This window comes from Helianthus annuus, chromosome 10 (genome assembly GCF_002127325.2).
Source record: "Helianthus annuus cultivar XRQ/B chromosome 10, HanXRQr2.0-SUNRISE, whole genome shotgun sequence".
In the NCBI taxonomy this organism is placed as follows: Eukaryota; Viridiplantae; Streptophyta; class Magnoliopsida; order Asterales; family Asteraceae; genus Helianthus; species Helianthus annuus.
Genome location: NC_035442.2, coordinates 28,987,083 through 29,059,171, shown reverse-complemented (window position 1 = coordinate 29,059,171; position 72,089 = coordinate 28,987,083). Strand labels below are relative to the sequence as shown.

The 72,089-nt window shown below is 38.1% G+C and overlaps 4 protein-coding genes and 1 long non-coding RNA gene across 6 annotated transcripts in view; 3 read left to right on the top strand and 2 right to left on the bottom strand.

Moving 5' to 3' along the window:
* The first annotated feature begins 20,411 nt into the window (after nucleotides 1-20,411).
* Nucleotides 20,412-26,276, top strand: LOC110884336 (dnaJ protein ERDJ3B). The gene is made up of 10 exons (XM_022132038.2): nucleotides 20,412-20,641; nucleotides 20,765-20,913; nucleotides 21,013-21,139; nucleotides 22,925-23,042; nucleotides 23,729-23,845; nucleotides 24,259-24,345; nucleotides 24,492-24,551; nucleotides 24,645-24,722; nucleotides 24,812-24,883; nucleotides 25,830-26,276. The coding sequence occupies exons 1-10, from the start codon at nucleotides 20,574-20,576 to the stop codon at nucleotides 25,986-25,988; spliced, it is 1,035 nt and encodes a 344-aa protein (XP_021987730.1). The 5' UTR covers nucleotides 20,412-20,573; the 3' UTR covers nucleotides 25,989-26,276.
* Nucleotides 26,277-36,847: 10,571 nt separating this feature from the next.
* LOC110884335 (phospholipase A1 PLIP2, chloroplastic) lies at nucleotides 36,848-40,980 on the top strand. 2 transcript variants are annotated; one of them, XM_022132036.2, is made up of 5 exons: nucleotides 36,850-37,458; nucleotides 37,741-37,947; nucleotides 38,025-38,084; nucleotides 38,301-38,717; nucleotides 40,403-40,980. In XM_022132036.2, the coding sequence occupies exons 1-5, from the start codon at nucleotides 36,943-36,945 to the stop codon at nucleotides 40,922-40,924; spliced, it is 1,722 nt and encodes a 573-aa protein (XP_021987728.1). In that variant the 5' UTR covers nucleotides 36,850-36,942; the 3' UTR covers nucleotides 40,925-40,980. The 2 variants fall into 2 exon arrangements, with proteins under 2 accessions (XP_021987729.1, XP_021987728.1); XM_022132037.2 differs by lacking the exon at nucleotides 38,025-38,084 and having other exon boundaries at nucleotides 36,848-37,458.
* A 2,777-nt stretch (nucleotides 40,981-43,757) lies between these two features.
* LOC118482606 lies at nucleotides 43,758-50,334 on the bottom strand. The gene is made up of 4 exons (XM_035978158.1): nucleotides 50,146-50,334; nucleotides 48,579-49,719; nucleotides 44,297-44,350; nucleotides 43,758-44,020 (listed from the first exon to the last, which is right to left on the bottom strand). The coding sequence occupies exons 1-4, from the start codon at nucleotides 50,332-50,334 to the stop codon at nucleotides 44,004-44,006; spliced, it is 1,401 nt and encodes a 466-aa protein (XP_035834051.1). The 3' UTR covers nucleotides 43,758-44,003.
* Nucleotides 50,335-50,545: 211 nt separating this feature from the next.
* LOC110884334 lies at nucleotides 50,546-51,827 on the bottom strand. The gene is made up of 3 exons (XR_002561078.1): nucleotides 51,673-51,827; nucleotides 51,085-51,138; nucleotides 50,546-50,808 (listed from the first exon to the last, which is right to left on the bottom strand). It is a non-coding gene; the product is annotated as an uncharacterized LOC110884334 (long non-coding RNA).
* An 18,830-nt stretch (nucleotides 51,828-70,657) lies between these two features.
* The window catches only part of LOC110880882, a 16,669-nt gene continuing 15,237 nt past the window's right edge, over nucleotides 70,658-72,089 (top strand). The window contains exons 1-3 of the mRNA XM_022129316.1: nucleotides 70,658-71,345; nucleotides 71,634-71,936; nucleotides 72,021-72,089. The exon at nucleotides 72,021-72,089 is cut by the window's right edge and continues 125 nt beyond it. Coding sequence (XP_021985008.1) covers nucleotides 70,658-71,345; nucleotides 71,634-71,936; nucleotides 72,021-72,089 — 1,060 coding nt within the window. The remainder of the gene's footprint in view (nucleotides 71,346-71,633; nucleotides 71,937-72,020) is intronic.

Genomic DNA, 72,089 nt, shown 5'->3' with positions numbered 1-72,089 from the left:
TATGCTGAATCCGGGCCTTGATGCAGATGTGCAAGATTGTATTTTTCTAAAACATTCAAATTCCGTGCAATCCTGGTAATATACAGGGCCATATCCAACGCCGCCCAGTGTCCCCCTCGACGTGTGTGGGTAAATGTCTGCCCGGTGTCCCCCTCGACGTATACGTCTTGTCTTCACATGTCCAAACTATCACAATCTTCCCTCAACACAACACATCAGAAAAAATAGGTCTGTCCAGTTTGCCTTGTTTTCCCCTGATTTCTACCAACCAGAGTGGTAATGAGATTCGTAGTAGCAAACGGGTGATTGGAAATATCGGACCAAAATCATGCCAAATCAGCACTCCCCAAGCTCATCTCCCTAGGGGTCTGATAGACACCCTTTAAACTAGTAAAGAAATCAGCCGACTGTGCTTCTTGTATCATGTAAAATCCCGTAGCCACGGTGAATTGCAGGATGGTCATATCGTGTACCATTATGCCCAAACTAAAAGAAACCGCATCATTCTCAGCGAACACACCTTCCTTGTGTCGGAAGGTGGAGTGAAATTCTAGCACAAGCTCCTCATATTGGTCCCAATCACAATCAAGTACAAATATAAGCCGGGGTCCCAACAAATTTTCTACCCTTTGCCTCTCACCCAAAGTTCCTAACCAATTCCTAGTCAATGATTCGATGCTCCAACAACTCTGTACCATTCAGCTTGTTAATTTTTTTCCTTTCTTTTGACCCTATTTGGAACTGCAAAAGTGGGTGATCCACCCTTCTTGAAATCCGACACAGAGGAATCCGTTCGTGAGTGTAATAAATAATTCTTCTCTGTTGTGGATTCGGATTATATTCTTGCGGAGTTGGGTCTCCTCGCGGGCGTTGTGGTGGGCATCTTCTTCTTTTACATGCTCCACTTGAATTTCCTTCACTTGACATCTCTGCAAAACAACGCTAAACAAAGAAAAACAGGAAAAAATTTTCTATACTTGGGGGTGGGGTGGGGGGAGGCAGACTTAAATTGATTTGGGATGAACAAACTAGGCAAAAATTTCTTATACTTGCACATATATGAGGACAAGATCGAGCATTGAACTTCGTGGAGACGTATGATTATGGTTAAGGACTTTAAGGTGGAGGGTACATATTTGTCATACCTTTGTACTAGACTATTAGGGGTTAGCTTTAGCTATTCTTTTGGCAACACTTGCATGTCACATTCATCTTGTCCTCATGTATACGTGATACTTTATTTGTACAAGTATACTTTCACAATATTTTATGTTATTGGCAACTTACCAATATTGTATTCGAAGTTTTGTCTAGTGCTTTTCGTTTCCTTGATTCTTATATGGACGATACTTCGGGGATTTAGATTTTGTGTGTATAAATTTCTGTTTCTATAATACTTTTCATGTTTGATACGACTTTGGAGCTAGAGGTTTTCTTGGAAGCGACCCCAGACCCTATCAACAGCTTTGCTATTAGTGGATTTTACTATTTTGGTGGTTATTGTTATTGTTTTTTTAGGGTATTTTCATGGTTTATTGTATATGTATAGTGTTTAAAAAAGATGACTTTTAAATAGAACTTATGAAAAAAAAAACATATCATTTGTGCTAGCAAAACACTATAACAAATTTTAGAAGTGCAAGCAAGTTGTTAAGCAAATCAAAGCATGTTATTAAAGGAAAACGAAGAGGAGTAATACTCTGACCAAATCAACGTACATGACGTAGCTATATCTTTAATCTAATTAAGTGTAATATACCATAACAAATGATTTGAGATGTAGCATATTCTTCATAACATAACATACGTTAGGTTTTAATGGGTGGAAGTTGGGATGTGCAACTTCTTCATCCAAAGGATGTCGCTTATGTGTGTGCATGTATTCGTTAACAATATTGGATGAGATAAAGGAGGGAAGATGGGAGTTTGGACATTTGAAGACGAGACGTACGACCTACCGGTTAGATTAGTATAAATCCTCACCGTTTGGGGGTGGGGCGGGGGAGGCAGACTTAAATTGATTTGGGATGAACAAATTAGGCAAACATTTGCTATACTTTCACATAAATGAGGACATGATCGAGCATTGAACTTCGAGAAGACGTATGATTATGGTTAAGGACTTTTAGGTGGATGGTACATATTTTTCATACCTTTGTATTAGACTATTAGGGGTTAGCTTTAGTTATTCTTTTGGCAACCCTTGCATGTTACATTCATCTTGTCCTCGTGTATTTGTGATGCTTTATTTGTACAAGTACACTTTTACAAAAATTTTATGTTATTCGTGTTGATCGGTTCTTTTCTAAACATAATGGAAAACATGTAAACATACCTGTCACAGCAGACAGTGCAGTGGAGAACCCAGTGATAGATGATGCCATCGAGTTCGACATAGTTGTCAGTGTGATCTGGTTGCTCCTTAGGGTGCTGACTGATGATGGTGACTAAGAAAACCGACAAGGGAATCAGCTATAGGAGAGGAGGTCGATGATGATGATGATGATGTTATGATTATGGGGTATGTCTTATTGTGTAACTGTGTAACCCTTTAACCTCTACATAAGTCTCCTTATATAAGCACCCAGGAGGAAACCTAATTAGTTAATAAGGGTAATATGGTCCATCAACAATTACCAACTAATTATTTAATAGGTTATTATATATTTTGATCTATATTATGCAAATGATTATAATGGCTACTAGATTAAATATTAAACGTAATATATTTAATCTTACATTTTCCCACTTAGCCGAGTAATCATTTACTATGAGTATTAGATAAGCCTGATCAGGAGTTAACACTCATTTTAGCCTTAAACAAGTACTATAGCAGAGAAATACAGCCGTTGAATCATTATACGACTCAGGACCCCCATTAGTCATACCATAGCCTTAATTTAAAACCTAATCGTTATGATCAAAATACGCATAACCCTTTTGTTTGATTTATAACTTCATTTGTCTATATGCCATTATACCGGTTGAACATATTCTAAGAGACATACAAAATCAAACTGAGGAAATTTCATTAATCATAAACATAAACATAAGCTAGTACAATATGCTCAAATAAGGTCTTTACTAAATCCCATATTCCGAACATGTTCTTCGTAAACCTTAGGAGGGAGACCTTTAGTCATCGGATCCGCAAGCATATCTTTAGTACTAATATACTTGATATAAAGATTATTTTCCTCAACTCGTTCACGTACGAACAGATATTTTGTATCGAGATATAAACCAGCTCCAGTCGAACTGTTACTGTTCGAGAAACTAACGACAGCTGAATTATCACAATAAAGCTTCAATGGTCTAGAAATGGAATTAACGATTTTGAGTCCAGTGATCAGATTTCTAAGCAACATTTCATGACAGGTTGCGTTATAAACAGCAATGTACTCTGCCATCATTGTGGAAGTTGTGGTCAACTGTTGTTTATGACTCTTCCAAGAGATAGGGCCACCTGCTAACATAAAGATATAGCCCGAAGTGGATTTCTTATCATCTTTGCATTTGGCAAAGTCAGAATCAGAATAGCCCACCACTTCTAAATGATCACTTCTTCTATAAGTCAGTTTATAGTCTTTCGTCCCTTGCAGATATCGAAGTACCTTCTTAGCTGCTTTCCAGTGATCTAGGCCAGGATTAGTCTGATAACGACCTAGCATTCCAACAATATAAGCGATATCTGGGCGAGTACAGACTTGAGCATACATCAAGCTCCCGACTACTGAGGCATAAGGTATCTGGCTCATTTGCTCCTTCTCAACCTCTGTTGTCGGACACTGGAATGAACCGAAAACATCTCCTTTAACTACTGGAGTGACAGAGAGTTTGCACTGTTGCATGTTGTAATGTGTAAGGACACGATCTATGTAAGCCTTCTGAGATAATCCTAAGATCCCTTTGTATCTATCCCGGTGGATTTTGATGCCAATGATGTAAGAAGCATCTCCGAGATCCTTCATGTCGAAGTTATGCGAGAGTAACCGCTTCGACTCATGCAACATGTCTAAACTATTACTTGCCAATAGAATATCATCTACGTAAAGGACAAGTATAGTAAAGTTGCTCTCACTCATCTTGAGGTAGGTGCATTGATCCACTTGATTCTTCATAAAACCTTGTTTCTTCATGACTTCATCAAACTTGAGATACCCTTGACGTGATGCTTGTTTTAACCCGTAAATGGATTTCTTCAACTTACAGACTAGATGCTCCTGACCTTCAGGTTTAAAGCCTTCAGGTTGTTTCATGTAAACATCTTCGTCCAAGTCTCCGTTAAGGAAAGCGGTTTTAACGTCCATCTGATGCAGCTCTAAATCAAAATGAGCTACTAGGGCCATGACGATCCTTAATGAATCTTTACGAGAGACAGGTGAAAACGTCTCTTGATAATCAATTCCCTCTTTCTGAGTGTAGCCCTTTGCAACCAATCTCGCTTTGTAGCGTTCAACGTTCCCATTTGGATCCAGTTTTGTTTTGAACACCCATTTGCATCCTACGGGTTTGACTCCGTTGGGTAATTCTACCAAATCCCAAACGTCATTTTTCTTCATGGATTCAAGCTCTTCAATCATTTCTTTATTCCATTCAGAAGACTGATCACTGCTAATGGCTTCATTATAAGAGATAGGATCATTGAGCTTTCCGGGATCCATTTCAGTCAGGTAGGTAATATAATCATCCCAATTAGTAGGCCTTCTATGCCTAGATGACCTCCTGAGTGGATTATCGGGTTCAGGGTTTTCTTGGTTTTGAGCGTTTGATGTACCTTCATCATGAGGTATAATGGGTTCTGATTGTAGAGGTGAATTTGCAGTTGGAGCAGTAGCTTCAGGTGCAGTAGTTGCATTGGGTACAAGAGGAGTAATCGGAGTAATGGTAAGCGACGAGTCTCTCCCCCCTCGTTTTGTACTTCTTGCAATTCTTCGTAAGGGTTGGTACTGCTCCCACTGACCTTGAAATCCTCCAGGAACGCAGCACGCTTGGTTTCAACAATACGAGTGACATGGGAAGGACAATAGAAACGATAACCCTTTGAGTTTTCAGGATACCCGATAAAGAAACATGTAACTGTTTTTGGGTCAAGTTTCCTTAGGAAAGGATTGTAAAGTTTTGCTTCAGCGATGCAACCCCATACTTTCATATATTTAAGACTCGGTTTCCTTCCTGTCCAAAGTTCATAAGGAGTTTTAGGGACAGACTTAGAAGGAACTCTATTGAGTATATGAACAGCTGCTTTTAACGCTTCAGTCCAGAGGAATAATGGTAAATTAGTGTTGGCTAACATACTGCGCACCATGTTCATAAGGGTACGGTTTCTTCTTTCAGCGACACCGTTCTGCTGAGGTGTACCAGGCATGGTGTATTGGTTCACAATCCCCTGGCCCTTACAAAACTCATAAAATGGACCAAGAGCTTGACCCACATCAGTATGTCTTCCATAATATTCACCGCCTCTATCTGATCTCACAACTTTAATCTGACGATCTAATTGCTTTTCAACTTCAGCCTTATAATCTTTAAAAGTTGTAAGAGATTCAGACTTTTCCTTAATAAGATACAATTACATGTAACAAGAATAATCATCAATAAAAGTGATAAATGAAGTATGTCCTGTTATGCCAGCGATTTGGTAGGGACCACTAATGTCAGTGTGAATGAGTTCTAATAAATTAGAGCTCCTAGTGGCACCTTTCTTATTCGCTAATGTCATTTTACCTTTAAGACATTTGACACATGTTCCAAACTCAGAGAAATCGAGAGGAGGTAAGACTTCATCCTTTACGAGATGATTTAATCGTTCTCTTGAGATGTGGCCTAAACGTTGATGCCACAACATGGACGAAGTCTCTAAATCTCGTTTCTCTTTCATCTTTGTGATTGATTCATTTATGTTATATGACAACAAAGATTTGGAAAAGCCAACATCTAGTTCTAATCTATAGAGACCACCATCCAGAATACCAGTACCATAAAGAACAGAATCATAGAGGATAGAGAGTTTGCGATGACCATGGGAAACAATAAAACCGTCCATGTCTAACTTTGGTCCAGATACAAGGTTCCGACTTACCTCAGGAACATATAAGGTATCATAAAGTTTAATATATAAACCAGTTTTCATAAATAATTGTAATGTTCCAATGGCCTTCACTTCTAATTCTCTATCATCCCCAACCTTAAGCGTTCTTTGGTTTCTTTCCAGCTTCCGGATTGTAAGGAATCCCTGGGTTGAATTGGTAACATGAACCATATAACCAGAATCAAACCACCAAGAATTAGCAGGAACACTTAAATTATAGGACTCAAGTATCATAAAATAATCGTTACCTTTCTTAGCCAGCCACTCCTTAAAATCAGGGCATTCCTTCTGCATATGTCCTGTCTTTTTACAGAACTTGCAGTGGATTCTGCCTAAGGAGTTCTTAGAGCTGGAGGGTGCACTTGTATTAGGATTAGGCCTTTGGACTTTTGAAGCATCCTTCCTCTGATGGTTGTTCTTCCTCTTCTTAGAGTTTGAGGTGGTGAAGCTTGCAACATCGGTAGTGTAATCCATCTTCATACGCTCTTCCTCCTGTACTCACATAGCGACCAGCTCACTCATCATCCATTTGTCCTTCTGAGTGTTGTAATTCATCTTGAATGCTTCAAAAGACGAAGGGGGCGAAGTAATAATGAAATGAACGAGGAAACCATCACTGATTTCCATTTCCAGCTCCTTCAGCTTATTGGCCATGTCATTCATCATCATGATGTGCTCGCGAATGCCACTCCTCCCATCATACTTAGTTGTCACCAGCTTGAGAATAAGCGTACTAGCGTGTGCTTTAGATGTCCCCTTGAATTGCGCCTCCACAGAAGCCAAGTAGGTTTTAGCATCTTCAGAATCAGGAATAGCTCCTCTGATTGCATTGCTGATGGACTGCTTCATGAACATGAGAGACATGCGGTTACACCTAGTCCACTTTTCATGAGTCAACTGCTCAGCAGCAGTACTTTGAGTAGTAAGGTCCGCTGGCTTATTCTCTATTAAGTCATAATCAAAATCCAGCAGGCCAAGAGTAAGCATGAGAGCATCCTTCCATGCAGCAAAGTTATCACCAGTCAAAGGTGGAATCCCGCAATTGGGTGCTGATAGTGGAAATAAGATGAGCAAGTTATGATACTAAGGAAGAAGTTCTAATGTGATCTATGGGCACGTTAAACTAAGGCAGGCATGAATAATGACCATTTTACGTTATGAAGCTGTGATATTGTCTATTACTAACATCAAAATAATAGACTTAGTTAAAATTCTACTTAAACGAAGACAAAACAGCTTTGGCCAGAAGTGTAATCATTTAAGCATATGTGCAAAGTGGTTGTAACAAATCAGCTTTGGCCAGAAATTGCGACAATCACTTTAGTTATGCACTTGTCAAGTATGCCATCTATGAAGGAATTAAATCAGCTTTGGCCAGATATTAAGACATTCATGTTTATGATGCACACTTAACATAGCTTTCGTAATACTTGAATGATAAGTAGATGTATCAAGTCAGCTTTGGCCAGAAATGACACATCAAAAGCTCATTCAAGTTAAGCCATTTTGGTTTTGTAAAACATTATCTGATTCTGATTAATTAACTAAGTAATTACAAAACCAATTATTTAATAGCAAACCACCCGTTAGCCAAATTTTAATTCACATTAACTGCCATATTTTATGAACACTCATGATTTCGGACGAATCATGTCTTGGATTCATCCGAGATGAATGATTTCGAATCATTTCGGATTATCCAAAATGGATGATTTCGAATGATCTCGGATGTGTCCAAGACGCGTAAGTCGAGTCATTTCTGATGATTTCGGATACATTTCGGATGATTTCCGATGATTTCGGATGTGTCCAAGACGAACGATTGCGGATGATTCCATGATGATTATGCTTAGTCCGAAATAATTCGTGATGGTCTGAAATGAACGCTTAGTCCGAAACGATTAGTCCGAAATGATCCGTAATGGTCCGTAATGATCAGGCAGATGCTGATCCGTAATGGACGCTTAGTCCGAAATGAGGTCCGAAATGATCATTCGTAATAATCATCCGTAATGTGTTCTGCAAGCTGTTACAGCTGTCAATGTGAAAACATAACCGAAAATTCGAATTCTAAGGAATTGTGATAGAGTTTCCTTTTTAACATTGATCTAATTTTATCAGAAAATTTCGAAAATTATAATCTGTTTATCCTTTTAACAGATTTCGAAAATTCTTATTAGACAAAATAGATCAAAATTAGGAAAAACATTCAACAATTCAAATCATATTCCAAAACATAAAGGAAATTTCGAATATTAACTAAGAACATGATGAACCCTAAAAATAAAAAATCAAACATTCATCCGAAATCTGGAAATTATTTACACATTTAAACATATTTTCAATATACCAATTTCGGAATAGTAACAAAAAATTGAGCACATGATCCGAGACGGATCCGAAATGGCATCTCGGATGACATAAACCGAATTTTATTATGGTTTTCAAGTCCTGTTTTCCAGTTTTAATCCAGCTTTACGGATACAAAACAGAACCGACTAATCAACATATGCTCTGATACCACATGTTGATCGGTTCTTTTCTAAACATAATGGAAAACATGTAAACATACCTGTCACAGCAACCCAGTGATAGATGATGCCATTGAGTTCGACATAGTTGTTAGTGTGATCTGGTTCCTCCTTAGGGTGCTGACTGATGATGGTGACTAAGAAAACCGACAAGGGAATCAGCTATAGGAGAGGAGGTCGATGATGATGATGTTATGATTATGGGGTATGTCTTATTGTTTTACTGTGTAACCCTTTAACCTCTACATAAGTCTCCTTATATAAGCACCCAGGAGGAAACCTAATTAGTTAATAAGGGTAATATGGTCCATCAACAATTACCAACTAATTATTTAATAGGTTATTATATATTTTGATCTATATTATGTAAATGATTATAATGACTACTAGATTAAATATTAAACGTAATATATTTAATCTTACAATTGGCAACTTACTAATAATTATGTTAAGCTCTTTTCGTTTCCTCCATTCTTAATTCTTATACGGATGATACTTTAGTCATTTAGCAACCGTGTGTATAACTTTCTGTTTCTATAATACTTTTCATGTCCGATACGACTTTGGAGCTAGGGGCCTCCTTGGAAGCGACCCCAGACCCTATCAATAGTTTTGCTATTATTGGATTTTACTATTGTGGTGGTTATTGTTATTGTTTTTTTTTTTTCTTAAAAAAGACTATTTTCATGGTTTATTCTTTATGTATAGTGTTTAAAAAATATTAGTTTTAGATAGAACTTATGAAAAATAAAGACATGTCATCTGTGCTAGGAGAATAGTGTAACAGATTTTAGAACTGCAATAACTATAAAGATTAGAAAGCTATTAAACAAACCAATACAAGTTATTAAAGGAAATCGAAGAGTAATACTCTAACCAAGTCAAATTACATGACGTAGCTCTATCTTTAATTAATATAATTAAATGAAATATACCATAACAAATGATTTGAGATGTAGCATATTTGTCATAACATTCGATGGGTTTAATGGGTGGAAGCCAGGAGGTGCAACTTCTTCATACAAAGGATGTCGCTTACGTGTGTGCTAACATCCATGAACAATATTGGATAAGATAAAGGAGGGGAGATTGTGATAGTTTGGACATGTGAAGATGAGACATGCGGCTAACGATTAGATTAATAGAAATCCTTACCATTTGGGGGTAGGGTGGGGGAGGCAGACTTAAATTGATTTGTGATGAATAAATTAAGCAAAAATTTGATATACTTACATGTATCTGAGGACGTGATCGAGCATTGAACTTCGTGGAGACGTATGATTAGGGTTAAAGACTTTTAGGTGGAGGGTACATAGTCATACCTTTGTACTAGACTATTAGGGGTTAGCTTTAGCTATTCTTTTGGCAACCCTCGCATGTTACATTCATCTTGTCCTCGTGTATTTGTGATGCTTTATTTGTAAAAGTATACTTTCACAAAATATAATGTTATTGGAAACTTACCGATACTGTATTCTGAGTTATGTTTAGTTATTTTCATTTCCTTGATTCTTATACGAGTGATACTTCATTCATTTAGATTATGTGTATATAACTTTATGTTTCTATATTACTTTTCATGTCCAATACGACTCTAGAGCTAGAGGTTTCCTTGGAAGCGACCCCAAACCCTACCAACATTTTTGCTATTAGTGGATTTTACTCTTATGGTGGTTATTGTTTTTAAAAAAGAGTATTTTCATGGTTTATTGTTTATATATAGTGTTTAAAAAAGATTAGTTTTAAATAGAACTTATAAAATATAAAGATATATCATTTGTGCTAGCATACTACTACTGTAACAGATTTTAGGACTGCAATAACTATAAAGATTATCAAAAAGTTAAACAAATTAATACAAGTTTTTTTTTTGAACGACAAATCACTTTATATATATATATATATATATATATATATATATATATAGGGCTTGGCTAAATAGGAAACTCTATCTTTCTTAGAAAACTTTGCAAACTCATTGTCATCCATTGATTATGTTTCATCCAAGTTGATCAATGGTTCTCATCATTTTAGAAAGAATTATAATTAAAAGAAAACATTATAATACACAAGCAAAGCACCGAAGGGTATTTTCGGTAGTGAAATAGAACCTTGGAAAAACAAATCCCTGCCATGCAGTAGCAGTCAAATCAAAACTGCAAACAAATTCAAAAAAACTTTCATATTTATCTTTCCCACTAAACTGTTCATATGCAGTTTTGTTCTTCTTTCCCCCAACCGATACACTGTTCACATTTCCTCATCGCGAAGTCAACATCGATCGGTGCCTTCTAACCCTAAGACAGAAGCCGATAGTGTGGTTCCGGGAAAATGAGGAAATCGTTCGTAATTTTGTCGTCGTCGATCAAAATGAAACTATTACGGAAGATCAAGAGTTCAAGCAAAAGGTTAGTTCTTGTAATTTCATCGGTATAAGGGGGTTTTGTTCTATCGAATTCCCCTTCCAAAAATGGCAACTGTTTTGTTCTATCGGTATAAGGGGGTTTTGTTCATAACATACTTGTGTTTGGCTGCATTTGCAGTGTATGAAGATACTGACACTGGGTCAACATCCACTGGGAAACGACGGTTAAATAGTAAGTGCCTTTGGTTACAATAGTTAGTAATTGCGTATCAATGTGAACTTGTATAACATTTGTTAAAATGGTAGGGAAAAAAATGTTATAATATTATCAATGGTAAGTGCCTTTTGGTTACAATAGTTGGAAATTGCTTATCAATGTGAACTGGTCTAACATGTGTTAAAATGGTTATGAAAAAAAATGTTGCCTTGTATAGTTCTGGCTGTGGAAGTACATTAATTTTTGGGTAGTTAACTTTAGAAGTTTGCATAACATGTGTTAAATAAATTAATGGACAGACCAAAGATCATTGCCTTTGATTTGTTTGACTGCCAAATAATTAATAGTGGGAGTTTGAAGTTTGCCTAACAGTTTGAAAAATTATATTGAGGTTATTGGATTAATGGTAAAATCAGTTAAGATTATTAGATTAGTTGTTTGAAAAATGTAAAACATATTGTTAGTGTATGAATGTGAACTTCTATAACGTGGTTAGGTAATTTCAGAAGTTTGCCTAACATGTGTTAAACAAGTAATGGACAGACCAAAGATCATTTTGGTTACAATAGTTGGAAATTGCCTATCAATGTGAACTGGTCTAACATGTGTTAAAATGGTTATGAAAAAAAATGTTGCCTTGTATAGTTCTGGATGTGGAAGTACATTAATTTTTGGGTAGTTAACTTTAGAAGTTTGCCTAACATGTGTTAAATAAATTAATGGACGGACCAAAGATCATTCGGCTTGATTTGTTGGTCTGCCAAAGAATTAATGGTCTGATTACAGTACACTGCCTAACATGTGTTAATTGGCAGAGAAAAAAACATTGCGGCTAATAATTCTGGCAAAGGAAGGCAAAGAACCCGGGGTTAGTTATTTTTTATTTACTTTCATTTGTTTGACGTTCAAATGATAAATTGTTCGATGTTTAATCTTATAACGGTCAGGGACAAAGAAAGTTTTAGAGGAGAGTGCGAAAGTTAAAAAACGGAAGCAAAAAGAAGTTGTTAACGAGCAACCAAAAGTTCCCAAAGCCCGTAAGCGGGCAAAGAAGGATGAATTTCTGGGAATAAGGACGCGATCCGCACCACTACGTTTTACCAGAAGCTGAAATTTTGAAGGGGCTCCCAGATGAGTTGGTTAAGTTCCTGACGGATCCAGACCATGAATTATGTGGTTGCCCGTTGTGTCCATACTCACCCGAAACAATCCAGTCCTGGTGTTACCATGACCCATGGGAGAGTGAGCGCAGCCCCTCTCCTCTGTACTTTCATGATGAGGATGTTGCGACACCATGAAGAAAAATTTCGTAGAGATGGAGGACAATGGGTAGTTAGGATGTGGTAAGTGGTTAAAGTTGTGATAACCTTTTAACCCTATGTTTGTAGGCCACATACTAAGGTCGTTTTCTTGTTCTTTTATTATTAGTATTTTTTTTTTTTGGGAATGGGTTGATGTCACGGCTTCGTAGTCGATCCATTGTTTCAGGTGCGGTTGTAACCTAGTAGTAGAATGTGTGCTTAAGTTGGCTAGTTGTGGAGTTTAATTCTATAACCTGATGTGACTTAATATATAAGTTATTGATGTGGTTAAGAACCTTTTGTGTTGATCCTTTACAGTTAAAAAAACCCCAGGTACAGGGCTAACATGTGTTAAGATCTGTTTTGATGCTGTTGTAAAAATATAAACCAAAACCACAATTATCCATGCATATAATAATAAGATAGGCCTGTTAATACCTGTTGGGGACAGGTATATTTGGATTATTCCATTAAAAAAATGTCAAATAACAAAAAAAAAACATATATTCGAGATAGTTAAATTAGATAAACAGACAAACCTTGAGCATATAATTCTTCATCAGTTTGGAAGTCACCGCTAAAGAACCTGTTGGGGAAACTATGGACCGGCGATAATTTTAGGTGGCGGTGGTGTCTGGCATTCTTATTTTAACGAGTGATAATTTTAGGTGGCGGTGGCGGTGGTGTCTGGCATTCCTTCTTCACGCGTTATAAATATCACGCGTTCTTATTTTGACGAGTGATAATTTTAGGTGGCGGTGGTGTCTGGCATTCTTTCACGCGTGATCTACTTCCCTCACGGACAAAAAGGTCTCCACTCCGGGTGGCCTTATGGGGTAGGGGTGCTCCCCTTTCCATCACTCACCACAGTCAATCATGTTCCGCCACGTAATTGAACATGTTTCCATCACTAGTGATGGATTTTAGTGGGGGTGCACATCACTCACCACACCCAACAATTTCCCTCACATTCTGCAACCTTTTACGCGTCATGGCCATCACGAGTGATGAGTTTAACGAGTGATGGAATTGGGTGGCGGCGGTGTTCCACACTACTCCACGAGTGATGGAAGCTTCATAACGTGACGCCCCGACCCCCTAATTCATAGGTTGTAAGTAGTAAGTTGTAATGCCGATAAATTTCTAAAAATGCCAATTTGCCTTTAATTATTCTTTACATTAATTTCTAAAATTGCCAATAGGTTTTTAATTAATTAATTAATTAGGTTTTAATTGTCGATCGACCTTTTCTTAGTTCGTCAGCGTATGATATAAAACCATGTTGTCCGTCATCTCATTTTGTCTTGGCTGCTGGACTGGATCATTAATATTATCGAATCTTGTTTTTTGTTACAACTTACAAAAAATCATATATATATATATATATATATATATATATATATATAGGGGATGGTTCAAATGAAAACCACTTTTATTGTGAAAACTCGAAAACTAACTAAAGAAGCCTAAAAAAAACCTAAAAAACATACAAAAAAAATTTTTTTTTTGTACAATTTTTTTTTAGAAAAATCGCTACTTTTTATATATGGAAAAAAATTTCAAAAAAAAAAAAAAAATTTGGTTGTACTGCACATGTGCACTAATACGGAAAGCCTAAACCACTTAACCCACCCCCCACCGACACCCCCCAAAAACCTAAACCCCCACCCCCCCCCCCCCCCCCAAAACCTAAATTCACCCTCCCACCAAAAGCCTAACCCCCCCCCCCTAAAAAAAAAAAAAAAACCTAAACCCCCCCACCCCCCCACCCTCCCAAAAACCTAAAACTAAACCCTAAACATAAACCCGAAAAAAACCTAAACCCCCCCCCCCACCCCCACCCCCCAAAAACCTAAACCCCCCTCCCCCCCACACCCAAAAACATAATCCTAATCCTAAACCTCCAAAAAAACTAACCCTAAAAGCTAAACTAGAATCAAAAAACTAATTTTAAGCATGTAATGCACATTGTAGTACATGTTATATTGCACATGTGCACTACTATAATAATAGTATTGAAAACAAGACGACACCATAAATCTTTTTTTATGTCATAAAAAATATGCTCGAATATACTTGAATGAAAGATAAGAAAATTTGTGATCTTATGGTGCCATTTTTGTTTTAAAATGATAACGTATGGAGAAATGGGAAATGTTTGAAAAGTTATATATTTTTTGTTCCAATTTTACCCCTCCTTCATTAAAAGTCTTCCCTCCCTCCTTTTTAGTGGGTTTTAGTTAGTTTTCTAGTTTTCACAATAACTAGTGGTTTTCATTTGAACCTTCCCCTATATATATATATATATATATATATCCATGGCCATTAATAGAGAAATGATAATTTGGAGGAGAAGATGAAATATGCACTTTCTCTTTCTGTTAAAAGAAGATATAAATTAAAATGAAATGAAATAGGGTAAAAGAAATATGGGGTGGCTGATTTGAACACATGAGTTGATTGGCATTAAATAATCATGTCAGATCAAATTGGGAAAATAACTTGGGTTGGGAAATTACTGATATAACCTTGAGAGCAAAAAAGATTAACAAGGGACTATGGCAACGTGGATTAATATAGGCCACAAGTAAGGTTTCCTAAGTTTTCTAAGTAAATGGGGTTTTTTGCATAGCATTCTTCTATATATATATAGAGAGAGAGAGGAAGGTTAACGTACATTACGGTTTAACGTACATCACGTACGACAGGTAATTACGCACGTTCATTTTAAAATCACGCACGTTATAACTCAAAAATCCAAAATCACGCATGTTGAAACACAATAATCACGCATATTGAAAACATTAATCACGCATGTTATAGAACAAATCACGCACATTGTCGTACGTGAAGTACGTTAAGCCGTAATGTACGATATACTTTTTCTCTCTCTCTCTCTCTCTCTCTCTATATATATATATATATATAAAGAGTCAGCTAGAAACTGGGAAACAAAACTGGAAAAATAAAAAACGACAGAAACACAAAGACAATTACATCAGCCTACGGAATCAAAAAATAAACAATTCCATCCGGATCCCAAAACGACACCAAACCCCCATTGATATTGATGGGGAAAAATTAATTGATCCCGATTAAACTCCATCTTCCCACGAAAAAAGAAGAGGAGTAATGCTTTTACCAAGTAAAAGTAGATGACGCAGCTCTATTTTTAATCTAATTAAATGAAATATACCATAACCAATGATTTTAGACGTAGCCTTTTTTGTCATTACATACGATGGGTTTTAATGGGAGGAAGCCGGGAGATGCAACTTCTTTCTCAAAGGATGCCGTTTAGACTAGTGGGTATGGAGAGGCTCATCCCCATGAGGATGAGCCGTCACGTCAGCGCCACGTAGGAAGGGCTTGCAGGGGATGGACCTAGGGGTGGAGGATGGGGCCCCACAACAATTAAAAAATATAAAACTTTTTCTGATTTTAGAGAGAGATAGAGAGAGAGGAGAGACAAAGGTGAGAGAGAGAGAAAGAAAGCGGCCCGTCTTCAACGTCTTGGTATAGCCGGTTATCACATGATGGGGCAAGGGGGCGGTGTGGGGGACCGGCGCCGGGCCTCGTCGGGCCTAAGCCGGCCCCCATACCGCTTGGTCTTACGTGTGTGTCTGCTTCCGTCCACAATGGTAGTTTGGCTATGTTTGTAGGTTGGGGGTAGGGTGACAATGGCAAGTATAAGAGCATTTACATCATATTCATCATTTTTATCTTTTTAATTAGACTAGAAATCACTTTCTTTTTCTTTTCTTTTCAATTAACTAATTCTTTTTATATCTTTATCATTATTTTTTCTCTCTACTCTACTCATAATCACTTTCTAAAAATATTAAAATTATTATAGGGGTAAACAGTGTTTTTAATAGAGTTAACCATCATTTTCATCCCTGTGTTTTGTCCAATTATGTCAGTTTAGGTCAAATTTCAAATTTGTTCCATTGCAGTCCATGACATTTTGAAACATGTCAATTCCTTCAAAAAGAAAAGGTTGAATCGAATAATTGGACGAACCTCAGGGACGAAAATTACAGTTAAATCATGTATTTTTTGACGAAACCAGCATGTTTCAAAATTGCCAGGGACGAAAATAGTATAAATTTGAAAATTGACCTGAACAGATATAATTGAACAAACCACAAGGACGAAAATGACAGTCAACTCTTTTTCATATTTACAAATGAACAAGAACATTTTCTCTCTTCTCCACTCAAAATCCCGAATAACCACTATCTATAATCATGAGCACTCTCTTATAGAATTTGATAGGCGTGAAGTGATTTGAATGCTCTAAGACTAATGTATAGCTTAACGTTAAGTAGCCGCAAAGCGTGGACCATAAATTTGATGTTTGCCTTTCTAGACTTTATGTTTTGTGATATTACAAAAGGGTTAAAGTATACGTCTAATATATAAGGAAAAAAGGAAAAGAACATACAAATTGTAGAAAAAATAAAGAGAGAACTTAAAATGGTGGTTACATGCCAGGGGTACAAAAAAATCCTTTAGATGTGTTCGTTAGCATCTTCATCTTTACATCAAATTTTGACTTTAGGTTCGTTGGCATTGGATCTGATCCTGATTTTTTGTACCCGGACTTTTACCACTAAATACAATATGAATTTTATGGAGCTTATTATTTATTATTATTGAGTAAATTGCTAAAATCGTTTATGAGGTTTGGGCATGTTTGTAATTTTCATTTAAAAGAACTTTTTTTTACCATGTAGTCCTTCACTTTTGAGATTTTTTGCCATTTTCATCCAAACGTCTAATTTACTTTATTTTTTCTATCAAACATTTGGATGAAAATGGCAAAAAATCTCAAATCTCAGGGACGATTTTGGCAAAAAAAATGTCAAACAATTGGATGGAAATGACAAAAAAATCCCAAAAATAAAGGACTATATGGTACAAAAAAAGTTATTTAGGATGAAAATGACAAACATGCCCAAACCTCAGGGGCGATTTTGGCAATTTACTTTTATTTATTTGATATATTTTTGTAAACTTGTTGTGTTATATTACTTGTAAAAATCTATAAATACGAATTTTAGTAGATTTATTTGTTATTTTTTATGTTTTTAACGAATTTATGTTATATAACTTATAAAAAACAAAAAAAAATGATTTTTTTGAGTTTTTATATATCTTTTATTTTATTTGTTAAAAAAAGATCTGAAACCCGGTTTCTATCATCTGATCCAGATGCTATAGGATCAAGTTTTATGGACGCTCAAACTGGATAAAATCCGATCCTGATTTACACAATATGGGTTTGACCAATGTTTGACCTATTTAGATTGGATGAAATCCCATCCGGTTTAAAAACAAATGATTTGTACATTTCTAGTTACATGTAGAGATGTTAAATGGATGATGTTTTGAGTTGCGATAACCCAAAAAACAATGTCAAAGACTTGGAGTCCTTTGAAAAAGATGTGGACTTTTAAAACAATGGCCTTGGACCAATGGTGATCGGCGGAGCCGTGGAGATAGAGGTGCACAAATCGAGTTTTTGTTAATACCCGGTTCCGGGTATGGTATTGGTTTTGGGTATGACCGGGTATTGGAAAATCGGGTATCAAGAGAAACCGGGTAGGGTTCAAGTACCGATATTGAAGAGAAAAGTCATACCCTATGTACCCGGGTAGGGTATAATCGGGTTCGGGTATAACAGGGTATTGGAACCGGGTATTAATACCTGATTTTAAAAATTATTTTTTTTATTTTACATAAAAATAAATGCGTTTAGAAATTAAATTTGGTTTGTAAAAGTAATTAAAAATAAATTACAATAACATAAATTCACTCAAATAGAAATTATTTGTTTTATAATATGCATTTCTATAAAAACTTAAATATAAAAGTTGCAAAGTAAACATAAAAATTTACCTTAAAAGTTCGGGTATTCTATCGGGTATTAAAAAACCGGTATCGGGTATAGGGTATAACCGGGTTCGGGTATAGGGTATGACCGGTTCCGGGTATTTTCGGGTATAAATCGGCTACGGTTTCGGTTACGGGTGTTGAGTTCAAAATGTATACTCTATCCATACCCTATGGGTAGGGTCGGGTTTGGTTACGGGTATACAGTACCCGGGTACAAAAATAACCGGTTTCTAGTTTTTTTATCTGATCTGATTCCAGGTACGGGTTTTTTGTACACCTCTACGTGGAGACAGTTTAGAACTTCAGAATTCAGAGAGTTTATTATGGGCCATTGCGTTTCTTGGGCCATGTCATGGGCTTTCCATGTCTCAATGAAATAGGATTATGGCTCGCTCATAGTAACCGATCTAGCTATTAACTTAAACGCACAAGGTACATTTAACATACAAGTGTAAAAAAATTAATTAAGCATGAAAAAAACTCAAAATTACGCTTGAAAAAACTAACAATTTAAATTTATACATGAAGACCAATGTGGTGGTGGTCAATTGGCAAAAACAAAGTCTTTAAATACTTGTGTTTGAAAGAAAGAGATACTGAGTTCAAGCCCCCACAAACGACATAGATTAAAGGAAGTTTACTGTTAAAAGAATTATACATGAAGGAAATAATAAATAACAAATTACACGTATGAAAATTTAAAATTTCACATTCCTACTAAAAACAACATTTATAATACTTTTACATTAATAATTCTTTGTATTTGAACTTTTATCAAAATTCCTTTGTATTTAAACTTTTATCAAAGAGAAAAACAAATTCACTTGTTCAAGCACTTTGGCCCACTCATTGCAACCGAACTAACACCACATGGTGTGGGCTATGTGGGCATGGATCTATTGTGATTAAACCTTTCCACGTCGCACACACCACACTATCGACGGCGTTTTGCATGGTGTTGTGGAATGGGCTTGAACATTTCCACCGGTGTCTAGCTAATATGTTGGTCGACGTGGCATCTGGTTATTAGATGATAAAATTTAGCCGTTGGCCTCAACGGCTAGTAAAAAAAGGTTGTCTTTTTTTTTTTTTTAATTTTCTGCAAATATAAATACACCTATTCTTCCATTTAACCAAATCACTCAACAATCACAAAAAAACACCCTCTCAAAAAACCATACGAAATGCCGGTGATTCCTTGGGTCGTACTAGAGGACATCGCGTTATGCGAATCGAGGGTCGCGATGGTGACCAACCCCGGGGCTACGTTAGAAATGGCTCCGTTTTGGGATTGAGTTTACCATGAATTTTGTTTACGTAGGGGTGGGGCCATCCGAAGTGTGGACGCACTTTGTTCACGTTTTCCGATGATTCATATGGATTGTGCGGGATTTGAGGCGATAGTCAACAGTGTGGACAATGACGATGGTGAGCTAAAAGAAGACGACATCATCCAAATCGCTTGCGTAAAATACCATAACATGTACAGTCGTGACTTCAGACACTACGCGGCGTGACAAATAATGCGTTTTTAGGTTAACGTTTTAGTTTAAGTTATGTAATCTTTTAAATTTTTTATGTTATGTAATGTTTTAAATATTTAAGTTATGTAATCTTTTAATTTTAAATTATGTATTCTTTTAACTAGTATTAATTGGGTTTTATTTAAATTTAATAGATTTTATATAATTTATAAATATAAATTAATAATATAAAAAGTGTCTGTCACGTGTCGAATAACGTCACTCTTCCACGCCCCTCTCCACCCCTCTGTTTTATGTACCACGCCACTTTACTGACACGCGCTGACGTGTAAAACCACACCCAATTTTCAAGCCCCTCCGCACCGTATGATTCAAGCAACAGGTGTCCCACGTGGCTCCATTGTATTGGGTTAGTACACGTGGAAGTTCTCACTCATCACCATTACTTTGCTTTTGCTAATTACACGTCAGCAAACCGGTATCTAAAATACTGAAAACGCAAATTTTGGCTGGTTGATCATACTAATTAATTCTTCCAAAATTTTGCGAATGCATCTGTAATTTCACACTGTTTCCAACAACTGTATAACAGTGTGATTGTGTTCTTCAACTCATAACCAATTATCAAAACCGTTATTCATAACTCATCAGATTCGAATCGAAAGTTCGAAACCCTAGCTTTCATGGCGTATTATAAATCAAAACTATTGTTCGTAGTATACTTATCACTGTTACTGATTGTCAACGCAGCGTAAGTGTCAATTTCTCCATTTCATTTCATTACATTCAATTCAAATGTTTCTGTTCATAATTTTGCATGAATCTGTGGCTAAACAGTGTGTTAATCGAACGTTTATTGTTACGATTGTTACAGGAAAAGTTATTACGATATTCTTCAAGTTCCGAAAGGTGCGTCTGACGATCAGATCAAACGATCGTATAGAAAACTCGCGTTGAAGTATCATCCGGATAAGAATCAAGGAAATGAAGAGGCGAATAAGAAGTTTGCGGAGATTAACAACGGTATTTGCATTGTTTATGTGATGTTGATTTGTATTGCATTTTGTGCATTCGGTTTTGACGTATGGAAATGATGATAATCTGTTTGAATTGTGTGTTTAGCTTATGAGGTGTTATCGGACAGTGAGAAAAGGAGTGTGTATGATAAGTATGGTGAAGAAGGTCTGAAACAGCATGCTGCGGGTGGCGGAAGAGGCGGTGGAATGGATATTCAGGATATATTTAAATCGTAAGACTATGCACTATCCGGCTAATGATTTTGCAATGTTTATATATCAGTGTCAACGATACGAGAACGTAGGCTACGAAGTTGTATATGATTGTTAGTTTAATTGAAACAACAATCTTCTATTATGCAACCAGAGAAATGTTAACCAACTGGGGTAGTCCAGTTGGCCAGTCCCACCCTTTCTCTTCCAAGAGACCCGGGTTCGACTCCAGTGATGGTCACAAGCCACACACCTCTTCCCAGAGGAAACGGAATCAACTCAGGGCCAAGGGTATTCACCGCCAGGCAGTATTGGGACGGTACTAGCTTGTGGAGTGGGATCACTCCAGCGGCCGGGAGGTCCGTGCAATAACCCCCCCCCCCCCCCCCCAACCAGAGAAATGTTAAGTTTGCTTAATTATCTTCCTATCGTCATCCTAATGGGCAATTGGCATAAAGTTATGTGATGTTGAATTTTGTAGGTCAGTGGATTATCGGTGAACGTCTGTTGGGAAGATTTATATCAACTTTATGCTAGCTCACAGATCACCACAAAAACAAGTGTAATAGGCTTCATGCCAAGTATTCTTTGTATTTGATATTAGAAGCATGTATTCAACTAGCAACCAGTTTAATATCATAACCACATGTCAAGAAGCTATAATCTATGCGTATACACTGTTTGCTAGTTGAATACATGTTTCTAATATCAAATGCAAAGAATGCTTGGCATGAAGCCTGTTACACTTGGTTTTGTGGTGATATGTGAGTTAGCATGAAGTCATTCCGTTGTTTTGTTTTACGTGGTAGTTGATATAAACCATCCCAATAGACACTTGGCAATAATCCAGGCACCTATAAAACTCAACATCACGTAACTTTATGCCAGTTTTCCATTAGGAGGATGATTAAGAATATAATTACACTTATTTTACATTTCTCTTGTTGCATAATAAAGGACTGTTGTTTCAAAGAAACTGGATTAGTTTAGCCTTGTAGGAGAGGTATCATTCTTTTTTTAACTGAGGCATTGGTTCTTGAAAGCCAAAATCCCTATGATCTAATATCACCTTTTACGAAGAGAAATAGATTTGGCCCAGTGTACATTGATCTTTTACTTAAGCAACATAACTTGTAATGTTCCCATCAAAGCATTTTCTGTTTGATGGAAATTTACTTCATAAAGATCAAACAAGATTACTAGCTTATGTTTTCTGTAGTGTTAACAACTTCGTGGGAATGACTATTAACGGGTCCCAAGTTTACTGGTAGCGCATGTCCTTTAATATCCACATAATATTATGGGTACAATCTAGATGCGTATGTAAGATATGTCTGCCGGCCATGAAACTAGATCTCTAGAATTTAGGACCTTGGATGTTTATTCTGCAGTATAATAAAGACTTAATTGTATATATTATATATCAATACTGTCCTACGTCTTTGCTCTCTTCTTTATCCGTTACTAGTAATACAACTGATAAATGCATGCCGTTAATGCTCATCTCTTTTACTTATCGATTGTTTGGGATTGTTTATGAAAGTTAAAACTGCTTATCTGCTTATTGACAGCTGTTTTGACGGTGATTACGAGTGATTATCTCAACTAGTTATCAGATTATGTTTGAGTTAAATAAGATGTTCTAAATAAGCACTAAATCACTTGAGCAGTTTAAAGTTGCTTTTCAATCTACTTAATTCAAAAGGCAACAAGCAGTTACAACAGCTTTAATAAGCAATCCCAAACACCCTCAATATCAACCCTAGACTCCCATCACTAAACTAACCACATTGAGCAATTTTCAGGTTTTTTGGTGGTGGCGGAGGAGGCCATCATGAGGAAGAGAAAGTTGCAAGAGGTGATGATGTCATCGTTGACCTTGATGCTACATTGGAAGATTTGTACATGGGAGGGTCATTAAAGGTGGAAAAATTGTATTAATCTGCTTTAACCAGCTAATTATACAACTTTTAAGTAAGAGTAAAATACTGCCATTTCCGTCCCTTAGGTTTGGCCAGTTTGTTTTGCGATTTTCGTCCAAAAGTTTGTTTTCTCGCATCTGGATCCAAAAGGTTTAAAATCTTGCCATTTTCTCCATCCAATTTTCTCTGTCAAGTCAGGGGCATTTTTGTCTTTTTTGTTAACTTAAAGGGCAATTTGGTCTTTTTCACATTATGTACAAGCATTTAGCATAATGTACAAGTATTCAAAAGACCATATTGCTTTTTAAGTTAACAAAAAGACGAAAATACACCTGACCTAACGGAGAAAATTGGATGGAGTTAACGAGCCGGACGAAACAGGCAAGATTTCAAACCTTTTGGATCCAGATGTGAAAAAACAAATATTTGTATGAAAGTCGCAATACTGGCCAAACCTCAAGAACGAAAATGACATTTACTCTTGGTTCCCTTTGTTATCACCATAATATTTTAGAGTTCTAACAGAAAAATTCTGAACCCTTTGATACATACACATACATATATATAAAGCAGGAATGTACAACTAATTAGTACTTTCCTATGATAGTTTGCATGTTAATCTAGCTCCTGCTGATTTTATGGATTTTCTTACCATTTTATTTGTAAATTGTTGTTCAATTGTATTAGGTATGGAGGGAGAAGAACGTTTTAAGACCAGCTCCGGGCAAAAGACGATGCAACTGTAGGAATGAGGTTTATCACAGGCAAATTGGTCCAGGGATGTATCAACAGATGACAGAGCAGGTACACTATTTCTTTAATAATATTTAAGGTACCCTTTAGTTTGCACCCAAGAACACGATGGGTACGTGTATAATCATAGGATGGAAGTGAGTACGGGTTGCTAAACACAACCCTTTAGGTGGGTTTGTATTAGACCCAGTTTTTTTGGGTACCGACCCCACTCCTTCAAACCCATACAACTAGGGATGAGATCGGTACCGAAAGTGCTCGGTACGGTACGGTGCAGCAGTCGAAGGTAAATCAACCCCAAAATACCGATACCGAACCGAAAGTACCGATGCCGAAAATGACAAACAGTGGGTACCGAAAATTACCTGGTACGGTAACCAAAAACCCCCTAAGTATCATAAGTTTAATATATTGGCATCGATGTTAATTCCATCAACCAAACATGTTTGTTATGCTTTTGTTAGGTCTGTGAGCAGTGCCCAAATGTTAAGTATGAAAGGGAAGGAAACTTCATGACTGTGGATATTGAAAAGGGAATGCAAGACGGGCAAGTAAGCACTTATATTTATTTAATGTCTATCACATCTTAAAAATGTTATGCTTTTGCTTCAAGTATTTCATGTTATAAGTCCAAAAAAGTCCATGAATGTCGCAATAACTAAATAGCAATAATAATATCACCTTTTCCTTGTTACAGGAGGTGGTCTTTTATGAAGAAGGTGAACCAATCATAGATGGTGAACCTGGAGATCTAAAAGTTAGTTCATTATTACTACCAGTAATACAAATTCATTACAACTTAATCCAGTTTTTAATAATATGTTAACTATAAATATCAAATCTTGGTCAGTTTCGCATCCGTACAGCACCACATGACAGTTTCAGGAGGGAAGGCAATGACCTTCATGCCACTTTTACTATAACTCTGGTAATTCATTGTTATCTAATATTTTCAGTTTACTTGTGTTTTTATACTAAAATATGATATTATATAATGGGGTCGTTGCGACTTCACAGGTGCAAGCTCTTACTGGCTTTGAGAAGACCATTACACACCTTGACGAGCATCCTGTGGATATTGGTTCACAGGTCAGCAAAGATATAGTCTTTCTGCTTATAGAATAATTTTTTATAGCGGTTATAAGCACTTTCGAGTTGGAGTGTGAATTTCTAACACGTCATGAAAACATGACACTTGCCTAACACGAAATTGGCGGGGTTTGGGTTTAGTTTAAACGGGTTCGGGTCAGTTTCGGGTGGGGCCCATTGGCCGATAATAATCCATACTAACAATGTGATTAGTTACACTCGGAGTTAAGGGAAAACTCAATGGAAAAGTAATAGTGTCTGCCCTAATGAACCATTAACTTATCTTTCTTACAACAGAACGTTGTAAATTGTTTTAAAACAATATAAATGCAAGTTAAGGGCATAAGAAGTTACTTATCTGTTAAATTGGGATTGCCTTTGGCTATGGAAGTGAAAGTTAAGGGTGTCAATGGTCACATTGCAGGTATCGTTTATTATCGGCCAATGAGTCATAGTTAGGAATCCTGATTGGGTATTTTATGCTGTAAATAAACCTGATTGGGTACTTTATGAAAAAAAAAAAGATAAAAGATAAATTAGTATCATATGTAAACTTTAAGCATAATTTTATATACATTTGTTTTTTTGGTTGTAAATTTTAATTTTAGAGTATTAATACGCAAGAAAATAAAATAAAATAAAATAAAGTTTCAGGTTAAACGTCGTGTCAATTCACGTAAACTCGTGTCTTGTTCAGGTTAATGTGCATGACATGATTTTTGGGTCTGGGTCGGGTTTGACCTGTCAACCCGTTTAACACTCCCACTTCCGAGTATTTAAATGAAGAAACTGCTTACGCTTATCTGCCTATTTTAGAATGAAAGAAGTTGTTTTCAACAATTAGTTTGAGATTGCTTACTTCAAACTAATGATTCTTTGTGGATGTGAAATTACCAGCTTACCATTAAGTGTGTTTCTCTATTGACTTTGCAAATTACCTTTTTAGAACATAACAAAACCGAAGGAGGTGAGGAAGTTCAAAGGCGAAGGGATGCCGTTGCACTATAGCAACAAGAAGGGGGACCTATATGTAACTCATGAGGTTTTATTTCCTACATCATTAACAGAGGATCAGAAGACAAAAATCCAAGCTGTTCTTGGTTAGTTTTACTAAATCTAATAATGGACATTTTGGTTTGCTAAGAGGGAAGCATATTGCACATAAATTTGCTCCATTGTTGTCTCTCATAGCTCCTTGATCACTACTAAGATACACTTTTTTTTGTCCTGGTGGTCGGTGTCTTTTTAGATCTGTTATTTCTAGCCTTCACAAAAGTCGGAAAGTTTTGTTACATGCGGATCATTCTCTTTGTTTTTTGAATAACCTGAAATTCGTGTTGGGTTTGGGTTGACGGGTTTGTATAATCTTACTTGAACCTGGCCCGCTTAGTTAGATAAGTAGATCTTGTTGCGTACGTTCTTTATACAAGCTGCTCTGAGACATGTTCTATGTACGGCCAAATAAGTTCTATGTACAACCAAAAGCTACACCTCTTTTTCATATAAGCCTTCATCAAGTAAACCGCTCATGATCTTTTAATCATTTTGGTCGATATTATTTATCTCTCATCATTTAAAACCCGACTTTGAATTAAGATAATATAGTAAACGCCGATGTTTGCCGGGGAAGTCTTTCATTTACCTTGTCCAATGCTTCAACCAGTACAACTTTGGAACTAGATGTAGTTAAATGGACAGTTATGCCAGTTGGGTAATGGGTCAAAGAGGTTTTAAGTACGGGCTTGAGCCGGATTTGCAACAATATTTTGAATGGTTAAAACTTGTTAAATAGTGATCATAATTTATGTTTAAATCATAGCAGAAATTCTAAATTTCAAACTGTGATTTGTGATCCACAAACTGTTCCCAACATAAACAAGATTAGAAACCATATAAAAAAACTCAGTCCGAATGAAATTGAGCATTAAATTAGCAACAATTCTATAAAGAAGGAGAGAGAAAATTGGAAGTAAATTATTCTTAGACCATGTGTAGTGGTGAAGAAATATAATGCCCCCACCATTGGGCATTATCCGACACGTGTCATCCCAGTCAACATGGGGCATTATAGCATAAAGTGGTGCAATAACCCCTATAGTATTTTTAATAAAAAAAAAAGCACACGAAATACAAGGTTGTCAGAGCATGTGGGTAACTGATTGGTGGGTCACATTTCCACAAAAGCAATTCGGCATTTTAATTATAACGCCAACAACAAACTTTTCAAAAAAAAAAATGCCGGGTAACGCCGGGTGTAGTGGGGGGAGGGGCGTTTTGGGGCCTTTTTTTTTCAATATTTTTTAAAATCACGCCCCACTACGGGTGATCTTATCAAAAAAAAAAAAAAAATTAGAGAGGATAAAGTGCAAACCTAAATAAAAAGTAATTAATCCCAAAATATTTAAAACATATTCGCAAAATAAAGAAATTTAGACTCAAATTATTTTTATCTACACTATAATTCTAATCCAAGCCGTGCGTACAAAAGTTTACTAGAGTCCCAAAATCTCTTTACGGGTACTTTGATATCTGAAGATACTAAGATGGTGTTTCTTTTTAAGAGGTAAAATGTCTTCGGTCTACGGATCACATCTGTAGAAGAAGATGTGAACTATACATTTGTAGTCTGCAACAAGAAGTTTGTTTGTTTTTTAACGTATATATTCTTCTAAAATAAACTGGTGGTGGTGTACGGACAGTGGTGGTGGTGCTAGACGGTGGTGGAAGATGGTGGTGGGTGGTGGACGTGGGCGGTAGATGGTGGTGGTGTACGATGGTGTACGATGGTAGTGGGTAGTGGTGTTTAACCCTCTACAGACCTTAGAAAATCTTAGAAGTGGTTGGGCAAAGTTTGCATCAAGAAGAGCTCGCACAGACGTTTTTTAATGAAACGTCTTCGGAAAAACAAACAGTCTAAAGATGACAATGTCTGCGCGGCACAAAGAGAACAGCCTACACAGAGCTTTTTTAGAAAAACAAACAACACCTAGGGTAAATTACTTTTTGAGTCCATGTGTTTTATGGGTTTTAACTAGTTGAGTCCAAAAGCAAAAAGTTTAACGACCCGAGTCCCTATAAGCATTTTCTTTAACTATTTGAGTCCATATTTCTAACCCAGTTAGAATTTTATTGTTAAATTTTGTTAAATGACCAAATTACCCCTATAAAGCACAGGGACTCAAAAAGAAAAATAATATATAATCCCCCAATTAACATTAACAACCCTTTATTTATTAGACCTACCACCACCACCTCCACCACCGCATCATCCCCACCACCACCATCCCCCCGCCGCCAACACCATAATCCAGCTGAAAGCACTATTAAAGGAAGCCCTCTCAGTTGATCTTCACAACAAAACCATAAAAATTCAATATTTATTTTCTGAAAAAAAAAACATCTCACCTAATCTATTAGAACGAGATCTGAATATTTTTTAGCATATCAACAAACACATTAAGGGCAATAACATGACACCCACAGAAGAAGTAGCAATAACTAGCTTTTTGTTTAAATGGGTTTTGTGATTTGAGCTTGCATCAATGGCGGCAATTTGAAAATTCAGCATGTTGGGTCTTGCATCAACTGTATTGTACTAATTTTCCATTATGAAACAAATTGAAATGAATAAAATAAATAGGGGATTTGTAAAAATACTCACAATTGCTCTGTTTTCAAAGTTAAGAAAAAATGAGAAATTGGAAGAATTGGAGGGCGAATTGGGTTCGCCTCCATCATCCCCACCACCGTACCACCTCCACTGTTGTGAATCGATAGTAACACAACCAATTACTAATAGGATTAAACAATAGACGACTGGATTTCTTAGTATTAATTGAAGGATTATAAACTGCAACTATAGGAGTCGATAAAGTAAGCTAAACAATAAGAGATTAAGAAGATGGTGGGAGGATAGAGACAGATCTGAGATGGGAAGAGAGACTCAATTTTCATAAACATTCATCATGCCTCTTTCCTTCTTCCCTTTTGATTATATTATGTAGCATTCCGTTGTGTGCCCCTGATTCCATTTACTTTGATGGGCCGCATGAACTGGGCTAGTTAATTGGGCTTTGTATGGGCTTGGTTCATGACATTACTCCCCCGTTTCAAACACACCTTGTCCTCAAGGTGTAAGGTTAGAAAGGAGTGTAATACCTGATACATGTCCAAGAATCCATCTTCTTTGCATTCAGTTCGCTTAGAACTAATGGCAAATTGTTGTGTGAGGAGAATGGCCATTATAGTTTGTTCCAATAGTTGGGATTCCAATTTGACACTGGCATGATAGTCATGGTTGGAACAAACTAACGCTGGTGGTGTATGACCATAAAGGGCATCAAAATTAACCACCAGCTTGATAGCAAGCCCCCAAGAAACATCGGTTGCAACAAAAATATGAGAATTTCCACTGTAAATTTTCTGCCATGTCTTCATGATAGAGGACTGATAGGTATCACCATGAAAAAGTTTTAGAACATAGATTAGGTGGGGCCAAGTACATGGCACATGTCTGATGCAAACAAGTGTTTCAGGTACACCCACAACCATGTATCTATAAAATCCAAATGAAGAACTTTTCTTACTGTCTTGCAAAGTATCTTCAAGACTTCCTTGTGATAGAAAATCAAAAACTATGACGCGTTGGAAGTTTTGTGTTGCTGGAAGAACTTGATATTTGAAAAACCGCGCACCATGAAGAAACTCCGATGGAAAGCTTTTCGGCATCAATGAGTGAAATCCCAACATGTAGCAGGGAATGAGGGAGGCAACATATGTGACACAACCAGCAGCCAAAAAAATGTTCATTAGGGAAGCCATAGTAGGGGCAGTAGATGCATCTTTTATGGTAGGAAGAAAATGTGATCGAATGCAATAGAATCCAATCATTGTGACAGCGAGATCATCATGCTTAATCCCCACTGACATAGATAATGACTTGATAATGTGCAAGAAAACACCACCATTAATGGCAAGTTGGTAACAAAAGTTGTCTTCTAGTTCCCTAACAGCCCCCAAACTCTTGATTACTACAACCTGTGGATGGTTGACCAGAACGACGACAACACGAAGCCATGGGATCATCCAAATAACATAGCTATCCTGCAGAAGAATAGCATTTACCGCACGTTGTGTGAAGAAAGTAAAATTGGAATCGGACCCGTTAGTTCCCAACACCGGCTCTTCCATTGGTGGATTTTTATATAAATTGACCCATGTAAGCAAAACCTCTAAAAACACAATAATAAGTGATGTTGGCATAAGTATATCTGTGGTGGCAGCTTTATATCCCATATGGTCATAGACAAACAAGTAGGGGTAAAATTGCTGAAAATTTAGCTCCACAACTGATTCAATAAAAGAATGGCTTGCTTGGGTAAAGCTAGCAAACAATTCACCTGTAGCCAATAGATGCCGGACTAAATGACCCATAACACAATTTGAATAGACATCCGCTACCGTAGCTGCAGTTGAAGACATACTTGTTGCTGGACTAAACTGAATAGTTAACGAGTTTGGGAATGTGTGAAGAAGATGAGTAGTGATTTTGTGAAGTTCGTCCACAACATTATCACGTTTGTGCAAAATCAACTCCCTGCCCCAAAGTGTTAATGGATGCAATATAAAAGAACTAATCATTGCACGAGTAGCTACAACAGTTGCCAACCGGAACTCAAGAGTAGTAGGTGTAGCCAACAAAAAGTTATGCAAGACCATTGTGGAACCGTGGAATAGATACACATAAAAATGAAAGAAAAGTAGGTGAGTTGGTAAACAAAAGCTCACCCATGGAAGGCACAAAGAGCTTGTAGTTGGTGTTTCCATTACCCCATGGATACGACCCCACACTAAGAAAGATGGAACCAATGCAGTCGTAGACTCGAGGAGAGCTGGACTCGTTATTTCCTGTCTAGCAACCACTACAAGATTTCTCACATAACAGTGAACCGAATGATCACAAACAGAACAAAAACAACACCAAGGGGGTTTCCATGGGAACGCAATTGTGAAGTCAAACATTATGCCATGAACTACCATGCGAAGCATCTGAATGGAGCTAAAATTAAACCACAAATAACAAAGTGTGTGTGCCCATGAGCTGATTACTGGAACAACAATCCCATTGGAAATGTGAGTCATTGGAAACTCCATTAAGTGAATTCCATCAGCCCCCCTAGTAGTAATACTCATATACCCAAGAAGAAAACCAACCTGATACTGAATCAAAATTTTAGCAAGGGAAGTTTGACTGCATTTGTGAAGGCGACCAGGTCTTATCTCACAAACATGATTCTCATACCAACTCGAAATTATTTCATCGAGGACAATGGTATTTGTCAACCAGCTAGAAATTTGATGATATACATGGTCACCAATGGATTTAAATCGTTTAACAGCTAGAGGAAAGGAGGGTGTTGCCACAGAAACTTGACCCGTATCGAAAGGCAAACGAGGGCCAAACATGAAAAGAGCAGGTGTTAACTGTTGCAGATCAGTCTTCAGTACATCATCTAAGGGTGTGCAATTATTTGACATTTCATCAAATAGCTTTTGGGCATAACTGATGCTACCTAATGATGGATAAGCTAGTCTCAACCCATGACTAGAAGCGCTACCCACTATAGTAGCAGGATTATCAATCATATAAATTTGTGGACACACAACAGTATCGGTTCGTGGAATTCTTGGTGATGCAAACGAATCAATGAAAGCATTCCATTTATCCGGTTTCATACCAGTGAACTGAGACAAGGGTGTAGGCGCTGGATCGTCATTATCCAATCCGAGAGAGAATAGCAATTCTTCCGGTAAGTCGCTAAGCTCAACTGGTATAACTAATGAACCATGTTTCCATCCAGGTTTCCAATTAAAATTTGTAATTACTATTGAATCTATATCCAACAACCAGTGTTTATCACCTTTGATCCAATTAGTCCAACAACTAGTGTTTATCACCTTTGATCCAATTACCTGGACATAATATGGATCCAATTGCAAAGCCGAATCAGTAGTGGGAATGTTAAATACCTCGTCATCAGTGGCTTTATAATCGGCGTTGGCAATTGCATTGTCAATACTATCAGGCATTTCATCGAACACCTTGAGAGCAGATAGCGGTGGGGACAAATTAACAATGGTATCAGCAGTAGGATATAAAGACGAAGAGCAGAATCGAAGAAGCATTGCTGTAGTAAAATCATTCCATGTGAGGTCATCGCTCCGAAACCAGGAATTGAACCAGTAGAATGGTTCATCCTCAAAAACTTCAATAACATATGGGAATCGTTCATCACCATAGATTGAGTAAAATCGAAAGTATAGCTCGGATTGAGAGATCCATGAGTTAGGATCAGAGCCAGTGAAACGAGGTAATTGTGGTTTGAGATCTTCCAAAGCCATCGATGCTAAGGATCAATGAAAGCACCAATGTTGTGAATCGATAGTAACACAACCAATTACTAATAGGATTAAACAATAGACGACTGGATTTCTTAGTATTAATTGAAGGATTATAAACTGCAACTATAGGAGTCGATAAAGTAAGCTAAACAATAAGAGATTAAGAAGATGGTGGGAGGATAGAGACAGATCTGAGATGGGAAGAGAGACTCAATTTTCATAAACATTCATCATGCCTCTTTCCTTCTTCCCTTTTGATTATATTATGTAGCATTCCGTTGTGTGCCCCTGATTCCATTTACTTTGATGGGCCGCATGAACTGGGCTAGTTAATTGGGCTTTGTATGCGCCGGAAAATCAGTACAATACATGGGATTTCTAAAAATACCCACTGTACCACCTCCACCGGTTCGCCTCATCCCACCATGACCTCCGATCATCCCCACCACCGCACCACTCCCACCGCACCACCCCCACCGCGCCGGAAAATCAGATCGGACTTTATGGGTTTTGGCCGGACCTGTCGAGAGAAGAGGGAGGACGACAGAGAGGCTTCTTTTCCTTTTGGTGTTGTCAGAATGTTGCGATCAGATGTTGGGGGGTTATAGGTTTTTTGTCATCAAGTGATTTTGGAGGAGTAACTGGAATACACCTGTAGATGTTTGAGAATGCAGGTGGCATTGATGAAGAATGGTTTAAGAGAGATAGAGATAAAGGAGAGAGAAAGAGATGTAGAAGAGAGAGAGAAAAAATCTAAATAAATTAGTTTTTTATTTTTTAATTATAGGGGCAGTTTGGTCATTTAACAAAATTTAACAACAGAATTCTAACTGTGTTAGAAATTTGGATTCAAATGGTTAAGAAAAGTGGTTATAGGGACTCAGGTCGTTAAACTTTTTGCTTTTGGACTCAAATAGTTAAAACTCATAAAACACAGTAACTCAAAAAGTAATTTACCCCAACACCTAATTTTATTCATGATTTCTGAAGGTACAAATATCAAATTGCATTTCTATATATAACCAAGCAAACTAAATGAATTCTTAACTGATATGTATCTATGGACACACTTTATATCAAGGTTGGAGAACTCGCTAGTCGGTCGGTGAGGTTGGGACTAGCGACTATTCGGGATTAATCGAATCGGATTTTTTAAATGTAATTTTCAGTTTTATGTATACATATACACATTTTTATAAGTAAATATTTTAAGTAGACAGGTTTTAACTCTTCCCCAACTCGTTTTTTTAAGTATACAAGATTAATTGTTAGAATTCACATGGTTTGGTTGGAAACTGACTAATTTACAGGTTTTAGCTAAAATATACAGGCTTTTTGTGGGAATCTGGCTGGAATTGCCGATTTTTGGGCGGCCGACTAGGCCCGACTAGATCCGACAAGCGATTAATGGACGGATTAACGAACAATTACTCAGTTACTCTGGCCGACTAACAATTAATCACGATTTTTACAGCACTGCTTTATATCCATGTAGAATCCACTTGTTTCAATTTGTCCTAGATACTTGAGGTATAACCAGTAGAAACAGTCGTGTTGATAAAAAAAATCGGTTATCAAAGGGCTTGTAGCCTGATGGTTGAGGGTTCTAGTCCCATAGTAGACATAGATTTAGGAGTAGGTTTAAAAGTAGGGATGAGCAAAATGGACCCGGTACCGGTACCGATACCGGTACCGAATTTACCGAACCGGGTACCTTTTCGGTACCGATTTTTGACATTTTCGGTACCGGTTCGGTACCGGTACCGGTACCCACTTTTGAGGATTTTTGGTACCGGTACTTTTGGTTCCGGTCGGTACCGAGCTCATCCCTATTTAAAATAGTAAATTACAAGTTTTGTCCTTTATGTTTACACCAAATTTCAGGCGTAGTCCTTTACCTTTAAAATTGATGACTTTTGTACTTAATGTTCTAAAATCTTGCACGTTATGTCCTTTAGGCCAAACTCAGTTAGATTTTTTTAGTTAAATCAGATTACATAAGGGTATTTTAGTCTTTTTACCCATTTATTTAATATTATTTAGAAAACTAAAACAAAATATTTTAAAAATTATCACCACCACCATTGATTCTCTGTCTCTTACCTTAACCCACCACCTCCATCAACACACCACCACCACAACCACCTTCACCCACCACCCCACAACTACTTTCTCTTTACTAGACTAACACCACCGTCTCTACCAGACTACCACCACCGTCTCCACCATCCCCACCCCCACCGGAACCCTAACCCCAACCCCAACCTCAACCTGCAACAACCCAAATCAGCAATCAACACCATTAAAACCACCACCCCCACTGGAACCCTAACCCTAAGAACCTGCAAACCACCATTGTGATAGTCGATCGACTGTGGTAAGGTCTCCGATTAACGGAAGAGCACACCGTCACCACACACACCGCCACCGCATTCTTCCCCTCTTTTGACTCCAACCATCGTTTACCCCCTCTCACCACCGCCGGAGTCAACCAATATCTGTCCGGACCACCACTCAACCACCGCAACTGTTCAAACAATATCAAATCCGATGAGTTAACAAGATCTATACTCTTCTACACCTCGAGCGGATGAATACACTGAAGAATTTCGACTACAAGGCTCCAATCGCGTCCACTTCATCGGAAGACTGTTGTGTATGGTCACCGGCTCTTCGAGGTTCAGGTACTCAATTAGTTGATATGGTTAAGGTTTGTTCTGGTGATGTTGTTAGAGAGAATGAACAACATGAGGAAGAATTGATTGAAATTGTTGAAAATCGATGTGATGATGATATAGTTAGGGTTTGTTCTGCTGATGTTGTTAGAGAGAATGAGTGTGTTGCAGAATTTTTTTTTATTTATGCATCTTGTTTTATTATTTACCTAATGGTCCCTTAATATAAGCTGTTTTACAGGATAGTCCCTGGGAAGTTGAAATGACAATAATACCCTCATGTGCCTTGCACATGTTCAAATTTAACCAAAAAATCTAACTGGGTTTGGCTTAAAGGACATAACGTGCAAGATTTTAGAACATTAAGTACAAAAGTCATCAATTTTAAAGATAAAGGACAATGCCTGAAATTTGGGACAAACATAAAGAACAAAACTTGTAATTTACTCATATTTAAAAGGTTAGTAAGGGGTTGTTTGATAGCCTCTGAATGGTCATTAAGAGGCTACCTCTTAATGGAACATTCAGAGGCTACCTCTTAATGGAACCAAAGGTAGAAGAATGTGACATGTGATGACTTACCATTCAGAGGTTACCTATTAACCATTCAGACTTGAGGTTACCTCTTATTCATTCAGAGGTTTGAAACCATTAAGAGCTAGCATCTGAATGGTCATTAAGATGCTACCAAACAGCCCCTAAGTTAGTTGTTCTAAACAATTTTAAGAAAAACCGGTTGGTCAGTCACAGGGTTTACAGACCTCCTTGCAATTCCGCCATGTGAATATGTGAACTGATACTACTACTACACGTAAATTGTTAAATCATGTTTTGTTACACAAATCTATTAAATTGTATCAAGTACCTTAGTAATTGCATGTTACTTAAGAAGGTGGATATGTTAACATTCTAAAAGTAGTCAATAAGTAGGATAAGCCAACATTACGAGTATCCCATGACGACATACATTTGCGTGTCGTTGTTTTCATCAAATGAATCTTTATACGAGAATATATTAACTACAGATTTTGCGTTGAATGTTTTGATATTTTGATGCCAATCATAAAGTCGTTTTCTTGGTTTCTATTATAGCACAAACAGGATTGATTGATCAAGAATGCTACTTTTGAATTTATAACAAATATTTGGAGTATATTCTATCAGAAATGAAATACTTTATTATCGTGGAAAATGGTAGTTATACAATTATGTATACAACTATAGTTTGTGTTTAGTGCTCTAGCGTTTTGTCTTCAATCTATTCAACGGGTTTGAATGGATTTGCGAATTGGGGGTATGGGTGGGGGGTTCATCATTAGGTGATCTATTGTGTAAGGTGGTCTATATGAGGTGGTAGTCGGTGTTAGATGGTTTGTGGGGATTAGAAAAAAAATTGGTTTTTAACATGATTGGTCTAAGTTTCATTCGTATTGGAAAGAATCGTTCTTTCCACTTTTTTCTTTTTAAAAGACTAATTCACCTTCATGTACAACTCAAGAAGGATAGTTGAAGGTCTTCCATTTTGGAGACGTTTGCATGTCACTTTCAAAATCAACAAGCACCTGTGAGATTTCGATCCTTGGTGACCATTTATGCAACGTTAGACCGACTACATGAATATGAATAGTAACTTTACTTATTTTATTAAAAACACTCTTGTATTTAAACCTATCGTATATAACACTCATATATGTGACTTGTGTTGTTTATCCCATTTTCGATGAAATAAAAACATAAAATTGTTCTTATGATTTAAAAAAAAAAAAAGATAGCAATTTTTATGTAAACCACAATTCACAAAAGCAAAATTCCAAAAGTTTGAAATGTTAAAAAGGAAAGAAAACCGAGGGAAAAGGACACTCAAAGCAACATGTGTGAAGGCTTAGGTAATAAACACACATTAGACCTCTTCTTCATTCAAAACTTCCACAAGTTCAATCCCCTTTCCCATCTCCAATTCTCTACCCATCAAAACAAAGTCCGATGGATGGTCTCCGGTTAACCGCCACGATTAGCCCGATCACATTCACGGGCCACGAATCCCATACCAACCCATCTAAGATAAGGCCCTTGGGTTTTAACTTTTCTCTCAAACACCCACTTGCATCTTCAATTGTCACAAAGTGTAACATATCCGACGTCGTGGCAGTGGAAGACACAACCTTGGTTCACAAAACCGAAGAGAGCGAGAACGAGGGGCAAAATGGGAATTGGGTGCTACGAGTTTTACAAGTGAGGTCCTTGTGGAAAACACAAGATGATGATGATCATATGAATCAAGATTCAAATGAACAAGTTGATAAAAATGATGATCACGATCAAATTTCAATCGATGAAGCGTGTGATACATGTAGCGTTGATGATGATGATGGTGGTGGTGTAGAATTCGATAAGAATTCATTTTCGAAATTACTTAGGACGGTTTCTCTAAGTGAAGCAAGATTGTATGCTAAAATGGCTTATTTGGGGAGCTTATCTTACACCATACCAAAAATCAAGGTGTTTTTAATATATATTCTCTTAATGAATTCTAAGTTAATACAATAAAAACATATTACATCTTATATTAATCCAATGTCACACCACACGTGAGACATGTTATGAACAATATTATTACAAGATCACTGTTTGTTTAGAAAACTAAATGTATCGCGATACTACTTGAGAAACTCTAAAGAGGTCACGTTGTGACGTGTTGGAATCGAATTGCACCATTATTTAGAAATATTATAGATTATGTATGATTTTAACAAAATTAACTAATAGTGTTTCATTTTTCAGTTTGGAAATCTTCTAAAACGTCATAAACTTCATTTCATTACATCTTCATTAGAAAAGAAAGCCAAGAAAGAAAGGACATCGGAGATGACCCAACAAGACCCGAAGAATGTTGATGTTTCTCATGATCTCAACTCTTTATATTCATCACCTTGCGAATGGTACATTTGCGATGACGATGAAAGCAACACGAGATATTTTGTCATTCAGGTGAGCTCTAGCTAAACATTTTATTGATGTAACATTTTGTTGATGGTCCAACATTTTGTTTTTCAACCATTTTGTAGGGCTCCGAATCTATTGCATCATGGCAAGCCAATCTACTTTTTGAGCCTATGCAATTTGAGGTGAAAAATTACCTATTTAGTTGCTAAAAGTGTTATATAAGAGGGATAATTGTCAAAAACAAAAATAATGTATTTTTTATAATAATAATAACATTTTTTCATATTATTTTTGTTACTAATAATAATAGCAATGAAAAGTTTGTTGCTATTTTATGTGATTATTTCTATATTAGATGAATTTAAACATCATTCTCACTAGAATAATGTGATGTTTAGGCAATGGACGCGATTGTGCATAGAGGTATATACGAGGCGGCAAAGGTGGTTTACGAAGAGATGTTGCCTTATGTGCATGACCACCTTGAACGCCATGGAAATGGAGCTACAATTCGCTTAACCGGGCATTCTCTTGGTGGAAGTTTATCATTACTAGTAAATCTCATGTTGTTAATTAGAGGTCAAGTTCATGTTTCTTCATTATTGCCTGTTATTACATTTGGAGCCCCATGGGTTATGTGTGGCGGTGATCGTCTTCTTCAAAGCCTCGGATTACCACGAAATCATCTTCAAGGAATGACCATGCATCGAGATATTGTACCCCGAGCCTTTTCTTGCAATTATCCCACTCGAGTTGCTCACCTTCTCAAGGTCGTCAATGGGAATTTTCGGAATCACCCATGCCTCAATAATCAGGTAAATTCATGTTTGGTTAACATGTCAAAACGGGTTCAGAATAATAATAATAATAATAATAATAATAATAATAATAATAATAATAATAATAATAATAACTAGTTATAAAAACTGTCGCCGCGTTGCGGCGAACTTATTTTATTTAATCTGTGTTTATATGTGTTTGAAATCAATACAAGCGCGTTACACACGGAACTGCTGACAAGAATAAAAAGAAAATGTAGAAAAAACACTAAAAAATAACCGAAAGAAAATCAACTAAAAAGTTGTATGGTAATGATGTTGTTCGATAGAAACCCGTAGTCAGAGATGAGCAAATAGTAATGGGTACCGGTACCGAATTTCCTGAATCGAAAGATCCTAAGTACCAGTTCGGTACTGACGTTTGGCGTTCCTGGTACCGGTTCGCTACTGGTTTTTACATTCATATACCGATACCGTAACCGGGGTATCAGTTGGCACCGAGCTCATCCCTATCCCTGAAACTAAAAAAAGGTGTACGATACCGTTGTTGTTCGTACGGTACCCGTGATCAGGGATGAGCAAATGGTAGTGGGTAGCAGTACCAAATTTCTCGAACTAAAAGACTATCAAACTCAATCCGCTACCGACTTTTAGCGTTGAACCGTTATTTTCGATACAAGTACTGGTTGACATCAAACTTATCAAACTTAAAAAATAAAGAGAATAACAATTATTATAATATTTTATTATAATATAATATATAGGAAATTACTGTTCAAAACTTTCCTTTTTTAATATATATAGGGTAATAATAATAATAATAATAATAATAATAATAATAATAATAATAATAATAATAATGAAAGTTTTATTATGGATAAATAAATTGGGTTTGTGGTTTATGGTGATCCATAAACATTTTTCTTAATTATTTGTCCAATAAATAATACAATATACAAAATTTTCTTGTACAAATTATACTATTTAATTTAATAATAACATAATTTCCAATCTTTAAACATTTTTCTTAGTTATTTGTCCAATAAATAATACAATATACTAAATTTGCTTATACAAATTATACTATTTAATTTACTATAATAACATAATTTCCCTTAAATAAGTAATTAGTGGCATTACACCTCATTCTTGATCGACTTCTCCATAAGACCACCCGTAGTGGGGCGTTATTTTAAAAAAAAAAATTGAAAAAAAACGTCCAAAAACGCCGGACCACCATTACATAGGGCGTTATATGGCGTTTTTTTTTTTTGAAAAAAAAAGTAAGCAGCGTTTTATTAACAACGCCCAAAACAACTTGCATGTGACCAATGGGAGTGGTCCAAGGTTTGAATGGCCAATGATAAATAGTTTGTTTTTTTTTTTCCTTTTTAATGATTAGAAGGGGCATTATTTGGGCATTATTCCCACTACGCCACTTTTGCAATAACGCCCCATGCTGACTGGACTGACACGTGTCGAATAATGCCCCATGGTGGGGGCATTATTTTGTTTAACCACTACACATGGTCTAAGCGACAATACTTTTTTAAAAATTTTTAACAAAGAAAATTTGTTACGAGCTCGGATGGGGTAGATCATGAATCGTGTTATCAATAAAATACAACCCGAATCAACCTTTTTATATATAAATATATTTATTCCTTATTTCCCATAAAGACAATTTATTTATTTATTCATTTTCTTTTCTAAAATGACAGAATTTGTTGTATGCACCAATGGGGGAGTTTTTGATTCTACAGCCAGATGCAAAACTATCACCAAACCATGACCTTCTTCCTTCCGGCAGTGGTTTATATGTTTTGAGGTCTCAAGCGTCCGATCCCAACCTCGCAACTAAGCAGACGCGAGCTGCACAATCGGTTTTCTTAAACACACCACACCCTTTAGAGATTTTAACTGACCGATGCGCGTATGGATCAGAAGGGGCCATTTTGCGCGATCATGATGTGGATACATACTTAATATCAATTAGGAAAGTGATCAGCCAAGAGCTTAATCGCGCTAGGAAAATGAGGCGGCAGCAACAGCGGCAGTTTTGGTGGCACATGGTGGTGCTGAATGGAACTAATGTGAAGTTGTTGTTGGATAGTGGTAGAGAGTGGTGGAGAATGGTGGTTGCCACCCATAACATGCATTTGTTGGTGGTGGTTTTGGTTCCTTTTGCAAGACTTTGGGTCACTAAAGCATGTAATTGGATTAGATTTAGATTGTGTATGTAAAGTTTAATATTTATCTACTATGCTTATAACAAGATATGAAATTTTAATTAATTTTATTGAATGTTTTTCAATATAGTGTTGACCAATGTAATTTTCCAATGCAATGTTCTTTTTCAAACATCCTTTTTTTCTAAAGAAAAGTAATAAATAATATATTAAAAATAATGGTTGCGTGTGAGAGGCGCCGCACACACAATTTAAAAATGATTGTAAATTCAAATGGCCACGAACGAACACCCTAATGAACGTTTCCCTTAATGGTGTTCAAATGTCACGCTGACGTACGTTTGTATATGAAATCTCCCATTGAAGATGCTCTTAGATCAAGAATCAACTATATAACTGGTCTGGTTAAGTCTATTTGAATCGCCTTCATCTGAACTGGTCAAACGGTTGAACCGACAAACAGGGCAACATGGTTGGACCAGATTTTTTTTTTTTTACTTTGAATAAGGCTCCATAATTTGTATATTTAAAGCATTATGTTTTATTAATATTGCATATTCACAAAGTAAAGTAATTATAGATTTTGGTTTAAATTATATATACACACGAAGTCTAATAATTTGAAGAGTATATTAATTTTCTTTAAAAAGAAAGGAATGATTGTAGAGATTCATATGAACGAAAAATTTAACCAGTCTTGAGAATTTAAAAAAAAAAATCATGTAGTCTTTGTTAGATACGGTTGAGAATGAATGGAGACGGAAAATATATTTCTTTCGTATCCCTTTCATTGCGGTTGGCCAATGGGCCTAAAATTCGGTCCATTAGAAAAGAGTTGTATTAAAAGACTTAAATATATAAACAATATAAAAAATAACAAATTTCAAATATATAAACATAAAAAGGAGCAAATTCAATGCCAAAATTCGAAATGACAATAGAAATGGTTTGAGACGCATCTTATTTATGTACTTATTTTTAAATCGTGTCATGTATCCCACCAAAGACTCATCACGAAACTTTTAGGTAATCACACGTTGGATATTGGGGCTTGTGAGTATCAAGTATACTTAATAATTTGTTAAAAATATTTTTTAATATATGCAAGTGCAATTATTTTTCTTATCATTCCAATATTATATAATTTTATGATTTTAACCGACTAACCGCCACCAAATTGACATATAATAAACCAGACTAATGCTCGCGTTGAACGCAGTTTCAAAAAAAAAAAAAAAAAATTAATGTTGTGTGAAAACACATAAATTGGAAAAACATTATTCAAATCTTTATATGTGAATAACCACTTTCTATCTCATCCAAATCTTTATCTCCATTTCTATATCTCAACTAAAAATCATGTTTTTCTAAATTTATCTTTAAATTATATTTATCTTCTGGAAACCCCATACATCCTATTCTCCATCTCTATTACCATATTCTTGCATTTATTAATTCAACTTGTCCTAGCCCGAACCAAAATGACCATCACTTGACAACGTTTTGACATATTACAAACCCGACATAAACGAGCTACTAATTATTATGGGTCGCTCAGCATTACCAATAACCCCCTTACTCTAAGCAACAACTTTTGTTTCAAACTTTTTTGGTCCCGCTTGAATTGTGTGTCCACCTAATAAAACCTAATGAACGCTATCATTTCAAGATCAATAAATGTGAATACTCTACAATTCTTGATAACTTCTATATATTGAGAAACACCAACCTCAAGAAACCAAACAAATTCATTAGATTTGGAGTTCTTTTTTGTTTCTTGATCCCAACTAAAAGTTCCAAGTGTAATGTATTTTAATGAGAGTTCAGTGGCCGCTTTGGATTTGTTGAAAGTTGAAACTGGAACTGGAGTTGAAGTGGGTGCAACTGAAGCAACATCATCTGCTTGCTACATAAGTCCAAACAATCAAATATGTAAAAGGAATTGATTAGAATCAAAAGATCAAATCATACTCTATACTACATGAATCATTTTATCGCTATGCTCTAAATTATATGTCACCACTCAAGAAAAGAAATAATAGAAGCTGGAAGAGGATGACCAGTCTAAATACCCATGGTATCAAAATATTTTGTACAAATCCAAAAAAATAGCTCAACGGTATCGTGATAGATCCTTAAAAGGTATACAACATCATTATGATCAGTTATTGCTAAGAAAACTCAAGCATCAACCTATACCACAAGTCTATCTAGAAAATTTTCACATTTGTATCCATTGTTTAGACATACCGATACATAAACTTGTTACATAATGAATGAAGATCCTCACCATAAATCGCCCAGATAGCTTTTCGCCTCTTAGTGGTTAGTAGCATGGTTCCTATTGTAACACCCCGTGTTTTGAAAGTCAAAGTCAAGATTGAAGTCAAAGGAAGAAAAGATTGTTAATTGCGATCTGTCACTCCTTGCTTAATTACTGTTTTGACTTCTTTGACTTGTAATCGAATCTTTATTTTGTTTGCTTTAGTTGTATTATGTGGAGTATCTGTGAATAATCGAGGTTTAATCGCATGTTTTAACGCTTTATCGCTTATCGCAACGCAATCGCATTCGCAACCCGAATTATGCGTTCTGGATATTGTTTTACGTGTGTGTGTTACTTATGTATTACTTGTGCATGTTTACTTTATGTTTGTGGTGATTACTCCAAATGCAATCGCAACTCTATCGCATCGCAATCTAAATCGCAAACCCTAAACGCAAGTTATTTATGGTGATTGTATGTTAGATATAGTAGTTAGGTTATTTGTGTAACTAATGGGTAATTCTATCGCATCGCTCACTCGAAACGCATCTGTAAGGTCTAAAACTTAAAAGACACTAACGAGCTTCATTCGACAAAATACCAAACGGGTCAAATAATTCATAAGTGAAAATTCTGTATTTTACCATAGCATCATTAACTAGGAGATATTAAAATAGCTTACAACCCAACATTTGATAAATAACTAACATTGTCTTCGACTACGAGTTCGACCACTAACAACGACCAAGTTTTGTTACTTACAAAAGACCCGTTTTACCAAAAAGTACATTTAACAAAACTTTTAACCGAAGCTAATGTCCTTGCGGAAGCGTGCATCATGAGGGTGTTCGATCCAAGCGACGCCATTTAGCAAGTTGCTTTACCTACATTCAACCAAACCGTTAGCCGTCTTTATTACAAAGAAACAAAGAATTCATACGACATCAATTACAAACATGCATCTCAAGTAAACCTTTCTAATCTTCATACCTACATGAATTCGTCCTTAACTTGATACATTACCCTTCTAACTCGTTCGACCCATATTTATGTTATGCAATCGAAATACAATAGCTTTCTTACAAGTACACAACTTCAACCATTAATTGATAAAGTACTATAATAGAACATGCCAATAGTCTTGTGTAAGCAAAACTTACCTTTGCCGTCCTTCGCTTGCGACCCGGATTGACTTGAACTTTCTTCTTTTATTCCTACATTCCGAATTCACATACTTTAATCTCATGTCATATTTGAAATTCGTTCTTAAGATATACATTATCATTCAAGGTTGTCTAGGTCCTAATCAATGTAATAATGCATCAATATGAGATTTATTTCTTTCAAGCATTTTAACAAACACTTGGCGTGCGTACTACCTATCAAGCATAGAGTACAAGTATTATGAGCATAACCTAACCATTTCATATCAACTTCATCAAGAACATCAAATTCTAATAATTTTCTATGCAACTTTCATTCATAAATTGTTTCTAACTAACAACCCGTTGATATGAACACTACCAATTCTAGTCATCATACCAATTAACATAGAACTTTTATAATTCTTCCTATCATCACATTTGCAAGTGGGTTTTATATAAATCTTTAACTAAATCAGAAATTAAACATGATTTGGCCCTCTATAAGGTAATTTCAACATACATTCATAATCAATTTCAAAGAAAGCTTCATACTAAATCAAAACCCATTCATGAAAAATTACCAAATCATGGAATTCGACTTACCATTCGTTTGTCTAGCTTAGATGATCGTTTTTATGCGAACATGCAATGATTTGGACCAAGAATTCTCCTTCAATTTGCTGAATTTGTAGAACTTGAGGGCTTGGGTTTGTTTCCCCTTGGTTCAGTCGACACACACACACACTGAAGTGTGTGTGGTGTGTGTTAGTATTTTATTTTTAAGAAAATCACTTTCCCCATTCCCTTATTTGGTCCCTCAAGTTTCTACAATTTGTCTTTAATTAACTAAACCTTCTCTTTTAGGTTATTCTTTCAAATTACATTCTAACTAGGTTTATATTTTTATTTAACTATATAATGTACATGCTTGTAGGTTTTGGGGTGTTACAAGTCCACCCCCCTTAAAAGAGGTTTCGTCCTCGAAACCTGGCTAACGTACCAAATAAAAACGGGTAGAACTTCTTCATCTCATCCTCCGACTCCCAAGTGAGATCCGATCCCTTTCTGTGTTGCCATTGGACTAAGACTTGCTTGATTTCCTTGTTACGAAGCGTCTTTACTTTGGAATCTTTTATAGCTACCGGTCTTTCTATATAATTCATTTTCTCATCGATCTCAATGTCTTCAATTGGTACATGGGCCGTTTCATCCGCTAAGCATTTTCGTAATTGCGACACGTGAAAGGTACTATGAATCCCTTCCAACGAAGATGGTAGATTTAACCGGTAGGCCACCTTTCCAACTCGAGCTAGAATCTCGAACGGTCCGATATATCGGGGACCCAACTTTCCTCGCTTACGAAATCGAATTATACCTTTCCACGGAGACACCTTCAAAAATACTCGGTCCCCCACTTGGAACTCGATAGGGCGACTTCTTCTATCCGCATAGGACTTTTGTCGGTCTTGCGCCGCTTTTAACCGAGCCCGTACGACGTCGATCTTTTCGTTGGTTATCGCCACCACATCATTCGGTGCGAGTTCCCTTTGCCCTACTTCTCCCCAACAAACCGGGGTTCTACACCTTCTTCCATACATCATTTCATACGGCGCCATTTGTATACTACTTTGGTAGCTATTATTATATGAAAATTCTACTAGCGGCAAATGTTCATCCCAATTTCCCCCGAAATCTATCACGCATGCTCTCAACATGTCTATGAGAGTTTGAATCGTTCGTTCGGTTTGGCCATCCGTTTGCGGGTGGTATGCGGTACTTAGATGCAATTGAGTACCCATTCCTTCATGAAACTTCCGCCAGTAGCGGGAGGTGAATCGCGTATCCCGGTCTGAGACGTTAGACACCGGCACACCATGGCGGGAAACGATTTCATTCACATAAACTTCCGCTAACCTTTCCGAGGAATAGGTCTCTCGAATGGGTAGAAAATGGGCACTTTTGGTAAGACGGTCAACAACGACCCATATTGCATCATGCCCTTTCTTGGTTTTCGGAAGTTTGGTCACAAGATCCATAGCCACATTCTCCCATTTCCATACCGGAATTTCTAGGGGTTGTAGTTTCCCGTAAGGTTTTTGATGTTCCGCCTTTACTTGGGAACATGTCAAGCATTTAGATACATACTTAACAATATCACGTTTCATTCCCGGCCACCAATAATTTTCCTTCAAATTGCGATACATTTTAGTGGCTCCCGGATGGACCGAGTAACGGGACTTGTGTGCTTCTTCCAATAATAAGGTCTTTGCTTCACAGTGTCGCGGTATCCAAACTCGCCCAAACCTTGTTCTTAATCCGCTCGCGTTTGCTTCAAGTTCACTTTCAAACCCTTTCGTTCTTTCACCTTTCGGATCTCCTTTATTCAAGGACTCGTCTTGCTCCTTTCGTATCGTTTCAAGAAGGTTTGGTGTAACTATCATTCTCATCGATTTCACTCGAATGGGTGGTGGGTATTCCTTCCGGCTTAGCGCATCCGCTACAACATTAGCTTTTCCCGGATGGTAAAGAATGTCGCAGTCGTAATCTTTGATCAACTCTAGCCACCTTCGTTGCCTCATATTGAGATCTTTCTGCTCGAAGAAGTATCTAAGGCTTTTGTGGTCCGAATAAATGGTGCATTTCGTTCCATACAAATAATGCCTCCAGATTTTTAAGGCAAACACTACCGCCGCCAGTTCGAGATCATGGGTTGGATAGTTAATTTCATGTTGCTTTAGTTGTCTTGAAGCATAGGTAATGACCTTGCCTCGTTGCATCAAGACACAACCCAACCCTTGATGAGATGCGTCTGCATAAACCACTAAGTCTTTCGTTCCTTCTGACAGCGTTAGAATGGGGGAACTTGACAATTTCTCCTTTAACATTCGAAAAGCTTTCTGCTGATCATCATTCCATTCGAACCTTTCTTCTTTCTTTGTTAGTTTAGTTAAAGGGAGGGCTATTTTGGAGAAGTCTTGGATAAATCTCCGATAATAGCCGGCTAGACCTAAGAAACTTCTTACTTCACCTACATTCTTCGGGGGTACCCATTTCATCACGGCTTCTACCTTAGAGGGATCCACTAAAATCCCCTTTTCGTTAATTACATGTCCTAAAAACTGCACTTCCCTAAGCCAAAACGCACACTTAGAAAACTTAGCATATAATCTTTCCTTTCGAAGCGTTTCGAGTACCTGACGTAAATGACTTGCATGTTCAGGCTCGCTACGAGAGTATACTAAAATGTCATCAATAAACACTATGACAAACCGGTCTAACATATTTCGGCATACCCTATTCATTAGATCCATAAAAGCGGCCGGAGCATTAGTTAACCCGAATGACATTACCAGGAATTCGTAATGTCCGTAGCGAGTTCTGAACGCAGTCTTAGGTACATCCTCTTCCCTTACTCGTACTTGATGGTAGCCCGATCGCAAGTCGATTTTTGAGAACCAACTCGCCCCTTGTAGTTGATCAAAGAGATCATCTATTCTCGGAAGTGGGTATCGGTTCTTTACCGTGAGTTTGTTAAGTTCACGGTAGTCGATGCACATTCTCATCGACCCATCTTTCTTTTTAACAAACAAAACAGGCGCTCCCCACGGGGATACGCTAGGGCGTATGAAACCCTTGTCAAGAAGTTCTTGTAATTGGACCATTAATTCCCGTACTTCCGCGGGTGCCAACCGGTAAGGGGCTTTGGCTACCGGTTTGGCATTTGGTTCTAATTCGATACGAAACTCGACTTCCCGCTCGGGTGGAAGTCCCGGCAATTCGTCCGGAAATACATCCGAGTATTCATTCACTACCTTAGTATCTTCAATTTTTAAAGCTCCTAATTTAGTATCGACTACATAGGCCAAAAATGCTTTACTTCCATTCCTCACGTACTTAATTGCTTCTAGGATAGTGCAAAATTTTGCTCCTACTTCCCTTTCCCCATGAATGGTTACCCGTTTCCCTTTAGGGGATGTCACATGAATAATTTTGTTTTCGCATAAAATTTCCGCGTGATAACGGGATAACCAATCCATACCTACCACTACTTTAAATTCTCCCAAAACCATGGGAATCAAATCAATATCAAAATCTTCATCATCTATGGTGATTTTACAACCTCTACATATTTCGTGCAAAAGGTAACTCTTACAGTCGGCAATTTCTACTTCGAGAGGTGTACACATTCTTTCTATCGTGAATAAAGGGGAACGTACAAGCTCACTAGAAATGAATGACCTACTAGCTCCGGTATCAAATAATATATAAGTGGGTATAGAGTTTATCATATAGATACCTGAGACCACATTCGGGTGAGCTCTTGCTTCTTCCGTGGAGATTTGAAACATTCTTCCCTTCGCTTTCGCGGTTTCTTCTTTCTTTCCTTCCTTCTTCGACCCTTGTTTGAGCTTTGGGCAATCGGCTTTCACATGGCCCGATTCATTACAATTGTAGCACACCCTTTTGGGATTCGGACAGTTATAGTACGGATGCCCTTCTTGCCCGCAATTGTAACACCCCTTCCTTCCCAACAAGCATTCACCGGAATGGGGTTTTCCACATGTTTTGCATCGTGGAAACCCGCCTTTGGAAGCTTCCTTCTTTCCTTGATCATGCGTTTTGGGTTTCTTAGATGAGCCTTGAGCTGACCCCTTCTCGGTTTGCCTTTTCTCCCCACGTTCATCTTGCCTCTTTATCTCGATTTCTCTATCCCTTGCTAAATCAATGATCTCGTCCAAAGTTTCACATTTTGAAGGAGTTATGAACTCCCGAATTTCAGCTTTGAGCATGCCATGATAACGAATAATCTTCTTCCTTTCTGTTCCAACTATTTCTTCACAAAACTTCAGTTGATCGAGGAAAGTGTTCGTGATTTCGTTAACTGATTCATCCCTTTGTCGCAATCGGAGAAAATCTTCTTGAATTCGATCCACAGCTGATTGCGGGCAACGGTACTTGATAAAAGGCTGTTTGAATTCTTGCCAAGTCAAGGTTTGAACTCGATTTTCCCCAATCTCCTTACTACACGAGTCCCACCAATCTTTAGCCCTTCGCATGAGTTGCCCCGTGGCAAACATGACTTGGTCTTCCTTGTCGCAATGACTCCGAATGAACACCCCTTCCATGTTAGCTATCCATCTTTGGCATTCTATGGGGTCAATTTCCCCGTTAAAGGTCGTAGGCTTACATGCCATAAAATCCTTGTAGGTGCACCGTCTTGTCTCTTTCTTGCCTTGAATTCCGGCTATCATTTCCTTCAATTCATCCACCTTGCCCGTGATCATATTTTCTACCGTACTTAGTACTTGGCCCTCCACCTCTTGTGCTAGCTTGGAAACGTTTGCATCAATTACCCTCGTTACTTCATCCGAGATCATCTTGTTTAACTCGTTTCGAGTTATACGTTCGGTTGCATCCGTGTTTCCTCCACTTGCCATCTACAAATAAACATTCGCGTCAAACATTATTACATTCGTTCTCCTCGTCATTCTATGCATTATTCATTCTTAATAATTTATTCTCTTAAATTATAGATCCATTCGACCTCTCTTAGAACATTCGTATTACATCGCTTACTTCATTCATTTGTATATACAACTTCTCATTCTTTCACACGTTCACCCTTGGACACGTAAGTCGGTTAACTTTCATAGTCTTGTTGTCACCTTAAAGGGTTTTCAAGCATTTAAGAAGACTAGAACTGAACTAAGGAGTTTCGGTATAACAAACAAGCAATTCAGGAAAATCAAACAAGGGAGGGCCGTCGCCGACGGCACATGTGTGCGTCGCCGACGGTCCCTGGAATGTTGCGTCGCTGCCAATTGTCCGTAGGCAGGAAGTTAGGCCGTCGGGTGAAGGGGTACCGTCGCCGACGGTATAGGAGTCCGTCGCCGACGGCCTTCCTGTTGTGCAAACGCTGTTTTACTAAAATCTTTCATTTCCAGCCCCTTTTTCAACCCGAAACGGCCCTGGGCAGACCCGAAACTTTCTATAGCGCACCAAAACATCCCCAACCATGTTATACTAGTAACTAAACCATAACCCATTCCCATTTCTATCTACAAACATAAAGTCCTTAAATTACTTACTTGCGCGGCGCTTTGGAACGAACACACTTTCACAAGAGCTTTCGGTTTGAGTTCGAGCACCATCACCTACTCGAATCCCTCAAACCTAGGCTCTGATACCAACTTGTAAGGTCTAAAACTTAAAAGACACTAACGAGCTTCATTCGACAAAATACCAAACGGGTCAAATAATTCATAAGTGAAAATTCTGTATTTTACCATAGCATCATTAACTAGGAGATATTAAAATAGCTTACAACCCAACATTTGATAAATAACTAACATTGTCTTCGACTACGAGTTCGACCACTAACAACGACCAAGTTTTGTTACTTACAAAAGACCCGTTTTACCAAAAAGTACATTTAACAAAACTTTTAACCGAAGCTAATGTCCTTGCGGAAGCGTGCATCATGAGGGTGTTCGATCCAAGCGACGCCATTTAGCAAGTTGCTTTACCTACATTCAACCAAACCGTTAGCCGTCTTTATTACAAAGAAACAAAGAATTCATACGACATCAATTACAAACATGCATCTCAAGTAAACCTTTCTAATCTTCATACCTACATGAATTCGTCCTTAACTTGATACATTACCCTTCTAACTCGTTCGACCCATATTTATGTTATGCAATCGAAATACAATAGCTTTCTTACAAGTACACAACTTCAACCATTAATTGATAAAGTACTATAATAGAACATGCCAATAGTCTTGTGTAAGCAAAACTTACCTTTGCCGTCCTTCGCTTGCGACCCGGATTGACTTGAACTTTCTTCTTTTATTCCTACATTCCGAATTCACATACTTTAATCTCATGTCATATTTGAAATTCGTTCTTAAGATATACATTATCATTCAAGGTTGTCTAGGTCCTAATCAATGTAATAATGCATCAATATGAGATTTATTTCTTTCAAGCATTTTAACAAACACTTGGCGTGCGTACTACCTATCAAGCATAGAGTACAAGTATTATGATCATAACCTAACCATTTCATATCAACTTCATCAAGAACATCAAATTCTAATAATTTTCTATGCAACTTTCATTCATAAATTGTTTCTAACTAACAACCCGTTGATATGAACACTACCAATTCTAGTCATCATACCAATTAACATAGAACTTTTATAATTCTTCCTATCATCACATTTGCAAGTGGGTTTTATATAAATCTTTAACTAAATCAGAAATTAAACATGATTTGGCCCTCTATAAGGTAATTTCAACATACATTCATAATCAATTTCAAAGAAAGCTTCATACTAAATCAAAACCCATTCATGAAAAATTACCAAATCATGGAATTCGACTTACCATTCGTTTGTCTAGCTTAGATGATCGTTTTTATGCGAACATGCAATGATTTGGACCAAGAATTCTCCTTCAATTTGCTGAATTTGTAGAACTTGAGGGCTTGGGTTTGTTTCCCCTTGGTTCAGTCGACACACACACACACTGAAGTGTGTGTGGTGTGTGTTAGTATTTTATTTTTAAGAAAATCACTTTCCCCATTCCCTTACTTGGTCCCTCAAGTTTCTACAATTTGTCTTTAATTAACTAAACCTTCTCTTTTAGGTTATTCTTTCAAATTACATTCTAACTAGGTTTATATTTTTATTTAACTATATAATGTACATGCTTGTAGGTTTTGGGGTGTTACAGCATCGCAACGCTCAACACGTGAATCGAAATGACAAAACTCAACACGCAGGACACTTGGATCGAATGGCCAACCGATCGAGTGGCCATCCGATCGGATTGCCATCCGATCGAGTCGCCATCCGATCGGTGACCAATCTGACCCTTGTGCACTTTCCTCTTTTGGAAACCCTATAAATACCCTCCTGTCACATCACTTGTGTTGTAACAGCTCCTCCACTCGACCAGCCGAACTCAAGCACACATTTCTCTCGATTTCTCGCGATTCTTGTAAGTTTTCAACCTAAATCTTGTACTTCTATGATCTACACGCACTCCTTCATCTTTTCACCTTTGAATCTTAACTTTTAACCGTGAAATCAGTGGATTTGAGATGTTCTAGGGTGATGTCATCATGGAGTTCTTAGAACTTCAAGTTTTGGCTTCGTTCCACCAAGAACAACCCATATCTGAAGGATTTCTACATGATTAAACAATATTTTCACACAGATCTAAACATTTTCATGGTGAAAAGGATTGAAAGATGGCTTTCCAACTTTCTTTCAACTCTTTTACACTCAATGCACTCAAAACCGATAGAATCGGAGCTCGTTCTGATCATCTACTCCTTCTTAGTGATGTGTTGGTTCAAGATCAGAATTCTATCCAAGAGACAACTGATTTCGAGTTAAACATGAACAACCGTCTCGAACAGTTGACTGGTCGGGCTAGAGTGATTCCTGGTCGATCGGATCCCTTGGGTCATGATGGGGTTAGTGTTGTTTAGCACGTTGACATAGCGTCTCGAGCAAACCGCAAAACTTAACGAATTTTCAAGTTAGCAACACGATTAGGTCGCCAGACGGATTGTCGTCCGATAGGATTGCCATCCGATCGAACCGCAATCCGATCGAATTGCACTTGATCTCAACACTTAACAATTTTCAACATGTTCAATGTATAGTTAGATCTAACGGATTGCCACCCGATCGGTAGAACATCCGATTGGATGACAATCCTGCTGTGAACTTGTTCTCCAAAGAAATGTCTCGCCGAACGGATCACCATCCGATCGAACCGCCATTCGATCGAACGACCTGAAAGGCAGGGATACTTCTCTGTTTTCAAAATGCTACAACGAAAACTTCAAAGCCATCATACACAAACACATCCTTACCAGACGATTGTCAATCCAATCGAATGACATCCGATCGGATTACCGTTCGACACTTGGACACTTTGCACCTTTTTATGCACCGTTCTTCACTTATACTATCGTTAACTGTTCAAGCTAATCTCTCCCAGCGCTCCCTTCAATCCAAGAGAGTGTTTACTTGTTAAGCACGATCTGTGAGTATACTCGATCCCTTTTGCTTTACACACTTTTGGGTGTTACATACGTTACCTATTCTAAAACACAATCGACACACAAAGCAAACACTATTTATACGCTGACCGTTATTGCATGTTACATGTTGTTCAATGAATGCTTGTATGTTATGTTAACACAGTGATTGTTGCCTGACACCTTAGCAACGACAGTACTATAGTTTGGACTCAGCACCTGTCGTGGACAGGTGTTGTTAAGGGCTTTACTTCACGTGTCCCAGTGGAGATATGTGTTGCGCATTCTACAACTCGCAGTCACGTCTGTGCATATTTCTCTATCGATAACCCACTTGCCTTCACTTTATACATGTTACATGCTGGTTATGCGTAAACGATTTTGAACTCTATTATACTATTAAACTTGTATGCTCACCTTTACACTATGTTTATTGACCTTTATTTTAACGTATGTGACAGGTGTTTGAGATGCTAGGATGTTGCTTGCTTTCATGGAGTCAAGTAGGAGAGTCTAGAAACAAAGACAATTTATTTATTTGAATCTGAGTTGTCGAAACATATTACTTGTCTTTGAGATATCGCTGTCTGTAATAATTATTTGACTTGATGGGTTATGGTATGGGACATAATATTAACTATCCGGTAATTTAGTTGTTATGGAATTTCTCTTGGACAATCTGTTTCGCTCAGTGCCGCGCCCTGATGTTTCCGTCATCACTTGGGGTGTGACAGATTGGTATCAGAGCCATAACTATAGGGAATTAGGCAAGACTCGACCTAGTCCGGGTTGATGTCTTAGAAACGACCTAGTCTATAGTCTAAGTACCAACATACCGATTTGTACGAACCCAGTAGGGGATTCCGCACAAGCTTACTTGCTACTCTCGCTCGCACTCGCTGAACACTACACTATCACCGCACACTACTTTCAAATGAACGAATGATTATGTCAAGATTAGGTTTGAAAACCGCAAACTCTCGACTAAATCGCTTGTTCGACCCACATTTTTATCTACAAACGGGGGAAATTTGCGTTGAATCAGGGGTGAAATGCATACTTTAACGCATAACCCCTCTCTATTTTATCAAAACAGGAACGAAGTCGTTAAGTTAGGGGTGAAACCCGAATCTCGACGATTTATTCCGCTCCTTACTTTTGGTTTTACAAAACTCTCACCAAAGTCTCGACGGACTCCAACGACTTGAAGTCATGCTGTAACTGGAAGGATGCGTGTCGTTCGCCCAAATCGAGGCAAGAGCACAGTCCCGAAAGCCAAAGTGTGTACCAAAAGTCCTTGTGAATAGTCGAATCACTTTGGGTAGTCGATGTCTATCAAGCCTTAGACGATCTATCCTCGATTTCAAGCTCGCAATCGCTGATTTTATGTGTTTTGATTCTGAGCCCGCAACTTCTGACTCTGATATTTTGTCGCTTTTATGTGGATTTTATATGATTTTAACTATTTACGTGTTTCGATTTTTGGTGATTTATACGCTTTTCGTTGTTCGCTTTGATCGACACATACCACCCGCACTGCACCTCTTCCTCAAATCGCTAACAAATCGCTACTTGTGGATGATCGCATGCTATGTTACTCGCTTATGCTATATTACTCGACGTGTACTCGCTAATTGCAATCGCTATTCTCGAACCCGCGGACTTTGATTGATAGGTGGATTCGTGCTGTATGTGCAGGTGAATACGTGCAAATATAGTATGGTTTCTGTGTTCTAACTGCCTTATGTTACTGTGACCTTACGTGCTTACGTGCTTCTGTGATTATGTGCTTATGTGTTTATGTGTTTACGTGGTTGATGTGTCCTGAGCTTTATAAAGCAGACTATGGAGAAATCCGTTAGGTTATGTTCGACTTACTCGAAACTGTGTTTGAGTCCTATGACGCTGTCTATTGCAGACAATGTCGTCATTTGGATCCTTCCATTCCCGATCTGCATGCCGAAACCATGAAGACAAACGCATTGTAGCTCTCATCGCTAAACAAATGGCGAAAGTCATTCCGCAAATTGTTAGTGAATTGAATGAGAATGCCAACAAATCTTCTGAAGAGTTCAGGACTGATTCGCCAAAAGCTGCTTTTAGCTTCAAACAGTTCAAAGCCTGCGGCCCGAAAGCATTTACTGGCGAAGATGGGCCTACAGCCATGTTCTAATGGTTTGATTCGATCGAGGTCACCCTGTGCCAGAGTGGATGTCCTGATAATCTCCGTACTCTTAACGCTACTGGCTTCTTCCAATCCCGAGCTCTCGATTGGTGGACGGCCGAGAGAAACAAACGCGGAAATGATGCAGCTTACGGGTTGACGTTGTGACAACCCGAGATTTCATGACTTTTCCTTTACGCGTTACCTGTTTTACAATCCTGTTTTATATTTCGTCGTACATTGTATCATGTATATTATTTTAGAATGATTCTAGTATAAGTTACTTGGTGATTTAATAAGTGAACATTTAATAAAACCTTTAATGACAAAATGGCAAAAACCCTTTTCGTCACAACATTGCTCGATGAAGAATGAACTTCGTCGTTGACTTGCTCGACGAAGAATGAACTTCGTCATTAACTTGCCCGATGAAGAATGAACTTTGTCATTGACGAAGAATGAAGTTCGTCGCTAGTGGGATCATCGCCGGCCCAGTTATCTTCGAAGCCCAGAAAAAAAACAGTTCACTGACTTGAGCGTATATAGCATAGAGGTCTAATACATCACGTAACTAACACATTGCAAACCCTAGACCCCCTCTAAACCTAACGACGACAGCAAACCCCCTTCAAAGCATCATCTTCTCAGTTTAATTACCCTAAGCACTGTTGTTTTATCTTGTATCAAGGTTAGTGTTTTGCTTCGTTCATTGGATTTATGTTCGATACGTGATCATGTGTAGCGATAAGTTTGTATGTGTAATTAGGGATGCATGTTAATAGAAAGCTCGGTGATGATTGCAACAAACTGTATGATTTGATTTGTAGTGTATTCGATGTTTTGTGATGATTTGGAATTGTTGAATTAAACCGCTGATGAACAGCAGGTTAGGCCAACTGTTAATGTGATTTGGTAGTGTCGCATGAGTATTAGGGTTTTGGCTTGGACATCATGAGTGTGAGAGTCAATAACTATGAACTGTAATTGATGCATTTGAGAAAAAGGGTTTGTTGTTATTAATGATGAACATTGTTGTGACACGATTAGAGTCCATGTGATCAAGTTATTGAGTAATGATGGGGATTGTGTGTGTGATTAGGATTGAAACTGTTTGGTGAAGGACTGTCCCACGAAGAACACAAGTGACGAAGAACTAGGTTCTTCGTTGATTGGTTCTCAATGAAACACTAGGGTCTTTCGTCACCCACCCTCTCGACGAAGGATCATCCTTCGTCATGGGGTTCTTCGCCAATGAGGCATTCCACGAAAGACCAGTTCTTCGTGGAGAGTGTTGTAAGTGAAAGATTAGACAGAACAGTCTGTGATGATTTCAAAACTCTATCTGTTACATGTTAATGATGATATGCATGCTACGTGTTGTACAGTAACCCTGTGATGAATGCAATCTGTGTAAAATATGTGACTTGGGTGATTATGAAACTGATAAGTATTGTTAACCACGGTAGGATTGGTTGACTAACTGGAACGGGTAACTTAATAAATCGAGCAAATCTAAGGTGAGTTCACTACTCTTTTTCAAGCATGCGTCATGGGGAGGGACATCGGGTAAATATTCCAGGGAGGAATATTGGGTTAACGGGTTTAACTGGAATGTTAAACTGGGATGTTGGTTAATACACTCATTTCCATCATTAAGTCCCATCATATACCGATTGGTTGACGGGGAGGCAACGGGGTTATTAGTTGATAGCGCTATTAGGTTTGGCACCCTCACACCATACCGGGGAGGACGGTCGTGAACTAATTACCTTAACCACTTGAACAATGTTTGATAGAGCATTGGGGAAGGGCAAATAATCTGGAGCCATCTGCGATAATCGTGTTATTAACAACATCTAATCTCTGAAATGTTCTAAACTCATATTTGGTAACTAAACGTGTTAACAAACTTTGAACTCACCAGCGTTGTCTGACACACTTGTCTGCATGCTTGCAGGTCGTTAGATTCATGGATGGAACTTGCTATCTGGGAGTGCTGGAGTGGTCACGGGTCGTAGCTCTTGGATACATGTTCATTGGTTTTGCGCATTGTTTTGAAACACTTGAATAACTATTTACATTATGCTTCCGCTGTACGTACTTGTTTTAAGTTGTGATTCGAAATTGTTTATGAAGTAAATGGGAACTTTTAATTATATCGTGTTATAGTTCAATGTGATTGGTGGCTTGGATCCTGGTACGTCACACGTCCCGCGGTGTTTCCGCATGTGGTATTTTGGGGGTGTGACAGTTTGGTATCAGAGCCACTGGTTATAGTGAACTAGGTTTTAAAACGTTTTATAAAACCAGACTATAACCGAACAGCTTCGAATTCGACCATGACACTCAGCTCCAGATTGCAAGGTTCGTCTCTTCTTTATTATTGCATAGTATATCTAGTGTACACCTACGTATGATGTTGCATGTGATTGCACACTTAGCACTACAGACTAAATTCATGTGTTACTTGCCGATGTTATGTGGTTGATAGAGTCACAGGGCGACATTCCTCTAGACTTTCATGATTTATGTTTTGTGGTGTTCTTTGTCTTGCTACTCGAATTTGAGGAACCTTTTAGCACGAGTTGGGAGGAGCTGAGAAAAACATGCAAACTGCATTGTTATTATGGGTGCACACATAATAATAATGTGGGTTGCATGTGAGTCCCAGCGAGGCTTAACAAGTGTGAAGGGGGTTCCGCTCTGTTGTTTGATGTAAACATAGTGGTCTGTAGAGGTCATCATGATATTTGACTCCTACTCAATTCCGACCCTTAACTTTTTCCCTTCTCTTATATAGAATCATGAGCGGACGAGGCCATGGGCGTGGTCAAATTGCGATGACTCAGGCTGAGTTGACAAACTTGATTAACACACGTGTGGCTGAGGCTTTGGCAGCCTATCAAGTTGGTACGAAATGTGCCAAATACTCTTTATTCTTGTGACGTGATACACGCAAAATGCAACATATAAATTATATCAATTGTGGCATAAAACTAACCCTTTTTTAGTACTAATGTTGGAAAAAGTGTGATTTTGTCTTCCTTTTGTATTTTCAGGATTAAATGAGCTCAAATTAACAAAAGAAGCAAAAAGGCAGCAAAATCTAACATAAATACAAGAAAAGGAACAAAAGTGGAATGCCCGACCCCTCGACAACATCCTCCCAAGCAAAACAGAGAAGGCAGAAGACTGAACACGCCCCGTGCTCAGCGAGCACGAGGCCGTGCCCAAGAAGCAGCAGAAAAGACAAACCTGTAGAAGCTTCTATTGCCCACCACGGGGCCGTGCCCAGCGGACACGGGGGCGTGGTCAGAGTACTGCAGGCGCATTTATTGTAATTGCGAATTACAATTAATGAAGAGAGAGTGTGTCAGACGGACACGGGGCCGTGCCCAGGCTTCTGTTCAGCCTATAAATAGGAGTGCTTAGAGCTATTTCAACTCATCCCTTGGCACACCACCTCTCTCACACTGCACCCACCACCCACCACCCACCACCACCATAACACCATCATCCACCACCATCATCCATTGTCCATCATAGAGTGTGTGAGTCGTCTCGGGATCCAAGATTGATCGTAAGAGTTCTTGACAATCAAAGGCCATGTTTGCCTAAGTCTCTTACATCACTTGGTGAAGACAAGTGTCTAGTGTATTACTTTTTATTTTTAATCTTTTGCACTTTTTATTTGGTTTTGTATTAATGACTTTAATAACTAGTTTCTTATGTTGAAGGTGATTCTTCCTTATCGTTTGTCCGTGGTGTCTTGAAATTATTTTACTGTCTATATAAAATAAAAGATTTTCACCATTCATATCTCCACGGTCTATATGGAGGTATGTTGGCTACCTGGTCGGGGGTTAAGGGAACCGTTTGGTAAGGGTCTTGCCCTTGTTCAGCGTTTAGAGGTCCTGCAAGGGACCTGGGTCAAATTTAGTAGGATCTCCTTCAATACCCAAAGGTATTGGATGGCGGGGATCCAAACTCTTTGACCCCCTCATAAGTTAACTACTATTAATACTATAACCCGGCTATTTAGGACTGTATCTCTGCTGACTCAGACTACTTAGTCGAGGGTAACGTCACCTTCAAAAGAGGGGCCTACCATAATTTGCATTAATAACTTAATTAATTATCTTTCAATAATCCGACCCTTTAGGATTGTATCCTTGCTGACTCAAACTACTGGGTTGAGGGTAACGTCACCTTCAAAAGAGGGGCCTACTACAATAACTAAGATAATCTCTTAAACAAGTGCAAAAGTGCGAAAATAATCAAAGGTTACACTATACACGAGTCGGATCCAAGTGATTCATCTTGTCTATCTGTTTTACTTTTATTTTTATTTTTCAGCATTTAGTTTTATTTTCTTAGTTTTAAGAATCTTTTCTAACATTTTGATTTGGTTAGACGTTGAGGATAAACCGGTACTAAAAGCTCTTGTGTCCTTGGACGACCTCGGTATCTTACCAACACTATACTACGTCCACGATGTGTGCACTTGCCCATATGTGTGTGTAGTGTTAGTAAATATCGTGTTTTATAAATTCAAAACTTGGCTAAAAAGTGTAAAAAGGGCTTAAAATATACACCTAAAATATATACACACCCACACGCATCAAGTTTTTGGCGCCGTTGCCGGGGACACAAGGATTTTAAGAAAGCTTAAAATTGACGGCCTAATCAGTTTTTTTTAAAACCTTTTTAAAACGCGCGCACATTTTTCTGCATTTTAGTTTAGTTTGCATTTACAGTAGCCTGAACACGGGGCCGTGCTCACTGAACACGCCCCCGTGCTCAACGAGACCAGTAACTTTAATTAAAACGCCCAGATACAGACCCTGAACACGGGGCCGTGTTTACTAGACACGGGGCCGTGTCCAACCTCTGTTTCCGTCTTTCTTTCTGTTTTCTGGTCTCGAGACTCAGTTGTGGTCTGCTGAGTGATTCTTATGGATCAATACTCAGGAGGTTACAACTACACCTATGATGAGGATGATTATATGAGAGAATATTGCACTAATTGTGGTAACCCGCACTCGGTACAATGTTGTAACTTATTTCAACCATCCACTTCATACAACTATTATGAGGAGCCCAGGTACGACCCATCGACTTCATACATATCCTATGAAGACCAAAGGTATGAACCTCACCCCTCATACTCATATTTTGATGAACCAAGGTATGAACCTTCATACTCATACTTTGAGGAGTCAAGATATGAGCCACCACCTTCATATACTTATTATGAGGAACCATGGTGTGAACAACCCACCTCATATGAGTACTATGAAGAACAAAATTACGACCCTTATCCATCATATGCTTACAATGAAGAACAATGGTGTGAACCAGCTACTTCATATGGGTACTATGAGGAACCAAGGATCGAACAACCGGATTCAAGCTTTAAGGATCCCGATCCTTTCTCTATCACCGAAGTAACCGATAGGATATTAGAACACATTAAAACTATCGAACGTTGCATAAAAGAATCTCGCGCAAGGGAAGAGGAGTCCCGCGCAAGAGAAGAATTAAATTGTAATAATAACGTAGAGATAGTTGAAAATGTAAAAATGGAAGAACAAGAAAGTGAAAAACCGACACATGAGTTAGACAACGAAAAAGGTGAGGCCGATAACGCTAAAATTCAAGAAGAGTCTAATTTTGAAGAAATTAATCTCTTGTCACCTTCTTTCGAAAATCACTGTTTAGTACCAACTCATGCTAAGTTTTTAAAAGAGTTAAACACTAACACTAAAATTGAAGAAATGGTAAGTGTTAAGTTGACTAATGATCAAACCTCGCTAATAAAAGAAGATCCTTTTGAAATTAACATTACACCGGTTCCATGTTTTTTTTTTCAAAATACATTTATTAGTAATGTCACTATTGATAAAGATCTTTGTGTTAACATAATGCCTAATTACATTTTCGAAAAATTAAGTATTAGTGATTTTACTCCACTTCAAATACCCATTTTTCTATCCAATCGGAAAGTAATAAAATCAATTGGTGTAGTGGAGGATGTCTTGGTTCAAACAAATCAAATGGTAATCCCAACCGACTTTGTCATCCTCGATGACGCTCCTCTAGTATTGGGACGACCTTTTGTAAAAACTCATGAAGCTCTGAAAAACCGGAAGTTTAATAATCTACCTCTTCAGTTAGGGGCATTCAAAAGGAGCACAGATCTTGAGCGTGCAATGAAATATCCTTTTGGCAATAATGACCCCCTAATTGAAGATGAAGATGAACCACCCGATACAAGTGAAGAAATTGACCACTTTGTTGAAGAAGAGGTCACCATAGAACAAACCTTTAAAATTCTTGATCTAGATGAGACACGTAATAAGGAGTCTCCTAAAGACCCACCCATTGAGCTCAAGGAACTTCCGAAAGGTTTGGAATATGCTTTTCTAGACAAAGATGGTAAATTACCTGTAATTATTTCGTCTAAATTAAGTAGCGTAGAAAGAGAAAAATTAATAAATCTTCTTAAAAAACACAAAAATGCGATCGCTTGGAAGCTTGTAGATATTAAAGGAATAAGTCCTTCCATGTGCACGCACAAAATTTTAATGAATGATGACTACAAAACAGTAATACAACCACAACGAAGAGTAAATCCCAATGTGCAAGAAGTGGTTAAAAATGAGGTCATCAAACTACTTAACGCCGGACTAATTTATCCTATCTCCGATAGTCCATGGGTAAGTCCCGTCCAAGTACTCCCAAAGAAAGGAGGTATGACGGTAATAATTAATGAAAAAAAATGAATTAATACCAACAAGAACCGTCACAAGATGGAGAGTTTGTATAGACTATAGACGATTAAATGAAGCAACAAGGAAAGACCACTTTCCTTTGCCCTTCATTGATCAAATGTTAGAACGATTATCCGGTCATAAATTTTACTGTTTCTTGGATGGTTTTTCAGGTTACTTTCAAATTCCAATAGCACCTGAAGACCAAGAAAAGACAACTTTCACATGCCCCTACAGAACTTTTGCTTATCGTTGCATGCCATTCGGTCTATGTAATGCCCCCGCAACATTCCAACGTTGCATGGTGGCCATTTTCCATGATATGATAGAAAAGACAATGGAAGTCTTCATGGACGACTTTTCTATCTTTGGAGATTCATATGACCAATGCCTCGATAACCTTGAACGAATGCTATCCCGATGTGAGGAAACTAACCTCGCCCTTAATTGGGAAAAATGTCATTTCATGGTAACAGAGGGAATAGTTCTCGGTCATAAAATCTCGAGCGAAGGAATGGAAGTTGATCGAGAAAAAGTAGACACTATTTCTCGATTACCTCCACCCTCCTCCGTTAGAGCAATCAGAAGTTTCCTAGGGCATGCCAGATTTTATAGAAGGTTTATCAAAGACTTTTCAAAAATTTCAAGACCTTTAACAAAATTACTTGAAAAAGATGCGCCTTTCATCTTTGACAAGGATTGCAATCAAGCATTTTTAACCCTCAAGGAAATGCTAGTCAATGCACCTATCATGATAGCACCCGATTGGAAACTACCTTTCGAAATCATGTGTGATGCAAGTGACTTTGCCGTTGGAGCAGTCTTGGGACAAAGAAAAGAAAAGCATTTCCACCCAATTTATTATGCTAGTAAAACACTTAATGATGCACAAGAGAATTACACAACTACTGAAAAAGAATTACTAGCCGTGGTATTTGCTTTTGATAAATTTCGTTCTTACCTTGTTCTTTCTAAAACTGTAGTCTATACAGATCATGCAGCTATCCGATACCTTTTCAAGAAACAAGACGCCAAACCACGTTTGATCAGGTGGATTCTACTCCTCCAAGAATTTGATATTGAAATCAAAGACAAAAGAGGAGCAGAAAACACTGCGGCAGATCATCTTTCTCGCCTAGAAGACCCAGCTTTAGAAGCAACCAGGGACAAGAAAATCAATGAAAAATTCACAACAGAATCCCTGGAAATGGTGGAAAGTAGACAAGAACCATGGTATGCCGACTACGCTAACTACTTAGCTAGCGGTATAGTCACCAAAGGATGGCCACATTACCAAAGAAAGAAGTTCTTTGCCGATGTGAAGCATTACTTTTGGGAAGATCCTTATCTTTTTAAAATGTGTGCTGACCAACTCATCCGAAGGTGTGTCCATGGCAGCGAAGCACGAAGAATTCTCCGCCATTGTCATGAAGGTCCATATGGGGGACATCATGGTGCCGCTAGTACCGCACGAAAGGTATTTGATTCAGGATTTTATTGGCCGACCATTTACAAAGATGCGCAAAATCTTGTAAAGACATGTGATGCTTGCCAAAGATCAGGTAATATTTCTTCCAAAAACGAAATGCCTCAAAATGGCATTCTCGTTTGTGAAATTTTTGATGTGTGGGGACTCGATTTCATGGGACCCTTCCCACCATCAAAAGGAAATAAATATATACTTGTGGCAGTTGATTACTTGTCTAAATGGGCCGAGGCCGAAGCCCTTCCAACAAATGATGGAAGAGTTGTGGTAAAATTTCTGAAAAAATTATTCTCTCGTTTTAGAACACCCAAAGCATTAACAAGTGATAGAGGTACCCATTTTTGTAACCATCAACTTGAAAAAATCTTAACAAGATATGGGGTCTATCATCGGGTCTCAACAGCATATCACCCTCAAACAAACGGACAAGCCGAAGTGATTAATAGAGGTTTAAAACGTATACTTGAAAAAACCGTAGAATTAAATAAAAAGGAATGGGCTGATAAACTAGATGATGCTTTATGGGCCTTTCGTACTGCTTATAAAACAACTATAGGCACAACCCCATATAAGCTCGTCTATGTAAAAAGTTGTCATTTGCTAGTAGAAATAGCTCACAACGCCTACTGGGCAATAAAAAGTGTAAACCTAGATTTAGAAATTGCAGGTAAAAATCGATTTTATCAAATAAATGAATTAGACGAACTAAGAAATTATGCATACTCTAACTCAGAAATTTATAAGGAAAGAATGAAAAATTTACACGACAAATACATTAAGCCTAATGAATTTCGAGTAGGAGACCAAGTTCTATTGTTTAATTCATGACTTCGATTATTTCCGGGCAAACTAAAATCTAGGTGGTCAGGACCTTTTTCCATCACCCATATTTTTCCTCACGGTGCAGTGGAAATTAAATCTCGAAATGGAATTCCATTCAAAGTCAATGGCCAATGGCTAAAGCTCTATCGAGGATCCATTGAGGATGAGGAAGACGAGATCTTGTTTCAAACGGTCGACGAATAAAAGGCACCCACATCATACCTGGTATGTTACGAACAAGTGAGTATACATCAAAAACCGGTAAGTCCTCTCACCATATTTTTGGGAAAAACAGGCACTCACACGAGCACTAAAAAAAAGAAAAAAAAGAAAAAAAAAATTTAAAACTTTGCTCGGCACGGGGCCGTGTCCGCTGGACACGGGGCCGTGTCTGCGCGACTGTCAGAATAAAACCCTCTTTTCACAATAGTTACATCATTCCACACGCCCCGTTTCCCCGAAAAAAGCTCCGGTCCGAAGCGATTTTCTGCAGATTTTTGACGTTACCTCTAGATCTAACAACATCAAGGTATGATTCTACAATCATTAGTAGTTAGATTAGTTACTTGCATGTAGTTAAAACATCAAAAATTTGGGGAAAAATCTAGGGTTCTTGAAGTTCATCCAGATCGAACCTCAAATTTCTGAAATAATTTGCTAGCATTAGTTTAGATTAGTATAATGGGAAGTAATTACACTTGTATTGTTGATAGATTTGCCCAATTTCTCACAAAAAACCTCAAAACCTTGTTTTTGAACCGAAAAAGATAAAATTGAAGGGGTAAACGGTTTGTTTTGAGAAAAACGGCACTTGGGGTTTCATTTTCGGGGGAAACCGCTACTACTTGACCAAAAATTTTCAGATTTTCGGGACCTGGTCGAAAAATGAAGTTTTTGAGTAACAGACGCCTGGACACGGGGTCGTGCCCGCTGAGCACGGGGCCGTGTCCAGCTCACCGTTTGCAGTTTCTTCCAAAAATCTCACTGTTTCGTGCTAACTTTTGGTGTATTCTTTCAGATGTCGAAGTTCACAAGATTTAATGCAAATGAGCTCGATGCTAGAGCTAAGTATGAGATACTTCAAACAAGACCCGAAGAGTACCCAAGGCAAGCGTGCACGGACCTATTAATCTTGGTGAACCAGCTCGACCGATTCAATAACCTTGTTACCGGACCACTAAGGGTTGCCTTGACCACTCGCCTTCGATCGGTACATCAATGCATTATGGAATTCTACAGTACTTTCACCTTCACTTCAAGGTGTGACCCTTTTAACAATGAGGGGGTTGCATTTCGATGTGGTGGGACGAGATACTCGATCTCTATGGCACAATTCGGGGCAATAGTGGGACTGTATACGGAAGAAGATTCGGGAAATGAGGAAAACACCGGGGGATTGCGAGATCTGGATGAAAATGAGCGCCAAGCCGCATGGGCCCAAATTGGTGAAGGACACTACAACCCCAGCAGCACAAAGAGTACTAAGCTGAGGGACCCGCTTTATCGCTACATTCATAGGCTCCTCACTTACTCTCTTAGCCAAAGACATGACAGTAGCGGCGTTGTTGGGTTAAAAGATTTGGTAGTCCTTCACTGCATCCACAACCGAAGGCCCCTCGATATTCCATATCTCCTGCTTCGAAACATGCATCTGAACCGGCTTGCTCGTGCACCAACCCCTATCTTCTTTGGGGGATGGGTGTACCGCCTCTTCAAGCACTTCACGCACATTCCTAGGTCCTTTGAAAGAAGCCCATGGTCGGGACGAGTCGATATACACATTTGCCGCGCCATGAACCTAATTTATGAGGCGGAAGATGGGTCAGTAAGCTTTCAGAGAATGCAAGGCCATGCATGGAACCCACAGGAGGCCCTAGTCCTTCACGTTCCACCTCCCCACTACCAATATCAACCCCATGGTGATCCGGGCCAATCCTCCTCCCAAGGAGGTGGTTTTCCTAACTTTCAAAGTTTACATGATCTTTTGCAGGAAAACCTCATGTGCACCAGGAACACATACAACCTCGCCAACAACACATACCACCGGGTCAGAGCTATTGAGCGAAGCATCACCGATATCCAAGACGACATCGGGAACATCCGGGAGTATATGGCGGGTCATGGGGACAGAGGTGATGACAGCGATGAGGACATGGATTAGGTGGGTGAAGAAGGAGCAGGAGCGGGTTGATGGTGAACCCACAGGTTAAAGTCCCCTTTTTCTATCAAAACAATTGACGGCCTGCGTGCCGAGTGTTAGACAATTTACTTTCCTTAACTCTTTTTTACTTTCTGCTTTATTTTTCTTTTACTTTACGGTTTGGATGATTAACTTGGTAATTTAGGACGTTTGGTATTGCTTGGTGTGGTATTTAGTGATAAAACAGGTACAAGTGAGGCTTAGAGTGCTAAACATCAGCACTAATAAAAGCCGGGACAGGAAAACCGGAGAAAGAAACCTGTTTTTCGGCCCTGCAGACAGTCCACACGGGGACGTGTCCAGCCAACACGCCCCCGTGCCCACCTCCCAGACCTGTTGTTTGTTAAATTTCTGCAGAATTTTTGCCAGACACGGGGTCGTGTCCAGCGAACACGCCCCCGTGTCCAACTTCTGTAAGTTTTCGTTACTGGCACTTGAACACGGGGTCGTGTCCAACGAACACGGGGCCGTGTCCAGACTGCCAGTAACATAAAATTTTGCTTTTAACACCATTTTACACATTCAATCAACCTAAAAACTTATTTTTGGGACACATTGAGGACAATGTGTAATTTAAGTGTTGGGGGGATGCTAAAACCTTGAATTTCGCAAGTCCTAATAACAAGCCTTACACAAAACTCTATTTGGAATCGCTAATCACCCCAAATTTTTTTCAAAAATTTTGCATTTTTTTTACTTGTCTAAGTTTAAGTTGGGAATTCTAATTTTAACAAGGTTATATTTTTACAAATTTACAACCGATAGCGTCGTGATAAAAAGAACCAACATAAGAAAATTATGAAACGGTATGACAAACTTAGTTAAAATTTGATTATATATACTTGATCACGTAAAAACCCATTCCCACAAAAGTGAGTTTTGAGCCTTTAAAGAGCATACAAATACATATCTTTACACTAAATGCTCATTTTTCGTTTCTTGTGTGAATAGCCGCTTGGTTCTTACGACTCTAGAACTTGCCACGATAATTCATTCCCGATCCTTACCAACTTAAACCCAAGTAAGTAAATGATGGAGGCATTAGGACTAACCTTTTTTCTTTCAACGCCATTATTTTCATTTTTCTTTTTACCTACCCAAAAAAATTCCCCCTAGTTAACCCCTTTGAGCCTAAACCTTTTCATTTCTTAACCCAAAACCCTTTTTACCCACCAAAATCCCTTTTTCATTTTTACCCCTTATTTTAGTAACAAAGCTTGGTTTTCGTGTGACTCTTGAAAAAAAAATATATATGATGAATGATGATGAAGTTGGAAATAAACAAACAAAGCTCCTCAAACAAAAGCTTGTTTGAATAAATACTTCATTAAAAATAAAAAGTCACAAAAACAAAATGTTTTACGAAAACCAACGCTTTTTACGCCTTTCGCCCTTTTCAACTAACCACTAACCCAACCACCCACCTTTAGCCCAAGCCTAACCCTTCACCCAAAAAGTCCTCTTGATATTTACAAAGGTATAAAGTTAAAAAGGAGGAGGATTGATTGCTTGGCAAGCTTATGGTAGAAATAAGTTCCACGCCGCTCTCGAGTGATTCACTAAAAATACACCTTCGGCCGAGTGTGAGTGATTTCCCCCGTGAGGTATGTGAACTTGTATATAAATAGAATTTTAAAAAGGTATGTTAGGCCTTAATAAATAATTTATCTTATGAAATGTTTTTAAATCATGACGAATAGGATTGTAAATAAATAAAAATAAAACCTAAACAATCTTGGAAAATCCCGACACTCTATGACAAGCCCAAAAACCTTCTCTTCTACCCATTCCATTTGAGAGTGAATAAAGCCACATTATAAAGAGTTTTGCTTGAGGACAAGCAAAGATTCAAGTGTGGGGGTATTTGATACACGCAAAATGCAACATATAAATTATATCATTGTGGCATAAAACTAACCCTTTTTAGTACTAATGTTGGAAAAAGTGTGTTTTATGTCTTCCTTTTGTATTTTCAGGATTAAATGAGCTCAAATTAACAAAAGAAGCAAAAAGGCAGAAAAATCTAACATAAATACAAGAAAAGGGACAAAAGTGGATTGCCCGACCCCTCGACAGCATCCTCCCAAGCAAAACAGAGAAGGCAGAAGACTGAACACGCCCCGTGCTCAGCGAGCACGGGGCCGTGCCCAAGAAGCAGCAGAAAAGACAAACCTGTAGAAGCTTCTATTGCCCACCACGGGGCCGTGCCCAGCGGACACGGGGGCGTGGTCAGAGTACTGCAGGCGCATTTATTGTAATTGCGAATTATAATTAATGAGGAGAGAGAGTGTCAGACGGACACGGGGCCGTGCCCAGGCTTCTGTTCAGCCTATAAATAGGAGTGCTTGGAGCCATTTCAACTCATCCCTTGGCACACCACCTCTCTCACACTTCACCCACCACCCACCACCACCATAACACCATCATCCACCACCATCATCCATTGTCCATCATAGAGTGTGTGAGTCGTCTCGGGATCCAAGATTGATCGTAAGAGTTCTTGACAATCAAAGGCCATGTTTGCCTAAGTCTCTTACATCACTTGGTGAAGACAAGTGTCTAGTGTAATACTTTTTATTTTTAATCTTTTGCACTTTTTATTTGGTTTTGTATTAATGACTTTAATAACTAGTTTCTTATGTTGAAGGTGATTCTTCCTTATCGTTTGTCTGTGGTGTCTTGACATTATTTTACTGTCTATATAAAATAAAAGATTTTCACCATTCATATCTCCACGGTCTATATGGAGGTATGTTGGCTACCTGATCGGGGGTTAAGGGAACGGTTTGGTAAGGGTCTTGCCCTTGTTCAGCGTTTAGAGGTCCTGTAAGGGACCTGGGTCAAATTTAGTAGGATCTCCTTCAATACCCAAAGGTATTGGATGGCGGGGATCCAAACTCTTTGACCCCCTCATAAGTTAACTACTATTAATAGTATAACCCGGCTATTTAGGACTGTATCCCTGCTGACTCAGACTACTTAGTCGAGGGTAACGTCACCTTCAAAAGAGGGGCCTACCATAATTTGCATTAATAACTTAATTAATTATCTTTCAATAATCCGACCCTTTAGGATTGTATCCTTGCTGACTCAAACTACTAGGTTGAGGGTAACGTCACCTTCAAAAGAGGGGCCTACTACAATAACTAAGATAATCTCTTAAACAAGTGCAAAAGTGCGAAAATAATCAAAGGTTACACTATACACGAGTCGGATCCAAGTGATTCATCTTGTCTATCTGTTTTACTTTTATTTTTATTTTTCAGCATTTAGTTTTATTTTCTTAGTTTTAAAAATCTTTTCTGACATTTTGATTTGGTTAGACGTTGAGGATAAACCGGTACTAAAAGCTCTTGTGTCCTTGGACGACCTCGGTATCTTACCAACACTATACTACGTCCACGATGGGTGCACTTGCCCATATGTGTGTGTAGTGTTAGTAAATATCGTGTTTTATAAATTTAAAACTTGGCTAAAAAGTGTAAAAAGGGCTTAAAATATACACCGAAAATATATACACACCCACACGCATCATGTCGCGTAATCGACTCTTACCCGTGTGCTGTATTTTCTTTCTTCCTTAGGTCAGCAAGCGAATCAGAATCAAAACAATACGCCTGCTTGTACGTTTAAGACGTTCATGGATTGTAAGCCACAGACATTCAGTGGGACTGAAGGAGCTGTGGGGCTACTTCGTTGGTTTGAGAAAGCTGAATCAGTATTTGCTATGTGTAACTGTCCCATGGGGGACCGAGTGAAGTATGCTACAGGCACTTTGGAATAAGGTGCCTTAACTTGGTGGAATGCCCAGGTGAAAATGTTGGGCATCGAGATGGCTAATGCAACTACTTGGGATGATTTCAAGGAGTTGATGCGGGAGGAGTACTGTCCTCGTGACGAGATTCAGAAGCTCGAGAACGAGTACTACAATCTGAAGATGGAGGGGTCCGAGATCAAGGCTTACACGAAACGATCTCATGAGCTAGCAAACATGTGCCCTAACTTGTCTCGACCCCCACCTCGAAGAATTGAGTTGTATATCAAGGGCCTAGCACCATCAGTAAAGAGTTTGGTCACTGCTGCAAATCTTAACAACCTGCCTCAGATCATCCGTTTAGCACACAAGATTACCGACCAAGAGGTCGAGCGTGGATCGTTACCGCCTCGTGTTTCTGCTACTATCCATACTGCTACAGCTACCACACCTGCTAGTGATAACAAGCGTAAATGGAATGATGCTGACAAAGCGACCAGTGCGAGTCAATCACAGAAAAGGCCAGACAACAGCAATAATCGCAACTTCAGCCAGTCCTCTTCTGTTAACCAGGGTCAGAGCAGCAATCCGAGCCAAGGCTCCTACGTTGGTAGGAAGCCAAAGTGCAACAAGTGTGTTTATCATCATCATGGACCGGGTGTCCGAGCTTGCCATAGGTGTGATAAGGTGGGCCATATGGCAAAACACTGTAGAGCTCCGTATCCAAAGCAACAGCAGCAGCAGAATCAGCAGCAACAACAGCAGCATCAGCAACAGCAGAGGCAACAGCCCCATCAGAACCAAGGCAATAGGAAGGGGTGTTTGCAGTGTGGGGACGAGGGTCACATTAAGCGGGATTGCCCTCAGCTGAATCAAAATGCTAACGATAACAACAACCATCAGAATAACAACAACAACGCTGGGAACAACAACGGCAACAATGGGGGAAATGGTGCACGTGGAAGAGTATTTACGATTGGTGCTGGTGATGCTAGGAATGACGGCAATGTCGTGACTGGTACGTTTTCTGTGAACAACCTCTTTGCTTCTGTGTTATTTGATTCCGGTGCCGATTGGAGTTATGTGTCCTTAGAGTTCAGTCAACGATTAGGGTTAACTCCAACACCTCTAGAAGCTAAGCATGTAGTAGAATTAGCAGATGGTAAGACGATTGAAGCTTCACATGTCCTTTTTGGGTGTAAACTAGATCTTGTGGGTCAAGTGTTTGACATTGACCTCCTTCCTGTTACCCTCGGTAGTTTCGACATAGTGGTTGGTATGGACTGGTTGTCCAAGCACCGTGCTGACATCCATTGTAAAGAGAAAATCGTACGTATTCTTCTCCCTAGTGGAGAATCTCTATCGGTTCAAGGGCATCGCAGTGGTGCGATGGTTGGTATCATCACAACTATGAAGGCTCAGAAGTGTCTACGAAAGGGGTATCCTGCTATTCTAGCACTTGTTACTGATACTCATCCAGGAGAAAAGAAGATCGAAGACCTGCCAGTTGTTAGTGAATTTGCTGATGTGTTTCCTGAGGAACTTCCCG

Bases quoted from the DNA above. Each gene is read 5' to 3' on its own strand.
- LOC118482606 (XM_035978158.1), bottom strand. From the start codon at position 50,334: ATGGGAATGGGTTATGGTTTAGTTACTAGTATAACATGGTTGGGGATG. The intron at 49,720-50,145 runs GTACCCCTTCAC...GTTTATTTGTAG, and splicing joins CTCCTATACCGTCGGCGACG to ATGGCAAGTGGAGGAAACAC. The intron at 44,351-48,578 runs GTATCTATATGA...TTCGGAATGTAG, and splicing joins TCACCCGAATGTGGTCTCAG to GAATAAAAGAAGAAAGTTCA.
- LOC110884335 (XM_022132036.2), top strand. From the start codon at position 36,943: ATGGATGGTCTCCGGTTAACCGCCACGATTAGCCCGATCACATTCACG. The intron at 37,459-37,740 runs GTGTTTTTAATA...TTCATTTTTCAG, and splicing joins ACACCATACCAAAAATCAAG to TTTGGAAATCTTCTAAAACG. The intron at 38,718-40,402 runs GTAAATTCATGT...CTAAAATGACAG, and splicing joins ACCCATGCCTCAATAATCAG to AATTTGTTGTATGCACCAAT.
- LOC110884336 (XM_022132038.2), top strand. From the start codon at position 20,574: ATGGCGTATTATAAATCAAAACTATTGTTCGTAGTATACTTATCACTG. The intron at 23,043-23,728 runs GTGGAAAAATTG...CAATTGTATTAG, and splicing joins ACATGGGAGGGTCATTAAAG to GTATGGAGGGAGAAGAACGT. The intron at 24,723-24,811 runs GTAATTCATTGT...GCGACTTCACAG, and splicing joins CCACTTTTACTATAACTCTG to GTGCAAGCTCTTACTGGCTT.